Source organism: Ranitomeya imitator, chromosome 2, assembly GCF_032444005.1.
Source record: "Ranitomeya imitator isolate aRanImi1 chromosome 2, aRanImi1.pri, whole genome shotgun sequence".
Taxonomy (NCBI): Eukaryota; Metazoa; Chordata; class Amphibia; order Anura; family Dendrobatidae; genus Ranitomeya; species Ranitomeya imitator.
The window spans coordinates 674853423-674923207 of NC_091283.1; positions in this window are offsets into that span (position 1 = coordinate 674853423).

Below are 69785 nucleotides of genomic sequence, written 5' to 3' on the forward strand. Positions count from 1 at the left end.
GAGTGTAGGGTATAGAGTGTAGGGTATATTGTGTAGGGTGCAGGTATAGAGTGTAGGGTATAGGGTGTAGGTTATAGAGTGTAGGGTATAGAGTGTAGGGTATAGAGTGTAGGGTATAGAGTATAGAGTGCAGGGTATAGAGTGTAGGGTATAGAGTGTAGAGTATACAGTGTAGGGTATAGAGTGTAGGGTGTAGAGTGTAGAGTGTAGGGTATAGAGTGTAGGGTATAGAGTGTAGGGTATAGAGTGTAGAGTGTAGGGTATAGAGTGTAGGGTATAGAGTGTAGAGTGTAGGGTATAGAGTGTAGAGTGTAGGGTATAGAGTGTAGGGTATAGAGTGTAGGGTATAGAGTGTAGAGTGTAGGGTATAGAGTGTAGGGTATAGAGTGTAGGGTATATAGTGTAGGATATAGAGTGTAGGGTATAGAGTGTATGGAATAGAGATTAGAGTGTAGAGTGTAGGGTATAGAGTGTAGGGTATAGAGTGTAGAGTGTAGGGATTAGAGTGTAGGGTATAGAGTGTAGGATATAGATTGTATGGAATAGAGTGTAGGGTATAGAGTGAAGAGTGTAGGGTATAGAGTGTAGGGTATAGAGCGTAGGGTGTAGGGTGTAGAGTGTAGGGTATAGAGTGTATGGTATAGAGTGTAGGGTGTAGAGTGTAGGGTATAGAGTGTAGGTAATAGAGTGTAGAGTGTAGGGCATAGAGTGTATGGTATAGAGTGTAGGGTGTAGAGTGTATAGTATAGAGTGTAGGGTATAGATTGTATGGTATAGAGTTTAGAGTGTAGGGTATAGAGTGTAGAATATAGAGTGTAGAGTGTAGAGTGTAGGGTATAGAGTGTAGGGTATAGAGTGTAGGGTATAGAGTGTACGGTATAGAGCGTATGATATAGAGTGTATGGTATATAGTGTAGGGTATAGAGTGTTTGGTATAGAGTGTAAGGTATAGAGTGTAGAGAGTAGGGTATAGATTTTAGAGTGTAGAGTGTAGGGTATAGAGTGTAGGGTATAGAGTGTATGGAATAGAGTGTATGGTATAGAGTGTAGGGTGTAGAGTGTAGGGTATAGAGTGTAGAGTGTGGGGTATAGAGTGTAGAGTGTAGGGTATAGAGTGTATGATATAGAGTGTAGGGTATAGAGTGTATGGTATAGATTGCAGGGTATAAAGTGTAGGGTATAGAGTGTAGGGTATAGAGTGTAGAGTGTAGGGTATAGAGTGTAGGGTATAGAGTGTATGATATAGAAGGTATGGTATAGATTGTAGGGTATAGAGTTTAGGGTATAGAGTGTAGAGTGTAGGGTATAGAGTGTAGAAAGTAGGGTATAGTGTGTAGGGCATAGAGTGTAGAGTGTAGGGTATAGAGTGTAGGGTATAGAGTGTAGATTGTATGGTATAGAGTGTATAGTGTAGAGTATAGAGTGTAGAGTGTAGGGTATAGAGTGTAGGGTATAGAGTGTTGGGATATAGAGTGTAGGGTATAGAGTGTAGGGTATAGAGTGTAGGGTATAGCGTGTAGGGTATAGAGTGTAGGGTATAGAGTATATAGTGTAGGGTATAGAGTGTAGGGTATAGAGTGTAGAGTGTAGGGTATAGAGTGTAGGGTATAGAGTGTAGGGTATAAAGTGTAGAGTGTAGGGTATAGAGTGTAGGGTATAGAGTGTAGGGTATAGAGTGTAGAGTGTACGGTGTAGAGTGTAGGGTATAGAGTGTAAGGTATAGAGTGTAGGGTATAGAGTGTAGAGTGTAGGGTATAGAGTGTAGGGTATAGAGTGTAGGGTATAGAGTGTAGAGTGTAGGGTATAGAGTGTAGGGTATAGAGTGTAGAGTGTAGGGTATAGAGTGTAGAGTGTAGGGTATAGAGTGTAGGGTATAGAGTGTAGGGTATAGAGTGTAGAGTGTAGGGTATAGAGTGTAGGGTATAGAGTGTAGGGTATATAGTGTAGGATATAGAGTGTAGGGTATAGAGTGTATGGAATAGAGATTAGAGTGTAGAGTGTAGGGTATAGAGTGTAGGGTATAGAGTGTATGATATAGAAGGTATGGTATAGATTGTAGGGTATAGAGTTTAGGGTATAGAGTGTAGAGTGTAGGGTATAGAGTGTAGAAAGTAGGGTATAGTGTGTAGGGCATAGAGTGTAGAGTGTAGGGTATAGAGTGTAGGGTATAGAGTGTAGATTGTATGGTATAGAGTGTATAGTGTAGAGTATAGAGTGTAGAGTGTAGGGTATAGAGTGTAGGGTATAGAGTGTTGGGATATAGAGTGTAGGGTATAGAGTGTAGGGTATAGAGTGTAGGGTATAGCGTGTAGGGTATAGAGTGTAGGGTATAGAGTATATAGTGTAGGGTATAGAGTGTAGGGTATAGAGTGTAGAGTGTAGGGTATAGAGTGTAGGGTATAGAGTGTAGGGTATAAAGTGTAGAGTGTAGGGTATAGAGTGTAGGGTATAGAGTGTAGGGTATAGAGTGTAGAGTGTACGGTGTAGAGTGTAGGGTATAGAGTGTAAGGTATAGAGTGTAGGGTATAGAGTGTAGAGTGTAGGGTATAGAGTGTAGGGTATAGAGTGTAGGGTATAGAGTGTAGAGTGTAGGGTATAGAGTGTAGGGTATAGAGTGTAGAGTGTAGGGTATAGAGTGTAGAGTGTAGGGTATAGAGTGTAGGGTATAGAGTGTAGGGTATAGAGTGTAGAGTGTAGGGTATAGAGTGTAGGGTATAGAGTGTAGGGTATATAGTGTAGGATATAGAGTGTAGGGTATAGAGTGTATGGAATAGAGATTAGAGTGTAGAGTGTAGGGTATAGAGTGTAGGGTATAGAGTGTAGAGTGTAGGGATTAGAGTGTAGGGTATAGAGTGTAGGATATAGATTGTATGGAATAGAGTGTAGGGTATAGAGTGAAGAGTGTAGGGTATAGAGTGTAGGGTATAGAGCGTAGGGTGTAGGGTATAGAGTGTAGGGTATAGAGTGTATGGTATAGAGTGTAGGGTGTAGAGTGTAGGGTATAGAGTGTAGGTAATAGAGTGTAGAGTGTAGGGCATAGAGTCTATGGTATAGAGTGTAGGGTGTAGAGTGTATAGTATAGAGTGTAGGGTATAGATTGTATGGTATAGAGTTTAGAGTGTAGGGTATAGAGTGTAGAATATAGAGTGTAGAGTGTAGAGTGTAGGGTATAGAGTGTAGGGTATAGAGTGTAGGGTATAGAGTGTACGGTATAGAGCGTATGATATAGAGTGTATGGTATATAGTGTAGGGTATAGAGTGTTTGGTATAGAGTGTAAGGTATAGAGTGTAGAGAGTAGGGTATAGATTTTAGAGTGTAGAGTGTAGGGTATAGAGTGTAGGGTATAGAGTGTATGGAATAGAGTGTATGGTATAGAGTGTAGGGTGTAGAGTGTAGGGTATAGAGTGTAGAGTGTGGGGTATAGAGTGTAGAGTGTAGGGTATAGAGTGTATGATATAGAGTGTAGGGTATAGAGTGTATGGTATAGATTGCAGGGTATAAAGTGTAGGGTATAGAGTGTAGGGTATAGAGTGTAGAGTGTAGGGTATAGAGTGTAGGGTATAGAGTGTATGATATAGAAGGTATGGTATAGATTGTAGGGTATAGAGTTTAGGGTATAGAGTGTAGAGTGTAGGGTATAGAGTGTAGAAAGTAGGGTATAGTGTGTAGGGCATAGAGTGTAGAGTGTAGGGTATAGAGTGTAGGGTATAGAGTGTAGATTGTATGGTATAGAGTGTATAGTGTAGAGTATAGAGTGTAGAGTGTAGGGTATAGAGTGTAGGGTATAGAGTGTTGGGTTATAGAGTGTAGGGTATAGAGTGTAGGGTATAGAGTGTAGGGTATAGCGTGTAGGGTATAGAGTGTAGGGTATAGAGTATATAGTGTAGGGTATAGAGTGTAGGGTATAGAGTGTAGAGTGTAGGGTATAGAGTGTAGGGTATAGAGTGTAGGGTATAAAGTGTAGAGTGTAGGGTATAGAGTGTAGGGTATAGAGTGTAGGGTATAGAGTGTAGAGTGTACGGTGTAGAGTGTAGGGTATAGAGTGTAAGGTATAGAGTGTAGGGTATAGAGTGTAGAGTGTAGGGTATAGAGTGTAGGGTATAGAGTGTAGGGTATAGAGTGTAGGGTATAGAGTGTAGGGTGTAAAGTGTAGAGTGTAGGGTATAGAGTGTAGGGTATAGAGTGTAGGGTATAGAGTGTATGGTATAGATTGTAGGGTATAGAGTGTAGAGTGTAGGGTATAGAGTGTAGGGTATAGAGTGTAGGGTATATATTGTAGGGTATAGAGTGTAGAGTGTAGGGTATAGAGTGTAGGGTATAGAGTGTATGGTGTAGAGTGTAGGGTATAGAGTGTATAGTGTAGGGTATAGAGTGTAGGGTATAGAGTGTAGGGTATAGAGTTTATGGTATAGAGTGTACAGTATAGAGTGTATGGTATAGAGTGTAGAGTGTAGGGTATAGAGTGTATGGTATAGAGTGTAGTGTGTAGAGTGTATGGTATAGAGTGTAGGGTACAGAGTGTAGAGTGTAGGGTATAGAGTGTAGGGTATAGAGTGTAGGTTATAGAGTGTAGGGTATAGAATGTACGGTATAGAGTGTATGATATAGAGTGTATGGTATATAGTGTAGGGTATAGAGTGTTTGGTATAGAGTGTAAGGTATAGAGTGTAGAGAGTAGGGTATAGATTTTAGAGTGTAGAGTGTAGGGTATAGAGTGTAGGGTATAGAGTGTATGGAATAGAGTGCATGGTATAGAGTGTAGGGTGTAGAGTGTAGGGTATAGAGTGTAGAGTGTGGGGTATAGAGTGTAGAGTGTAGGGTATAGATTGTATGGTATAGATTGCAGGGTTTAGAGTGTAGGGCATATAGTGTAGGGTATAGAGTATAGAGTGTAGGGTATAGAGTGTAGGGTATAGAGTGTAGAGTGTAGGGTATAGAGTGTAGAGTGTAGGGTATAGAGTGTAGGGTATAGAGTGTATGGTATAGAGTGTGGGGTATAGAGTGTAGGGTATAGAGTGTAGAGTGTAGGGATTAGAGTGTAGGGTATAGAGTGTAGGGTATAGAGTGTAGAGTGTTGGGTATAGAGTGTAGGGTATAGAGTGTAGGGTATACAGTGTAGGGTATAAAGTGTAGAGTGTAGGGTATAGAGTGTAGGGTATAGAGTGTAGGGTATAGAGTGTAGGGTATAGAGTGTAGGGTATAGAGTGTATGGTATAGAGTGTAGGGTATAGAGTGTATGGTATAGAGTGTAGGGTATAGAGTGTAGAGTGTAGGGTATAGAGTGTAGGGTATAGAGTGTAGGGTATAGATTGTAGAGTGTAGGGTATAGAGTTTAGGGTATAGAGCGTAGAGTGTAGGGTATAGAGTGTATAGTGTAGGGTATAGAGTGTAGGGTATAGAGTGTATGGTATAGAGTGTAGGGAATAGAGTGTAGAGTGTAGGGTATAGAGTGTATGATATAGAGTGTAGGGTATAGAGTGTATGGTATAGATTGCAGGGTATAAAGTGTAGGGTATAGAGTGTAGGGTATAGAGTGTAGAGTGTAGGGTATAGAGTGTAGGGTATAGAGTGTATGATATAGAAGGTATGGTATAGATTGTAGGGTATAGAGTTTAGGGTATAGAGTGTAGAGTGTAGGGTATAGAGTGTAGAAAGTAGGGTATAGTGTGTAGGGCATAGAGTGTAGAGTGTAGGGTATAGAGTGTAGGGTATAGAGTGTAGATTGTATGGTATAGAGTGTATAGTGTAGAGTGTAGAGTGTAGAGTGTAGGGTATAGAGTGTAGGGTATAGAGTGTTGGGATATAGAGTGTAGGGTATAGAGTGTAGGGTATAGAGTGTAGGGTATAGCGTGTAGGGTATAGAGTGTAGGGTATAGAGTATATAGTGTAGGGTATAGAGTGTAGGGTATAGAGTGTAGAGTGTAGGGTATAGAGTGTAGGGTATAGAGTGTAGGGTATAGAGTGTAGGGTATAAAGTGTAGAGTGTAGGGTATAGAGTGTAGGGTATAGAGTGTAGGGTATAGAGTGTAGAGTGTACGGTGTAGAGTGTAGGGTATAGAGTGTAAGGTATAGAGTGTAGGGTATAGAGTGTAGAGTGTAGGGTATAGAGTGTAGGGTATAGAGTGTAGGGTATAGAGTGTAGGGTATAGAGTGTAGGGTGTAAAGTGTAGAGTGTAGGGTATAGAGTGTAGGGTATAGAGTGTAGGGTATAGAGTGTATGGTATAGATTGTAGGGTATAGAGTGTAGAGTGTAGGGTATAGAGTGTAGGGTATAGAGTGTAGGGTATATATTGTAGGGTATAGAGTGTAGAGTGTAGGGTATAGAGTGTAGGGTATAGAGTGTATGGTGTAGAGTGTAGGGTATAGAGTGTATAGTGTAGGGTATAGAGTGTAGGGTATAGAGTGTAGGGTATAGAGTTTATGGTATAGAGTGTACAGTATAGAGTGTATGGTATAGAGTGTAGAGTGTAGGGTATAGAGTGTATGGTATAGAGTGTAGTGTGTAGAGTGTATGGTATAGAGTGTAGGGTACAGAGTGTAGAGTGTAGGGTATAGAGTGTAGGTTATAGAGTGTAGGGTATAGAATGTACGGTATAGAGTGTATGATATAGAGTGTATGGTATATAGTGTAGGGTATAGAGTGTTTGGTATAGAGTGTAAGGTATAGAGTGTAGAGAGTAGGGTATAGAGTGTAGAGTGTAGGATATAGAGTGTAGGGTAAAGAGTGTAAGGTATAGAGTGTAGGGTATAGAGTGTAGGGCATAGAGTGTAGGGTATAGAGTGTAGGGTATAGAGTGTAGAGTGTAGGGTATAGAGTGTAGGGTATAGAGTGTAGGGTATAGAGTGTAGAGTGTATGGTATAGAGTGTAGGGTATAGAGTGTAGGGTATAGAGTGTAGGGTATAGAGTGTAGTGTATAGAGTGTAGAGTGTAGGGTATAGAGTGTAGAGTGTAGGGTATAGAGTGTAGGGTATAAGGTGTAGGGTATAGAGTGTAGGGTAGAGAGTGTAGAGTGTAGGGTATAGAGTGTAGGGTATAGAGTGTAGGGTATAGAGTGTAGAGTGTAGGGATTAGAGTGTAGGGTATAGAGTGTAGGGTGTAGATTGTAGGGTATAGAGTGTAGAGTGTAGGGTATAGAGTGTATGGTATAGAGTGTAGGGTATAGAGTGTAGGGTATAGAGTGTATAGTGTAGGGTATAGAGTGTATGGTATAGAGTGCAGGGTATAGAGTGTAGGGTATAGAGTGTAGGGCATAGAGTGTAGGGCAAAGAGTGTAGGGTATAGAGTGTAGGGTATAGAGTGTAGAGTGTAGGGTATAGAGTGTAGGGTATAGAGTGTAGGGTATAGAGTGCAGAGTGTAGGGTATAGAGTGTAGAGTGTAGGGTATAGAGTGTAGGGTATAGAGTGTAGGGTATAGAGTGTAGGGTATAGAGTGTAGGGTATAGAGTGTAGAGTGTAGGGTATAGAGTGTAGAGTGTAGGGTGTAGAGTGTATGGTATAGAGTGTAGGGTATAGAGTGTAGGGTGTAGAATGTAGGGTATAGAGTGTAGGGTATAGAGTGTATGGTATAGAGTGTTGGGTATAGAGTGTAGGGTATAGTGTGTAGGGCAAAGAGTGTAGGGTATAGAAAGTAGGGTATAGAGTGTAGAGTGTAGGGTATAGAGTGTAGGGTATAGAGTGTAGGGTGTAGAGTGTAGGATATAGAGGGTAGGGTATAGAGTGTAGGGTATAGAGTGTAGGGTATAGAGTGTAGAGTGTAGGGTATAGAGTGTAGGGTATAGAGTGTAGGGTATAGAGTGTAGAGTGTAGGGTACAGAGTGTAGGGTATAGAGTGTAGGGTATAGAGTGTAGAGTGTAGGGTATAGAGTGTAGAGTGTAGGGTATAGAGTGTAGGGTATAGAGTGTAGGGTATAGAGTGTAGGGTATAGAGTGTAGGGTATAGAGTGTAGAGTGTAGGGTATAGAGTGTAGAGTGTAAAGTGTAGAGTGTATGGTATAGAGTGTAGGGTATAGAGTGTAGGGTGTAGAGTGTAGGGTATAGAGTGTAGGGTATAGAGTGTATGGTATAGAGTGTTGGGTATAGAGTGTAGGGTATAGTGTGTAGGGCAAAGAGTGTAGGGTATAGAGTGTAGGGTATAGAGTGTAGAGTGTAGGGTATAGAGTGTAGGGTATAGAGTGTAGGGTGTAGAGTGTAGGATATAGAGTGTAGGGTATAGAGTGTAGGGTATAGAGTGTAGGGTATAGAGTGTAGAGTGTAGGGTATAGAGTTTAGAGTGTAGAGTATAGAGTGTAGGGTATAGAGTGTAAGGTATAGAGTGTAGGGTGTAGAGTGTAGGGTATAGAGTGTAGGGTATAGAGTGTAGGGTATAGAGTGTACGGTATAGAGTGTAGGGTATAGAGTGTATGGTATAGAGTGTAGGGTATAGAGTGTAGCGTGTAGGGTATAGAGTGTAGAGTGTAGGATATAGAGTGTAGGGTAAAGAGTGTAAGGTATAGAGTGTAGGGTATAGAGTGTAGGGCATAGAGTGTAGGGTATAGAGTGTAGGGTATAGAGTGTATGGTATAGAGTGTTGGGTATAGAGTGTAGGGTATAGTGTGTAGGGCAAAGAGTGTAGGGTATAGAAAGTAGGGTATAGAGTGTAGAGTGTAGGGTATAGAGTGTAGGGTATAGAGTGTAGGGTGTAGAATGTAGGGTATAGAGTGTAGGGTATAGAGTGTATGGTATAGAGTGTTGGGTATAGAGTGTAGGGTATAGTGTGTAGGGCAAAGAGTGTAGGGTATAGAAAGTAGGGTATAGAGTGTAGAGTGTAGGGTATAGAGTGTAGGGTATAGAGTGTAGGGTGTAGAGTGTAGGATATAGAGGGTAGGGTATAGAGTGTAGGGTATAGAGTGTAGGGTATAGAGTGTAGAGTGTAGGGTATAGAGTGTAGGGTATAGAGTGTAGGGTATAGAGTGTAGAGTGTAGGGTACAGAGTGTAGGGTATAGAGTGTAGGGTATAGAGTGTAGAGTGTAGGGTATAGAGTGTAGAGTGTAGGGTATAGAGTGTAGGGTATAGAGTGTAGGGTATAGAGTGTAGGGTATAGAGTGTAGGGTATAGAGTGTAGAGTGTAGGGTATAGAGTGTAGAGTGTAAAGTGTAGAGTGTATGGTATAGAGTGTAGGGTATAGAGTGTAGGGTGTAGAGTGTAGGGTATAGAGTGTAGGGTATAGAGTGTATGGTATAGAGTGTTGGGTATAGAGTGTAGGGTATAGTGTGTAGGGCAAAGAGTGTAGGGTATAGAGTGTAGGGTATAGAGTGTAGAGTGTAGGGTATAGAGTGTAGGGTATAGAGTGTAGGGTGTAGAGTGTAGGATATAGAGTGTAGGGTATAGAGTGTAGGGTATAGAGTGTAGGGTATAGAGTGTAGAGTGTAGGGTATAGAGTTTAGAGTGTAGAGTATAGAGTGTAGGGTATAGAGTGTAAGGTATAGAGTGTAGGGTGTAGAGTGTAGGGTATAGAGTGTAGGGTATAGAGTGTAGGGTATAGAGTGTACGGTATAGAGTGTAGGGTATAGAGTGTATGGTATAGAGTGTAGGGTATAGAGTGTAGCGTGTAGGGTATAGAGTGTAGAGTGTAGGATATAGAGTGTAGGGTAAAGAGTGTAAGGTATAGAGTGTAGGGTATAGAGTGTAGGGCATAGAGTGTAGGGTATAGAGTGTAGGGTATAGAGTGTAGAGTGTAGGGTATAGAGTGTAGGGTATAGAGTGTAGAGTGTATGGTATAGAGTGTAGGGTATAGAGTGTAGGGTATAGAGTGTAGGGTATAGAGTGTAGTGTATAGAGTGTAGAGTGTAGGGTATAGAGTGTAGAGTGTAGGGTATAGAGTGTAGGGTATAAGGTGTAGGGTATAGAGTGTAGGGTAGAGAGTGTAGAGTGTAGGGTATAGAGTGTAGGGTATAGAGTGTAGGGTATAGAGTGTAGAGTGTAGGGATTAGAGTGTAGGGTATAGAGTGTAGGGTGTAGATTGTAGGGTATAGAGTGTAGAGTGTAGGGTATAGAGTGTATGGTATAGAGTGTAGGGTATAGAGTGTAGGGTATAGAGTGTATAGTGTAGGGTATAGTGTGTATGGTATAGAGTGCAGGGTATAGAGTGTAGGGTATAGAGTGTAGGGCATAGAGTGTAGGGCAAAGAGTGTAGGGTATAGAGTGTAGGGTATAGAGTGTAGAGTGTAGGGTATAGAGTGTAGGGTATAGAGTGTAGGGTATAGAGTGCAGAGTGTAGGGTATAGAGTGTAGAGTGTAGGGTATAGAGTGTAGGGTATAGAGTGTAGGGTATAGAGTGTAGGGTATAGAGTGTAGGGTATAGAGTGTAGAGTGTAGGGTATAGAGTGTAGAGTGTAGGGTGTAGAGTGTATGGTATAGAGTGTAGGGTATAGAGTGTAGGGTGTAGAATGTAGGGTATAGAGTGTAGGGTATAGAGTGTATGGTATAGAGTGTTGGGTATAGAGTGTAGGGTATAGTGTGTAGGGCAAAGAGTGTAGGGTATAGAAAGTAGGGTATAGAGTGTAGAGTGTAGGGTATAGAGTGTAGGGTATAGAGTGTAGGGTGTAGAGTGTAGGATATAGAGGGTAGGGTATAAAGTGTAGGGTATAGAGTGTAGGGTATAGAGTGTAGAGTGTAGGGTATAGAGTGTAGGGTATAGAGTGTAGGGTATAGAGTGTAGAGTGTAGGGTACAGAGTGTAGGGTATAGAGTGTAGGGTATAGAGTGTAGAGTGTAGGGTATAGAGTGTAGAGTGTAGGGTATAGAGTGTAGGGTATAGAGTGTAGGGTATAGAGTGTAGGGTATAGAGTGTAGGGTATAGAGTGTAGAGTGTAGGGTATAGAGTGTAGAGTGTAGGGTGTAGAGTGTATGGTATAGAGTGTAGGGTATAGAGTGTAGGGTGTAGAGTGTAGGGTATAGAGTGTAGGGTATAGAGTGTATGGTATAGAGTGTTGGGTATAGAGTGTAGGGTATAGTGTGTAGGGCAAAGAGTGTAGGGTATAGAGTGTAGGGTATAGAGTGTAGAGTGTAGGGTATAGAGTGTAGGGTATAGAGTGTAGGGTGTAGAGTGTAGGATATAGAGTGTAGGGTATAGAGTGTAGGGTATAGAGTGTAGGGTATAGAGTGTAGAGTGTAGGGTATAGAGTGTAGGGTATAGAGTGTAGGGTATAGAGTGTAGAGTGTAGGGTATAGAGTGTAGGGTATAGAGTGTAGAGTATAGAGTGTAGGGTATAGAGTGTAGAGTGTAGGGTATAGAGTGTAGAGTGTAGGGTATAGAGTGTAGGGTGTAGAGTGTAGGGTATAGAGTGTAGGGTAGAGAGTGTAGAGTGTAGGGTATAGAGTGTAGGGTATAGAGTGTAGGGTATAGAGTGTAGAGTGTAGGGATTAGAGTGTAGGGTATAGAGTGTAGGGTGTAGAGTGTAGGGTATAGAGTGTAGAGTGTAGGGTATAGAGTGTATGGTATAGAGTGTAGGGTATAGAGTGTAGGGTGTAGAGTGTAGGTTATAGAGTATAGGGCATAGAGTGTAGGGTATAAGAGTGTAGGGTATAGAGTGTAGGGTATAGAGTGTAGGGCAAAGAGTGTAGGGTATAGAGTGTAGGGTATAGAGTGTAGAGTGTAGGGTATAGAGTGTATGGTATAGAGTGTAGGGTATAGAGTGTAGAGCGTAGGGTATAGAGAGTAGGGTATAGAGTGTAGGGTATAGAGTGTACGGTATAGAGTGTAGGGTATAGAGTGTATGGTATAGAGTGTAGGGTATAGAGTGTAGAGTGTAGGATATAGAGTGTAGGGTATAGAGTGTAGGGCATAGAGTGTAGGGTATAGAGTGTAGGGTATAGAGTGTAGAGTGTAGGGTATAGAGTGTAGGGTATAGAGTGTAGGGTATAGAGTGTAGAGTGTAGGGTATAGAGTGTAGGGTATAGAGTGTAGGGTATAGAGTGTAGGGTATAGAGTGTAGAGTGTAGGGTATAGAGTGTAGGGTATAAGGTGTAGGGTATAGAGTGTAGGGTAGAGAGTGTAGAGTGTAGGGTATAGAGTGTAGGGTATAGAGTGTAGAGTGTAGGGATTAGAGTGTAGGGTATAGAGTGTAGGGTGTAGAGTGTAGGGTATAGAGTGTAGAGTGTAGGGTATAGAGTGTATGGTATAGAGTGTAGGGTATAGAGTGTAGGGTATAGAGTGTAGAGTGTAGGGTATAGAGTGTATGGTATAGAGTGCAGGGTATAGAGTGTAGGGTATAGAGTGTAGGGTATAGAGTGTAGGGCAAAGAGTGTAGGGTATAGAGTGTAGGGTATAGAGTGTAGAATGTAGGGTATAGAGTGTAGGGTGTAGAGTGTAGGGTATAGAGTGTAGAGTGTAGGGTATAGAGTGTATGGTATAGAGTGTAGGGTATAGAGTGTAGGGTGTAGAGTGTAGGATATAGAGTGTAGGGTATAGAGTGTAGGGTATAGAGTGTAGGGTATAGAGTGTAGGGAATAGAGTGTAGAGTGTAGGCTATAGAGTGTAGGGTATAGAGTGTAGAGTGTAGGGTATAGAGTGTAAGGTATAGAGTGTAGGGTATAGAGTGTAGGGTATAGAGTGTAGGGTATAGAGTGTAGAGTGTAGGGTATAGAGTGTAGAGTGTAGGGTATAGAGTGTAGGGTATAGAGTGTAGGGAATAGAGTGTAGCGTATAGAGTGTAGAGTGTAGGGTATAGAGTGTAGCGTGTAGGGTGTAGAGTGTATGGTATAGAGTGTAGGGTATAGAGTGTAGTGTGTAGAGTGTAGGGTATAGAGTGTAGGGTATAGAGTGTAGGGTATAGAGTGTAGGGTATAGAGTGTAGGGCAAAGAGTGTAAGGTATAGAGTGTAGGTTATAGAGTGTAGAGTGTATGGTATAGAGTGTAGGGTATAGGGTGTAGGGTATAGAGTGTAGAGTGTAGGGTATAGAGTGTAGGGTATAGAGTGTAGAGTGTAGGGTATAGAGTGTAGAGTATAGAGTGTAGGGTATAGAGTGTAGGGTATAGAGTGTAAAGTGTAGAGTGTAGAGTATAGAGTGTAGAGTGTAAGGTATAGAGTGTAGGGAATAGAACGTAGGGTGTAGGGTATAGAGTGTAGGGTATAGAGTGTAGAGTGTAGAGTATAGAGTGTATGTTATAGAGTGTAGGGTGTAGGGTATAGAGTGTAGAGTGTAGGGTATAGAGTGTAGGGTATATAGTGTATGGTATACAGTGTAGAGTGTAGAGTGTAGGGTATAGAGTGTATAGTGTAGGGTATAGAGTGTAGGGTATAGAGTGTATGTTATAGAGTGTAGGGTATAGAGTGTAGAGTGTAGGGTATAGAGTGTAGGGTATATTGTGTAGGGTGCAGGTATAGAGTGTAGGGTATAGGGTGTAGGTTATAGAGTGTAGGGTATAGAGTGTAGGGTATAGAGTGTAGGGTATAGAGTATAGAGTGCAGGGTATAGAGTGTAGGGTATAGAGTGTAGAGTATACAGTGTAGGGTATAGAGTGTAGGGTGTAGAGTGTAGAGTGTAGGGTATAGAGTGTAGGGTATAGAGTGTAGGGTATAGAGTGTAGAGTGTAGGGTATAGAGTGTAGGGTATAGAGTGTAGAGTGTAGGGTATAGAGTGTAGAGTGTAGGGTATAGAGTGTAGGGTATAGAGTGTAGGGTATAGAGTGTAGAGTGTAGGGTATAGAGTGTAGGGTATAGAGTGTAGGGTATATAGTGTAGGATATAGAGTGTAGGGTATAGAGTGTATGGAATAGAGATTAGAGTGTAGAGTGTAGGGTATAGAGTGTAGGGTATAGAGTGTAGAGTGTAGGGATTAGAGTGTAGGGTATAGAGTGTAGGATATAGATTGTATGGAATAGAGTGTAGGGTATAGAGTGAAGAGTGTAGGGTATAGAGTGTAGGGTATAGAGCGTAGGGTGTAGGGTGTAGAGTGTAGGGTATAGAGTGTATGGTATAGAGTGTAGGGTGTAGAGTGTAGGGTATAGAGTGTAGGTAATAGAGTGTAGAGTGTAGGGCATAGAGTGTATGGTATAGAGTGTAGGGTGTAGAGTGTATAGTATAGAGTGTAGGGTATAGATTGTATGGTATAGAGTTTAGAGTGTAGGGTATAGAGTGTAGAATATAGAGTGTAGAGTGTAGAGTGTAGGATATAGAGTGTAGGGTATAGAGTGTAGGGTATAGAGTGTACGGTATAGAGCGTATGATATAGAGTGTATGGTATATAGTGTAGGGTATAGAGTGTTTGGTATAGAGTGTAAGGTATAGAGTGTAGAGAGTAGGGTATAGATTTTAGAGTGTAGAGTGTAGGGTATAGAGTGTAGGGTATAGAGTGTATGGAATAGAGTGTATGGTATAGAGTGTAGGGTGTAGAGTGTGGGGTATAGAGTGTAGAGTGTGGGGTATAGAGTGTAGAGTGTAGGGTATAGAGTGTATGATATAGAGTGTAGGGTATAGAGTGTATGGTATAGATTGCAGGGTATAAAGTGTAGGGTATAGAGTGTAGGGTATAGAGTGTAGAGTGTAGGGTATAGAGTGTAGGGTATAGAGTGTATGATATAGAAGGTATGGTATAGATTGTAGGGTATAGAGTTTAGGGTATAGAGTGTAGAGTGTAGGGTATAGAGTGTAGAAAGTAGGGTATAGTGTGTAGGGCATAGAGTGTAGAGTGTAGGGTATAGAGTGTAGGGTATAGAGTGTAGATTGTATGGTATAGAGTGTATAGTGTAGAGTATAGAGTGTAGAGTGTAGGGTATAGAGTGTAGGGTATAGAGTGTTGGGATATAGAGTGTAGGGTATAGAGTGTAGGGTATAGAGTGTAGGGTATAGCGTGTAGGGTATAGAGTGTAGGGTATAGAGTATATAGTGTAGGGTATAGAGTGTAGGGTATAGAGTGTAGAGTGTAGGGTATAGAGTGTAGGGTATAGAGTGTAGGGTATAAAGTGTAGAGTGTAGGGTATAGAGTGTAGGGTATAGAGTGTAGGGTATAGAGTGTAGAGTGTACGGTGTAGAGTGTAGGGTATAGAGTGTAAGGTATAGAGTGTAGGGTATAGAGTGTAGAGTGTAGGGTATAGAGTGTAGGGTATAGAGTGTAGGGTATAGAGTGTAGAGTGTAGGGTATAGAGTGTAGGGTATAGAGTGTAGAGTGTAGGGTATAGAGTGTAGAGTGTAGGGTATAGAGTGTAGGGTATAGAGTGTAGGGTATAGAGTGTAGAGTGTAGGGTATAGAGTGTAGGGTATAGAGTGTAGGGTATATAGTGTAGGATATAGAGTGTAGGGTATAGAGTGTATGGAATAGAGATTAGAGTGTAGAGTGTAGGGTATAGAGTGTAGGGTATAGAGTGTAGAGTGTAGGGATTAGAGTGTAGGGTATAGAGTGTAGGATATAGATTGTATGGAATAGAGTGTAGGGTATAGAGTGAAGAGTGTAGGGTATAGAGTGTAGGGTATAGAGCGTAGGGTGTAGGGTATAGAGTGTAGGGTATAGAGTGTATGGTATAGAGTGTAGGGTGTAGAGTGTAGGGTATAGAGTGTAGGTAATAGAGTGTAGAGTGTGGGGCATAGAGTCTATGGTATAGAGTGTAGGGTGTAGAGTGTATAGTATAGAGTGTAGGGTATAGATTGTATGGTATAGAGTTTAGAGTGTAGGGTATAGAGTGTAGAATATAGAGTGTAGAGTGTAGAGTGTGGGGTATAGAGTGTAGGGTATAGAGTGTAGGGTATAGAGTGTACGGTATAGAGCGTATGATATAGAGTGTATGGTATATAGTGTAGGGTATAGAGTGTTTGGTATAGAGTGTAAGGTATAGAGTGTAGAGAGTAGGGTATAGATTTTAGAGTGTAGAGTGTAGGGTATAGAGTGTAGGGTATAGAGTGTATGGAATAGAGTGTATGGTATAGAGTGTAGGGTGTAGAGTGTAGGGTATAGAGTGTAGAGTGTGGGGTATAGAGTGTAGAGTGTAGGGTATAGAGTGTATGATATAGAGTGTAGGGTATAGAGTGTATGGTATAGATTGCAGGGTATAAAGTGTAGGGTATAGAGTGTAGGGTATAGAGTGTAGAGTGTAGGGTATAGAGTGTAGGGTATAGAGTGTATGATATAGAAGGTATGGTATAGATTGTAGGGTATAGAGTTTAGGGTATAGAGTGTAGAGTGTAGGGTATAGAGTGTAGAAAGTAGGGTATAGTGTGTAGGGCATAGAGTGTAGAGTGTAGGGTATAGAGTGTAGGGTATAGAGTGTAGATTGTATGGTATAGAGTGTATAGTGTAGAGTATAGAGTGTAGAGTGTAGGGTATAGAGTGTAGGGTATAGAGTGTTGGGATATAGAGTGTAGGGTATAGAGTGTAGGGTATAGAGTGTAGGGTATAGCGTGTAGGGTATAGAGTGTAGGGTATAGAGTATATAGTGTAGGGTATAGAGTGTAGGGTATAGAGTGTAGAGTGTAGGGTATAGAGTGTAGGGTATAGAGTGTAGGGTATAAAGTGTAGAGTGTAGGGTATAGAGTGTAGGGTATAGAGTGTAGGGTATAGAGTGTAGAGTGTACGGTGTAGAGTGTAGGGTATAGAGTGTAAGGTATAGAGTGTAGGGTATAGAGTGTAGAGTGTAGGGTATAGAGTGTAGGGTATAGAGTGTAGGGTATAGAGTGTAGGGTATAGAGTGTAGGGTGTAAAGTGTAGAGTGTAGGGTATAGAGTGTAGGGTATAGAGTGTAGGGTATAGAGTGTATGGTATAGATTGTAGGGTATAGAGTGTAGAGTGTAGGGTATAGAGTGTAGGGTATAGAGTGTAGGGTATATATTGTAGGGTATAGAGTGTAGAGTGTAGGGTATAGAGTGTAGGGTATAGAGTGTATGGTGTAGAGTGTATGGTGTAGAGTGTAGGGTATATAGTGTAGGGTATAGAGTGTAGGGTATAGAGTGTAGGGTATAGAGTTTATGGTATAGAGTGTACAGTATAGAGTGTATGGTATAGAGTGTAGAGTGTAGGGTATAGAGTGTATGGTATAGAGTGTAGTGTGTAGAGTGTATGGTATAGAGTGTAGGGTACAGAGTGTAGAGTGTAGGGTATAGAGTGTAGGGTATAGAGTGTAGGTTATAGAGTGTAGGGTATAGAATGTACGGTATAGAGTGTATGATATAGAGTGTATGGTATATAGTGTAGGGTATAGAGTGTTTGGTATAGAGTGTAAGGTATAGAGTGTAGAGAGTAGGGTATAGATTTTAGAGTGTAGAGTGTAGGGTATAGAGTGTAGGGTATAGAGTGTATGGAATAGAGTGCATGGTATAGAGTGTAGGGTGTAGAGTGTAGGGTATAGAGTGTAGAGTGTGGGGTATAGAGTGTAGAGTGTAGGGTATAGATTGTATGGTATAGATTGCAGGGTTTAGAGTGTAGGGCATATAGTGTAGGGTATAGAGTATAGAGTGTAGGGTATAGAGTGTAGGGTATAGAGTGTAGAGTGTAGGGTATAGAGTGTAGAGTGTAGGGTATAGAGTGTAGGGTATAGAGTGTATGGTATAGAGTGTGGGGTATAGAGTGTAGGGTATAGAGTGTAGAGTGTAGGGATTAGAGTGTAGGGTATAGAGTGTAGGGTATAGAGTGTAGAGTGTTGGGTATAGAGTGTAGGGTATAGAGTGTAGGGTATACAGTGTAGGGTATAAAGTGTAGAGTGTAGGGTATAGAGTGTAGGGTATAGAGTGTAGGGTATAGAGTGTAGGGTATAGAGTGTAGGGTATAGAGTGTATGGTATAGAGTGTAGGGTATAGAGTGTATGGTATAGAGTGTAGGGTATAGAGTGTAGAGTGTAGGGTATAGAGTGTAGGGTATAGAGTGTAGGGTATAGATTGTAGAGTGTAGGGTATAGAGTTTAGGGTATAGAGCGTAGAGTGTAGGGTATAGAGTGTATAGTGTAGGGTATAGAGTGTAGGGTATAGAGTGTATGGTATAGAGTGTAGGGAATAGAGTGTAGAGTGTAGGGTATAGAGTGTATGATATAGAGTGTAGGGTATAGAGTGTATGGTATAGATTGCAGGGTATAAAGTGTAGGGTATAGAGTGTAGGGTATAGAGTGTAGAGTGTAGGGTATAGAGTGTAGGGTATAGAGTGTATGATATAGAAGGTATGGTATAGATTGTAGGGTATAGAGTTTAGGGTATAGAGTGTAGAGTGTAGGGTATAGAGTGTAGAAAGTAGGGTATAGTGTGTAGGGCATAGAGTGTAGAGTGTAGGGTATAGAGTGTAGGGTATAGAGTGTAGATTGTATGGTATAGAGTGTATAGTGTAGAGTGTAGAGTGTAGAGTGTAGGGTATAGAGTGTAGGGTATAGAGTGTTGGGATATAGAGTGTAGGGTATAGAGTGTAGGGTATAGAGTGTAGGGTATAGCGTGTAGGGTATAGAGTGTAGGGTATAGAGTATATAGTGTAGGGTATAGAGTGTAGGGTATAGAGTGTAGAGTGTAGGGTATAGAGTGTAGGGTATAGAGTGTAGGGTATAGAGTGTAGGGTATAAAGTGTAGAGTGTAGGGTATAGAGTGTAGGGTATAGAGTGTAGGGTATAGAGTGTAGAGTGTACGGTGTAGAGTGTAGGGTATAGAGTGTAAGGTATAGAGTGTAGGGTATAGAGTGTAGAGTGTAGGGTATAGAGTGTAGGGTATAGAGTGTAGGGTATAGAGTGTAGGGTATAGAGTGTAGGGTGTAAAGTGTAGAGTGTAGGGTATAGAGTGTAGGGTATAGAGTGTAGGGTATAGAGTGTATGGTATAGATTGTAGGGTATAGAGTGTAGAGTGTAGGGTATAGAGTGTAGGGTATAGAGTGTAGGGTATATATTGTAGGGTATAGAGTGTAGAGTGTAGGGTATAGAGTGTAGGGTATAGAGTGTATGGTGTAGAGTGTAGGGTATAGAGTGTATAGTGTAGGGTATAGAGTGTAGGGTATAGAGTGTAGGGTATAGAGTTTATGGTATAGAGTGTACAGTATAGAGTGTATGGTATAGAGTGTAGAGTGTAGGGTATAGAGTGTATGGTATAGAGTGTAGTGTGTAGAGTGTATGGTATAGAGTGTAGGGTACAGAGTGTAGAGTGTAGGGTATAGAGTGTAGGTTATAGAGTGTAGGGTATAGAATGTACGGTATAGAGTGTATGATATAGAGTGTATGGTATATAGTGTAGGGTATAGAGTGTTTGGTATAGAGTGTAAGGTATAGAGTGTAGAGAGTAGGGTATAGATTTTAGAGTGTAGAGTGTAGGGTATAGAGTGTAGGGTATAGAGTGTATGGAATAGAGTGCAGGGGGCATTCTTTGCGTCTGGAGGAGAGAAGGTTTTTCCACCAACATAGAAGAGGATTCTTTACTGTTAGGGCAGTGAGAATCTGGAATTGCTTGCCTGAGGAGGTGGTGATGGGGAACTCAGTCGAGGGGTTCAAGAGAGGCCTGGATGTCTTCCTGGAGCAGAACAATATTGTATCATACAATTATTAGGTTCTGTAGAAGGACGTAGATCTGGGTATTTATTATGATGGAATATAGGCTGAACTGGATGGACAAATGTCTTTTTTCGGCCTTACTAACTATGTTACTATGTTACTATGTATAGAGTGTAGGGTGTAGAGTGTAGGGTATAGAGTGTAGAGTGTGGGGTATAGAGTGTAGAGTGTAGGGTATAGATTGTATGGTATAGATTGCAGGGTTTAGAGTGTAGGGCATATAGTGTAGGGTATAGAGTATAGAGTGTAGGGTATAGAGTGTAGGGTATAGAGTGTAGAGTGTAGGGTATAGAGTGTAGAGTGTAGGGTATAGAGTGTAGGGTATAGAGTGTATGGTATAGAGTGTGGGGTATAGAGTGTAGGGTATAGAGTGTAGAGTGTAGGGATTAGAGTGTAGGGTATAGAGTGTAGGGTATAGAGTGTAGAGTGTTGGGTATAGAGTGTAGGGTATAGAGTGTAGGGTATACAGTGTAGGGTATAAAGTGTAGAGTGTAGGGTATAGAGTGTAGGGTATAGAGTGTAGGGTATAGAGTGTAGGGTATAGAGTGTAGGGTATAGAGTGTATGGTATAGAGTGTAGGGTATAGAGTGTATGGTATAGAGTGTAGGGTATAGAGTGTAGAGTGTAGGGTATAGAGTGTAGGGTATAGAGTGTAGGGTATAGATTGTAGAGTGTAGGGTATAGAGTTTAGTGTATAGAGCGTAGAGTGTAGGGTATAGAGTGTATAGTGTAGGGTATAGAGTGTAGGGTATAGAGTGTAGGGTATAGAGTGTATGGTATAGAGTGTAGGGAATAGAGTGTAGAGTGTAGGGTATAGAGTGTATGGTATAGAGTGTAGGGTATAGAGTGTATGGTATAGAGTGTAGGGTATAGATTGTAGAGTGTAGGGTATAGAGTTTAGGGTATAGAGTGTATGGTATAGAGTGTAGAGTGTAGGGTATAGAGTGTATAGTGTAGGGTATAGAGTGTAGGGTATAGAGTGTAGGGTATAGAGTGTATGGTATAGAGTGTAGGGAATAGAGTGTAGAGTGTAGGGTATAGAGTGTATGGTATAGAGTGTAGGGTATAGAGTGTAGGGTATAGCGTGTAGGGTATAGAGTGTAGGGTATAGAGTATATAGTGTAGGGTATAGAGTGTAGGGTATAGAGTGTAGAGTGTAGGGTATAGAGTGTAGGGTATAGAGTGTAGGGTATAGAGTGTAGGGTATAAAGTGTAGAGTGTAGGGTATAGAGTGTAGGGTATAGAGTGTAGAGTGTACGGTGTAGAGTGTAGGGTATAGAGTGTAAGGTATAGAGTGTAGGGTATAGAGTGTAGAGTGTAGGGTATAGAGTGTAGGGTATAGAGTGTAGGGTATAGAGTGTAGGGTATAGAGTGTAGGGTGTAAAGTGTAGAGTGTAGGGTATAGAGTGTAGGGTATAGAGTGTAGGGTATAGAGTGTATGGTATAGATTGTAGGGTATAGAGTGTAGAGTGTAGGGTATAGAGTGTAGGGTATAGAGTGTAGGGTATATATTGTAGGGTATAGAGTGTAGAGTGTAGGGTATAGAGTGTAGGGTATAGAGTGTATGGTGTAGAGTGTAGGGTATAGAGTGTATAGTGTAGGGTATAGAGTGTAGGGTATAGAGTGTAGGATATAGAGTTTATGGTATAGAGTGTACAGTATAGAGTGTATGGTATAGAGTGTAGAGTGTAGGGTATAGAGTGTATGGTATAGAGTGTAGGGTACAGAGTGTAGAGTGTAGGGTATAGAGTGTAGGGTATAGAGTGTAGGTTATAGAGTGTAGGGTATAGAATGTACGGTATAGAGTGTATGATATAGAGTGTATGGTATATAGTGTAGGGTATAGAGTGTTTGGTATAGAGTGTAAGGTATAGAGTGTAGAGAGTAGGGTATAGATTTTAGAGTGTAGAGTGTAGGGTATAGAGTGTAGGGTATAGAGTGTATGGAATAGAGTGCATGGTATAGAGTGTAGGGTGTAGAGTGTAGGGTATAGAGTGTAGAGTGTGGGGTATAGAGTGTAGAGTGTAGGGTATAGATTGTATGGTATAGATTGCAGGGTTTAGAGTGTAGGGCATATAGTGTAGGGTATAGAGTATAGAGTGTAGGGTATAGAGTGTAGGGTATAGAGTGTAGAGTGTAGGGTATAGAGTGTAGAGTGTAGGGTATAGAGTGTAGGGTATAGAGTGTATGGTATAGAGTGTAGGGTATAGAGTTTAGGGTATAGAGTGTAGAGTGTAGGGATTAGAGTGTAGGGTATAGAGTGTAGGGTATAGAGTGTAGAGTGTTGGGTATAGAGTGTAGGGTATAGAGTGTAGGGTATACAGTGTAGGGTATAAAGTGTAGAGTGTAGGGTATAGAGTGTAGGGTATAGAGTGTATGGTATAGAGTGTAGGGTATAGAGTGTATGGTACAGAGTGTAGGGTATAGAGTGTAGAGTGTAGGGTATAGAGTGTAGGGTATAGAGTGTAGGGTATAGATTGTAGAGTGTAGGGTATAGAGTTTAGGGTATAGAGTCTATGGTATAGAGTGTAGAGTGTAGGGTATAGAGTGTATAGTGTAGGGTATAGAGTGTAGGGTATAGAGTGTAGGGTATAGAGTGTATGGTATAGAGTGTAGGGAATAGAGTGTAGAGTGTAGGGTATAGAGTGTATGGTATAGAGTGTAGGGTATAGAGTGTATGGTATAGAGTGTAGGGTATAGAGTGTAGAGTGTAGGGTATAGAGTGTAGGGTATAGAGTGTAGGGTATAGATTGTAGAGTGTAGGGTATAGAGTTTAGGGTATAGAGTGTATGGTATAGAGTGTAGAGTGTATTGTATAGAGTGTATAGTGTAGGGTATAGAGTGTAGGGTATAGAGTGTATGGTATAGAGTGTAGGGAATAGAGTGTAGAGTGTAGGGTATAGAGTGTAGGGTATATTGTGTAGGGTGCAGGTATAGAGTGTAGGGTATAGGGTGTAGGTTATAGAGTGTAGGGTATAGAGTGTAGGGTATAGAGTGTAGGGTATAGAGTATAGAGTGCAGGGTATAGAGTGTAGGGTATAGAGTGTAGAGTATAGAGTGTAGGGTATAGAGTGTAGGGTGTAGAGTGTAGAGTGTAGGGTATAGAGTGTAGGGTATAGAGTGTAGGGTATAGAGTGTAGAGTGTAGGGTATAGAGTGTAGGGTATAGAGTGTAGAGTGTAGGGTATAGAGTGTAGAGTGTAGGGTATAGAGTGTAGGGTATAGAGTGTAGGGTATAGAGTGTAGAGTGTAGGGTATAGAGTGTAGGGTATAGAGTGTAGGGTATATAGTGTAGGATATCGAGTGTAGGGTATAGAGTGTATGGAATAGAGTTTAGAGTGTAGAGTGTAGGGTATAGAGTGTAGGGTATAGAGTGTAGAGTGTAGGGATTAGAGTGTAGGGTAAAGAGTGTAGGATATAGATTGTATGGAATAGAGTGTAGGGTATAGAGTGAAGAGTGTAGGGTATAGAGTTTAGGGTATAGAGCGTAGGGTGTAAGGTATAGAGTGTAGGGTATAGAGTGTATGGTATAGAGTGTAGGGTGTAGAGTGTAGGGTATAGAGTGTAGGTAATAGAGTGTAGAGTGTAGGGCATAGAGTGTATGGTATAGAGTGTAGGGTGTAGAGTGTATAGTATAGAGTGTAGGGTATAGATTGTATGGTATAGAGTTTAGAGTGTAGGGTATAGAGTGTAGAATATAGAGTGTAGAGTGTAGAGTGTAGGGTATAGAGTGTAGGGTATAGAGTGTAGGGTATAGAGTGTAGGGTATAGAGTGTACGGTATAGAGCGTATGATATAGAGTGTATGGTATATAGTGTAGGGTATAGAGTGTTTGGTATAGAGTGTAAGGTATAGAGTGTAGAGAGTAGGGTATAGATTTTAGAGTGTAGAGTGTAGGGTATAGAGTGTAGGGTATAGAGTGTATGGAATAGAGTGTATGGTATAGAGTGTAGGGTGTAGATTGTAGGGTATAGAGTGTAGAGTGTGGGGTATAGAGTGTAGAGTGTAGGGTATAGAGTGTATGATATAGAGTGTAGGGTATAGAGTGTATGGTATAGATTGCAGGGTATAAAGTGTAGGGTATAGAGTGTAGGGTATAGAGTGTAGAGTGTAGGGTATAGAGTGTAGGGTATAGAGTGTATGATATAGAGTGTATGGTATAGATTGTAGGGTATAGAGTTTAGGGTATAGAGTGTAGAGTGTAGGGTATAGAGTGTAGAAAGTAGGGTATAGTGTGTAGGGCATAGAGTGTAGAGTGTAGGGTATAGAGTGTAGGGTATAGAGTGTAGATTGTATGGTATAGAGTGTATAGTGTAGAGTATAGAGTGTAGAGTGTAGGGTATAGAGTGTAGGGTATAGAGTGTAGAGTGTAGGGTATAGAGTGTAGGTTATAGAGTGTAGGGTATAGAGTGTAGGGTATAGAGTGTAGGGTATAGAGTGTAGAGTGTAGGGTATAGAGTGTAGGGTATAGAGTGTAGGGTATAGAGTGTAGGGTATAGAGTGTAGAGTGTATGCTATAGAGTGTATAGTGTAGAGTGTATGGTATAGAGTGTAGGGTATAGAGTGTAGAGTGTATGGTATAGAGTGTAGGGTATAGAGTGTAGGGTATAGAGTGTATGTTATAGAGTGTAGGGTATAGAGTGCAGAGTGTAGGGTATAGAGTGTAGGGCATAGAGTGTAGGGTATAGAGTGTAGTGTATAGAGTGTAGAGCGTAGGGTATAGAGTGTAGGATATAGAGTGTAGGGTATAGAGTGTAGAGTGTAGGGTATATAGTGTAGGGTATAGAGTGCAGGGTGTAGAGTGTAGGGTATAGAGTGTAAGGTATAGAGTGTATGGTATAGAGTGTAGGGTATAGAGTGTAGAGTGTAGGATATAGAGTGTAGGGTATAGAGTGTAGAGTGTAGGGTATAGAGTGTAGGGTATAGAGTGTAGGGTATAGAGTGTAGAGTGTAGGGTACAGAGTGTAGGGTATAGAGTGTAGAGTGTAGGGTATAGAGTGTAGGGTATAGAGTGTAGGGTATAGAGTGTAGAGTGTAGGGTATAGAGTGAAGGGTATAGAGTGTAGGGTATAGAGTGTAGGGTATAGAGTGTAGGGTATAGAGTGTAGGGTATAGATTGTAGAGTGTAGGGTATAGAGTGTAGGGTATAGAGTGTAGGGTATAGAGTGTAGAGTGTAGGGTATAGAGTGTAGGGTATAGAGTGTAGGGTATAGAGTGTAGGGCATAGAGTGTAGGGTATAGAGTGTAGGGTATAGAGTGTAGAGTGTAGGGTATAGAGTGTAGAGTGTAGGGTATAGAGTGTAGAGTGTAGGGTATAGAGTGTAGGGTATAGAGTGTAGGGTATAGAGTGTAGGGTATAGAGTGTAGGGTATAGAGTGTAGAGTGTAGGGTATAGAGTGTAGGGTATAGAGTGTAGGGTATAGAGTGTAGGGTAGAGAGTGCAGAGTGTAGGGTATAGAGTAAAGGGTATAGAGTGTAGAATGTAGGGATTAGAGTGTAGGGTATAGAGTGTAGGGTGTAGAGTGTAGGGTATAGAGTGTAGGGTATAAAGTGTAGAGTGTAATGTATAGAGTGTAGAGTGTAGGGTATAGAGTGTAGGGTATAGAGTGTAGGGCATAGAGTGTAGGGTATAGAGTGTAGGGTATAGAGTGTAGGGTATAGAGTGTAGGGTATAGAGTGTAGGGTATAGAGTGTAGGGTAGAGAGTGTAGAGTGTAGGGTATAGAGTAAAGGGTATAGAGTGTAGAATGTAGGGATTAAAGTGTAGGGTATAGAGTGTAGGGTGTAGAGTGTAGGGTATAGAGTGTAGGGTATAGAGTGTAGGGTATAGAGTGTAGGGAATAGAGTGTAGAGTGTAAGGTATAGAGTGTAGAGTGTAGGGTATAGAGTGTAGGGTATAGAGTGTAGATTGTAGGGATTAGAGTGTAGGGTATAGAGTGTAGGGTGTGGAGTGTAGGGTATAGAGTGTAGAGTGTAGGGTATAGAGTGTATGGTATAGAGTGTAGGGTATAGAGTGTAGGGTGTAGAGTGTAGGGTATAGAGTGTAGGGTATAGAGTGTATGGTATAGAGTGTAGGGTATAGAGTGTAGGGAATAGAGTGTAGAGTGTAAGATATAGAGTGTAGAGTGTAGGGTATAGAGTGTAGGGTATAGACTGTAGGGTATAGAGTGTAGGGTACAGATTGTAGAGTGTAGGCTATAGAGTGTAGGGTATAGAGTGTAGAGTGTAGGGTAGAGAGTGTAGGGTATAGAGTGTAGGGTATAGAGTGTAGAGTGTAGGGTATAGTGTGTAGGGTATAGAGTGCAGGGTGTAGAGTGTAGGTATAGAGTGTAGGGTATAGAATGTAGGGTATAAAGTGAAAACGTGTAGAGTATAGAGTGTTTAGTGTAGGGTATAGAGTGTAGGGTATAGAGTGTAGGGTATAGAGTGTAGGGTATAGAGTGTAGAGTGTAGGGTATAGAGTGTATGCTATAGAGTGTATGGTGTAGAGTGTATGGTATAGAGTGTAGGGTATAGAGTGTAGAGTGTATGGTATAGAGTGTAGGGTATAGAGTGTAGGGTATAGAGTGTATGTTATAGAGTGTAGGGTATAGAGTGTAGAGTGTAGGGTATACAGTTTAGATTGTAGGGTATAGAGTGTAGGGTATAGAGTGTAGGGTGTAGAGTGTAGGCTATAGAGTGTAGGGTATAGAGTGTAGGGTATAGAGTGTAGGGTATAGAGTGTAGGGTATAGAGTGTAGGGAATAGAGTGTAGAGTGTAAGGTATAGAGTGTAGAGTGTAGGGTATAGAGTGTATGGTATAGAGTGTAGGGTATAGAGTGTAGGGATTAGAGTGTAGGGTATAGAGTGTAGGGTGTAGAGTGTAGGGTACAGAGTGTAGGGTATAGAGTGTAGAGTGTAGGGTATAGAGTGTAGGGTATAGAGTGTAGGGTATAGAGTGTAGAGTGTAGGGTATAGAGTGAAGGGTATAGAGTGTAGGGTATAGAGTGTAGGGTATAGAGTGTAGGGTATAGAGTGTAGGGTATAGATTGTAGAGTGTAGGGTATAGAGTGTAGGGTATAGAGTGTAGGGTATAGAGTGTAGAGTGTAGGGTATAGAGTGTAGGGTATAGAGTGTAGGGTATAGAGTGTAGGGCATAGAGTGTAGGGTATAGAGTGTAGGGTATAGAGTGTAGAGTGTAGGGTATAGATTGTAGGGTATAGAGTGTAGAGTGTAGGGTATAGAGTGTAGGGTATAGAGTGTAGGGTATAGAGTGTAGGGTATAGAGTGTAGGGTATAGAGTGTAGAGTGTAGGGTATAGAGTGTAGGGTATAGAGTGTAGGGTATAGAGTGTAGGGTAGAGAGTGTAGAGTGTAGGGTATAGAGTAAAGGGTATAGAGTGTAGAATGTAGGGATTAGAGTGTAGGGTATAGAGTGTAGGGTGTAGAGTGTAGGGTATAGAGTGTAGGGTATAAAGTGTAGAGTGTAGGGTATAGAGTGTAGGGTATAGAGTGTAGGGTATATATTGTAGGGTATAGAGTGTAGAGTGTAGGGTATAGAGTGTAGGGTATAGAGTGTATGGTGTAGAGTGTAGGGTATAGAGTGTATAGTGTAGGGTATAGAGTGTAGGGTATAGAGTGTAGGGTATAGAGTTTATGGTATAGAGTGTACAGTATAGAGTGTATGGTATAGAGTGTAGAGTGTAGGGTATAGAGTGTATGGTATAGAGTGTAGTGTGTAGAGTGTATGGTATAGAGTGTAGGGTACAGAGTGTAGAGTGTAGGGTATAGAGTGTAGGTTATAGAGTGTAGGGTATAGAATGTACGGTATAGAGTGTATGATATAGAGTGTATGGTATATAGTGTAGGGTATAGAGTGTTTGGTATAGAGTGTAAGGTATAGAGTGTAGAGAGTAGGGTATAGATTTTAGAGTGTAGAGTGTAGGGTATAGAGTGTAGGGTATAGAGTGTATGGAATAGAGTGCAGGGGGCATTCTTTGCGTCTGGAGGAGAGAAGGTTTTTCCACCAACATAGAAGAGGATTCTTTACTGTTAGGGCAGTGAGAATCTGGAATTGCTTGCCTGAGGAGGTGGTGATGGGGAACTCAGTCGAGGGGTTCAAGAGAGGCCTGGATGTCTTCCTGGAGCAGAACAATATTGTATCATACAATTATTAGGTTCTGTAGAAGGACGTAGATCTGGGTATTTATTATGATGGAATATAGGCTGAACTGGATGGACAAATGTCTTTTTTCGGCCTTACTAACTATGTTACTATGTTACTATGTATAGAGTGTAGGGTGTAGAGTGTAGGGTATAGAGTGTAGAGTGTGGGGTATAGAGTGTAGAGTGTAGGGTATAGATTGTATGGTATAGATTGCAGGGTTTAGAGTGTAGGGCATATAGTGTAGGGTATAGAGTATAGAGTGTAGGGTATAGAGTGTAGGGTATAGAGTGTAGAGTGTAGGGTATAGAGTGTAGAGTGTAGGGTATAGAGTGTAGGGTATAGAGTGTATGGTATAGAGTGTGGGGTATAGAGTGTAGGGTATAGAGTGTAGAGTGTAGGGATTAGAGTGTAGGGTATAGAGTGTAGGGTATAGAGTGTAGAGTGTTGGGTATAGAGTGTAGGGTATAGAGTGTAGGGTATACAGTGTAGGGTATAAAGTGTAGAGTGTAGGGTATAGAGTGTAGGGTATAGAGTGTAGGGTATAGAGTGTAGGGTATAGAGTGTAGGGTATAGAGTGTATGGTATAGAGTGTAGGGTATAGAGTGTATGGTATAGAGTGTAGGGTATAGAGTGTAGAGTGTAGGGTATAGAGTGTAGGGTATAGAGTGTAGGGTATAGATTGTAGAGTGTAGGGTATAGAGTTTAGGGTATAGAGCGTAGAGTGTAGGGTATAGAGTGTATAGTGTAGGGTATAGAGTGTAGGGTATAGAGTGTAGGGTATAGAGTGTATGGTATAGAGTGTAGGGAATAGAGTGTAGAGTGTAGGGTATAGAGTGTATGGTATAGAGTGTAGGGTATAGAGTGTATGGTATAGAGTGTAGGGTATAGATTGTAGAGTGTAGGGTATAGAGTTTAGGGTATAGAGTGTATGGTATAGAGTGTAGAGTGTAGGGTATAGAGTGTATAGTGTAGGGTATAGAGTGTAGGGTATAGAGTGTAGGGTATAGAGTGTATGGTATAGAGTGTAGGGAATAGAGTGTAGAGTGTAGGGTATAGAGTGTATGGTATAGAGTGTAGGGTATAGAGTGTAGGGTATAGCGTGTAGGGTATAGAGTGTAGGGTATAGAGTATATAGTGTAGGGTATAGAGTGTAGGGTATAGAGTGTAGAGTGTAGGGTATAGAGTGTAGGGTATAGAGTGTAGGGTATAGAGTGTAGGGTATAAAGTGTAGAGTGTAGGGTATAGAGTGTAGGGTATAGAGTGTAGAGTGTACGGTGTAGAGTGTAGGGTATAGAGTGTAAGGTATAGAGTGTAGGGTATAGAGTGTAGAGTGTAGGGTATAGAGTGTAGGGTATAGAGTGTAGGGTATAGAGTGTAGGGTATAGAGTGTAGGGTGTAAAGTGTAGAGTGTAGGGTATAGAGTGTAGGGTATAGAGTGTAGGGTATAGAGTGTATGGTATAGATTGTAGGGTATAGAGTGTAGAGTGTAGGGTATAGAGTGTAGGGTATAGAGTGTAGGGTATATATTGTAGGGTATAGAGTGTAGAGTGTAGGGTATAGAGTGTAGGGTATAGAGTGTATGGTGTAGAGTGTAGGGTATAGAGTGTATAGTGTAGGGTATAGAGTGTAGGGTATAGAGTGTAGGATATAGAGTTTATGGTATAGAGTGTACAGTATAGAGTGTATGGTATAGAGTGTAGAGTGTAGGGTATAGAGTGTATGGTATAGAGTGTAGGGTACAGAGTGTAGAGTGTAGGGTATAGAGTGTAGGGTATAGAGTGTAGGTTATAGAGTGTAGGGTATAGAATGTACGGTATAGAGTGTATGATATAGAGTGTATGGTATATAGTGTAGGGTATAGAGTGTTTGGTATAGAGTGTAAGGTATAGAGTGTAGAGAGTAGGGTATAGATTTTAGAGTGTAGAGTGTAGGGTATAGAGTGTAGGGTATAGAGTGTATGGAATAGAGTGCATGGTATAGAGTGTAGGGTGTAGAGTGTAGGGTATAGAGTGTAGAGTGTGGGGTATAGAGTGTAGAGTGTAGGGTATAGATTGTATGGTATAGATTGCAGGGTTTAGAGTGTAGGGCATATAGTGTAGGGTATAGAGTATAGAGTGTAGGGTATAGAGTGTAGGGTATAGAGTGTAGAGTGTAGGGTATAGAGTGTAGAGTGTAGGGTATAGAGTGTAGGGTATAGAGTGTATGGTATAGAGTGTAGGGTATAGAGTTTAGGGTATAGAGTGTAGAGTGTAGGGATTAGAGTGTAGGGTATAGAGTGTAGGGTATAGAGTGTAGAGTGTTGGGTATAGAGTGTAGGGTATAGAGTGTAGGGTATACAGTGTAGGGTATAAAGTGTAGAGTGTAGGGTATAGAGTGTAGGGTATAGAGTGTATGGTATAGAGTGTAGGGTATAGAGTGTATGGTACAGAGTGTAGGGTATAGAGTGTAGAGTGTAGGGTATAGAGTGTAGGGTATAGAGTGTAGGGTATAGATTGTAGAGTGTAGGGTATAGAGTTTAGGGTATAGAGTCTATGGTATAGAGTGTAGAGTGTAGGGTATAGAGTGTATAGTGTAGGGTATAGAGTGTAGGGTATAGAGTGTAGGGTATAGAGTGTATGGTATAGAGTGTAGGGAATAGAGTGTAGAGTGTAGGGTATAGAGTGTATGGTATAGAGTGTAGGGTATAGAGTGTATGGTATAGAGTGTAGGGTATAGAGTGTAGAGTGTAGGGTATAGAGTGTAGGGTATAGAGTGTAGGGTATAGATTGTAGAGTGTAGGGTATAGAGTTTAGGGTATAGAGTGTATGGTATAGAGTGTAGAGTGTATTGTATAGAGTGTATAGTGTAGGGTATAGAGTGTAGGGTATAGAGTGTATGGTATAGAGTGTAGGGAATAGAGTGTAGAGTGTAGGGTATAGAGTGTAGGGTATATTGTGTAGGGTGCAGGTATAGAGTGTAGGGTATAGGGTGTAGGTTATAGAGTGTAGGGTATAGAGTGTAGGGTATAGAGTGTAGGGTATAGAGTATAGAGTGCAGGGTATAGAGTGTAGGGTATAGAGTGTAGAGTATAGAGTGTAGGGTATAGAGTGTAGGGTGTAGAGTGTAGAGTGTAGGGTATAGAGTGTAGGGTATAGAGTGTAGGGTATAGAGTGTAGAGTGTAGGGTATAGAGTGTAGGGTATAGAGTGTAGAGTGTAGGGTATAGAGTGTAGAGTGTAGGGTATAGAGTGTAGGGTATAGAGTGTAGGGTATAGAGTGTAGAGTGTAGGGTATAGAGTGTAGGGTATAGAGTGTAGGGTATATAGTGTAGGATATCGAGTGTAGGGTATAGAGTGTATGGAATAGAGTTTAGAGTGTAGAGTGTAGGGTATAGAGTGTAGGGTATAGAGTGTAGAGTGTAGGGATTAGAGTGTAGGGTAAAGAGTGTAGGATATAGATTGTATGGAATAGAGTGTAGGGTATAGAGTGAAGAGTGTAGGGTATAGAGTTTAGGGTATAGAGCGTAGGGTGTAAGGTATAGAGTGTAGGGTATAGAGTGTATGGTATAGAGTGTAGGGTGTAGAGTGTAGGGTATAGAGTGTAGGTAATAGAGTGTAGAGTGTAGGGCATAGAGTGTATGGTATAGAGTGTAGGGTGTAGAGTGTATAGTATAGAGTGTAGGGTATAGATTGTATGGTATAGAGTTTAGAGTGTAGGGTATAGAGTGTAGAATATAGAGTGTAGAGTGTAGAGTGTAGGGTATAGAGTGTAGGGTATAGAGTGTAGGGTATAGAGTGTAGGGTATAGAGTGTACGGTATAGAGCGTATGATATAGAGTGTATGGTATATAGTGTAGGGTATAGAGTGTTTGGTATAGAGTGTAAGGTATAGAGTGTAGAGAGTAGGGTATAGATTTTAGAGTGTAGAGTGTAGGGTATAGAGTGTAGGGTATAGAGTGTATGGAATAGAGTGTATGGTATAGAGTGTAGGGTGTAGATTGTAGGGTATAGAGTGTAGAGTGTGGGGTATAGAGTGTAGAGTGTAGGGTATAGAGTGTATGATATAGAGTGTAGGGTATAGAGTGTATGGTATAGATTGCAGGGTATAAAGTGTAGGGTATAGAGTGTAGGGTATAGAGTGTAGAGTGTAGGGTATAGAGTGTAGGGTATAGAGTGTATGATATAGAGTGTATGGTATAGATTGTAGGGTATAGAGTTTAGGGTATAGAGTGTAGAGTGTAGGGTATAGAGTGTAGAAAGTAGGGTATAGTGTGTAGGGCATAGAGTGTAGAGTGTAGGGTATAGAGTGTAGGGTATAGAGTGTAGATTGTATGGTATAGAGTGTATAGTGTAGAGTATAGAGTGTAGAGTGTAGGGTATAGAGTGTAGGGTATAGAGTGTAGAGTGTAGGGTATAGAGTGTAGGTTATAGAGTGTAGGGTATAGAGTGTAGGGTATAGAGTGTAGGGTATAGAGTGTAGAGTGTAGGGTATAGAGTGTAGGGTATAGAGTGTAGGGTATAGAGTGTAGGGTATAGAGTGTAGAGTGTATGCTATAGAGTGTATAGTGTAGAGTGTATGGTATAGAGTGTAGGGTATAGAGTGTAGAGTGTATGGTATAGAGTGTAGGGTATAGAGTGTAGGGTATAGAGTGTATGTTATAGAGTGTAGGGTATAGAGTGCAGAGTGTAGGGTATAGAGTGTAGGGCATAGAGTGTAGGGTATAGAGTGTAGTGTATAGAGTGTAGAGCGTAGGGTATAGAGTGTAGGATATAGAGTGTAGGGTATAGAGTGTAGAGTGTAGGGTATATAGTGTAGGGTATAGAGTGCAGGGTGTAGAGTGTAGGGTATAGAGTGTAAGGTATAGAGTGTATGGTATAGAGTGTAGGGTATAGAGTGTAGAGTGTAGGATATAGAGTGTAGGGTATAGAGTGTAGAGTGTAGGGTATAGAGTGTAGGGTATAGAGTGTAGGGTATAGAGTGTAGAGTGTAGGGTACAGAGTGTAGGGTATAGAGTGTAGAGTGTAGGGTATAGAGTGTAGGGTATAGAGTGTAGGGTATAGAGTGTAGAGTGTAGGGTATAGAGTGAAGGGTATAGAGTGTAGGGTATAGAGTGTAGGGTATAGAGTGTAGGGTATAGAGTGTAGGGTATAGATTGTAGAGTGTAGGGTATAGAGTGTAGGGTATAGAGTGTAGGGTATAGAGTGTAGAGTGTAGGGTATAGAGTGTAGGGTATAGAGTGTAGGGTATAGAGTGTAGGGCATAGAGTGTAGGGTATAGAGTGTAGGGTATAGAGTGTAGAGTGTAGGGTATAGAGTGTAGAGTGTAGGGTATAGAGTGTAGAGTGTAGGGTATAGAGTGTAGGGTATAGAGTGTAGGGTATAGAGTGTAGGGTATAGAGTGTAGGGTATAGAGTGTAGAGTGTAGGGTATAGAGTGTAGGGTATAGAGTGTAGGGTATAGAGTGTAGGGTAGAGAGTGCAGAGTGTAGGGTATAGAGTAAAGGGTATAGAGTGTAGAATGTAGGGATTAGAGTGTAGGGTATAGAGTGTAGGGTGTAGAGTGTAGGGTATAGAGTGTAGGGTATAAAGTGTAGAGTGTAATGTATAGAGTGTAGAGTGTAGGGTATAGAGTGTAGGGTATAGAGTGTAGGGCATAGAGTGTAGGGTATAGAGTGTAGGGTATAGAGTGTAGGGTATAGAGTGTAGGGTATAGAGTGTAGGGTATAGAGTGTAGGGTAGAGAGTGTAGAGTGTAGGGTATAGAGTAAAGGGTATAGAGTGTAGAATGTAGGGATTAAAGTGTAGGGTATAGAGTGTAGGGTGTAGAGTGTAGGGTATAGAGTGTAGGGTATAGAGTGTAGGGTATAGAGTGTAGGGAATAGAGTGTAGAGTGTAAGGTATAGAGTGTAGAGTGTAGGGTATAGAGTGTAGGGTATAGAGTGTAGATTGTAGGGATTAGAGTGTAGGGTATAGAGTGTAGGGTGTGGAGTGTAGGGTATAGAGTGTAGAGTGTAGGGTATAGAGTGTATGGTATAGAGTGTAGGGTATAGAGTGTAGGGTGTAGAGTGTAGGGTATAGAGTGTAGGGTATAGAGTGTATGGTATAGAGTGTAGGGTATAGAGTGTAGGGAATAGAGTGTAGAGTGTAAGATATAGAGTGTAGAGTGTAGGGTATAGAGTGTAGGGTATAGACTGTAGGGTATAGAGTGTAGGGTACAGATTGTAGAGTGTAGGCTATAGAGTGTAGGGTATAGAGTGTAGAGTGTAGGGTAGAGAGTGTAGGGTATAGAGTGTAGGGTATAGAGTGTAGAGTGTAGGGTATAGTGTGTAGGGTATAGAGTGCAGGGTGTAGAGTGTAGGTATAGAGTGTAGGGTATAGAATGTAGGGTATAAAGTGAAAACGTGTAGAGTATAGAGTGTTTAGTGTAGGGTATAGAGTGTAGGGTATAGAGTGTAGGGTATAGAGTGTAGGGTATAGAGTGTAGAGTGTAGGGTATAGAGTGTATGCTATAGAGTGTATGGTGTAGAGTGTATGGTATAGAGTGTAGGGTATAGAGTGTAGAGTGTATGGTATAGAGTGTAGGGTATAGAGTGTAGGGTATAGAGTGTATGTTATAGAGTGTAGGGTATAGAGTGTAGAGTGTAGGGTATACAGTTTAGATTGTAGGGTATAGAGTGTAGGGTATAGAGTGTAGGGTGTAGAGTGTAGGCTATAGAGTGTAGGGTATAGAGTGTAGGGTATAGAGTGTAGGGTATAGAGTGTAGGGTATAGAGTGTAGGGAATAGAGTGTAGAGTGTAAGGTATAGAGTGTAGAGTGTAGGGTATAGAGTGTATGGTATAGAGTGTAGGGTATAGAGTGTAGGGATTAGAGTGTAGGGTATAGAGTGTAGGGTGTAGAGTGTAGGGTACAGAGTGTAGGGTATAGAGTGTAGAGTGTAGGGTATAGAGTGTAGGGTATAGAGTGTAGGGTATAGAGTGTAGAGTGTAGGGTATAGAGTGAAGGGTATAGAGTGTAGGGTATAGAGTGTAGGGTATAGAGTGTAGGGTATAGAGTGTAGGGTATAGATTGTAGAGTGTAGGGTATAGAGTGTAGGGTATAGAGTGTAGGGTATAGAGTGTAGAGTGTAGGGTATAGAGTGTAGGGTATAGAGTGTAGGGTATAGAGTGTAGGGCATAGAGTGTAGGGTATAGAGTGTAGGGTATAGAGTGTAGAGTGTAGGGTATAGATTGTAGGGTATAGAGTGTAGAGTGTAGGGTATAGAGTGTAGGGTATAGAGTGTAGGGTATAGAGTGTAGGGTATAGAGTGTAGGGTATAGAGTGTAGAGTGTAGGGTATAGAGTGTAGGGTATAGAGTGTAGGGTATAGAGTGTAGGGTAGAGAGTGTAGAGTGTAGGGTATAGAGTAAAGGGTATAGAGTGTAGAATGTAGGGATTAGAGTGTAGGGTATAGAGTGTAGGGTGTAGAGTGTAGGGTATAGAGTGTAGGGTATAAAGTGTAGAGTGTAGGGTATAGAGTGTAGAGTGTAGGGTATAGAGTGTAGGGTGTAGAGTGTAGGGCATAGAGTGTAGGGTATAGAGTGTAGGTTATAGAGTGTAGGGTATAGAGTGTAGGGTATAGAGTTTAGGGTATAGAGTGTAGGGTATAGAGTGTAGGGTATAGAGTGTAGAGTGTATGCTATAGAGTGTATAGTGTAGAGTGTATGGTATAGAGTGTAGGGTATAGAGTGTAGAGTGTATGGTATAGAGTGTAGGGTATAGAGTGTATGTTATAGAGTGTAGGGTATAGAGTGCAGAGTGTAGGGTATAGAGTGTAGGGCATAGAGTGTAGGGTATAGAGTGTAGTGTATAGAGTGTAGAGCGTAGGGTATAGAGTGTAGAGTATAGAGTGTAGGGTATAGAGTGTAGAGTGTAGGGTATATAGTGTAGGGTATAGAGTGCAGGGTGTAGAGTGTAGGGTATAGAGTGTAAGGTATAGAGTGTATGGTATAGAGTGTAGGGTATAGAGTGTAGAGTGTAGGATATAGAGTGTAGGGTATAGAGTGTAGAGTGTAGGGTATAGAGTGTAGGGTATAGAGTGTAGGGTATAGAGTGCAGAGTGTAGGGTACAGAGTGTAGGGTATAGAGTGTAGAGTGTAGGGTATAGAGTGAAGGGTATAGAGTGTAGGGTATAGAGTGTAGAGTGTAGGGTATAGAGTGAAGGGTATAGAGTGTAGGGTATAGAGTGTAGGGTATAGAGTGTAGGGTATAGATTGTAGAGTGTAGGGTATAGAGTGTAGGGTATAGAGTGTAGGGTATAGAGTGTAGAGTGTAGGGTATAGAGTGTAGGGTATAGAGTGTAGGGTATAGAGTGTAGGGCATAGAGTGTAGGGTATAGAGTGTAGGGTATAGAGTGTAGAGTGTAGGGTATAGAGTGTAGGGTATAGAGTGTAGAGTGTAGGGTATAGAGTGTAGGGTATAGAGTGTAGGGTATAGAGTGTAGGGTATAGAGTGTAGAGTGTAGGGTATAGAGTGTAGGGTATAGAGTGTAGGGTATAGAGTGTAGGGTAGAGAGTGTAGAGTGTAGGGTATAGAGTAAAGGGTATAGAGTGTAGAATGTAGGGATTAGAGTGTAGGGTATAGAGTGTAGGGTGTAGAGTGTAGGGTATAGAGTGTAGGGTATAGAGTGTAGGGTATAGAGTGTAGGGTAGAGAGTGTAGAGTGTAGGGTATAGAGTAAAGGGTATAGAGTGTAGAATGTAGGGATTAGAGTGTAGGGTATAGAGTGTAGGGTGTAGAGTGTAGGGTATAGAGTGTAGGGTATAAAGTGTAGAGTGTAGGGTATAGAGTGTAGAGTGTAGGGTATAGATTGTAGGGTATAGAGTGTAGGGCATAGAGTGTAGGGTATAGAGTGTAGGGTATAGAGTGTAGAGTGTAGGGTATAGAGTGTAGGGTATAGAGTGTAGGGTATAGAGTGTAGGGTAGAGAGTGTAGAGTGTAGGGTATAGAGTAAAGGGTATAGAGTGTAGAATGTAGGGATTAAAGTGTAGGGTATAAAGTGTAGGGTGTAGAGTGTAGGGTATAGAGTGTAGGGTATAGAGTGTAGGGTATAGAGTGTAGGGTGTAGAGTGTAGGGAATAGAGTGTAGAGTGTAAGGTATAGAGTGTAGAGTGTAGGGTATAGAGTGTAGGGTATAGAGTGTAGATTGTAGGGATTAGAGTGTAGGGTATAGAGTGTAGGGTGTAGAGTGTAGGGTATAGAGTGTAGAGTGTAGGGTATAGAGTATATGGTATAGAGTGTAGGGTATAGAGAGTAGGGTGTAGAGTGTAGGGTATAGAGTGTAGGGTATAGAGTGTATGGTATAGAGTGTAGGGTATAGAGTGTAGGGAATAGAGTGTAGAGTGTAAGATATAGAGTGTAGAGTGTAGGGTATAGAGTGTAGGGTATAGACTGTAGGGTATAGAGTGTAGGGTATAGAGTGTAGGGTATAAATTGTAGAGTGTAGGCTATAGAGTGTAGGGTATAGAGTGTAGAGTGTAGGGTAGAGAGTGTAGGGTATAGAGTGTAGGGTATAGAGTGTAGAGTGTAGGTTATAGTGTGTAGGGTATAGAGTGCAGGGTGTAGAGTGTAGGTATAGAGTGTAGGGTATAGAATGTAGGGTATAAAGTGAAAGAGTGTAGGGTATAGAGTGTATAGTGTAGGGTATAGAGTGTAGGGTATAGAGTGTAGGGTATAGAGTGTAGGGTATAGAGTGTAGAGTGTAGGGTATAGAGTGTATGCTATAGAGTGTATGGTGTAGAGTGTATGGTATAGAGTGTAGGGTATAGAGTGTAGAGTGTATGGTATAGAGTGTAGGGTATAGAGTGTAGGGTATAGAGTGTATGTTATAGAGTGTAGGGTATAGAGTGTAGAGTGTAGGGTATACAGTTTAGATTGTAGGGTATAGAGTGTAGGGTATAGAGTGTAATGTATAGAGTGTATGGTATAGAGTGTAGGGTATAGAGTGTAGGGTGTAGAGTGTAGGCTATAGAGTGTAGGGTATAGAGTGTAGGGTATAGAGTGTAGGGTATAGAGTGTAGGGTATAGAGTGTAGGGAATAGAGTGTAGAGTGTAAGGTATAGAGTGTAGAGTGTAGGGTATAGAGTGTATGGTATAGAGTGTAGGGTATAGAGTGTAGGGATTAGAGTGTAGGGTATAGAGTGTAGGGTATAGAGTGTAGAGTGTAGGGTACAGAGTGTAGGGTATAGAGTGTAGAGTGTAGGGTATAGAGTGTAGGGTATAGAGTGTAGGGTATAGAGTGTAGAGTGTAGGGTATAGAGTGAATTGTATAGAGTGTAGGGTATAGAGTGTAGGGTATAGAGTGTAGGGTATAGAGTGTAGGGTATAGATTGTAGAGTGTAGGGTATAGAGTGTAGGGTATAGAGTGTAGGGTATAGAGTGTAGAGTGTAGGGTATAGAGTGTAGGGTATAGAGTGTAGGGTATAGAGTGTAGGGCATAGAGTGTAGGGTATAGAGTGTAGGGTGTAGAGTGTAGAGTGTAGGGTATAGATTGTAGGGTATAGAGTGTAGAGTGTAGGGTATAGAGTGTAGGGTATAGAGTGTAGGGTATAGAGTGTAGGGTATAGAGTGTAGGGTATAGAGTGTAGAGTGTAGGGTATAGAGTGTAGGGTATAGAGTGTAGGGTATAGAGTGTAGGGTAGAGAGTGTAGAGTGTAGGGTATAGAGTAAAGGGTATAGAGTGTAGAATGTAGGGATTAGAGTGTAGGGTATAGAGTGTAGGGTGTAGAGTGTAGGGTATAGAGTGTAGGGTATAAAGTGTAGAGTGTAGGGTATAGAGTGTAGAGTGTAGGGTATAGATTGTAGGGTATAGAGTGTAGGGCATAGAGTGTAGGGTATAGAGTGTAGGGTATAGAGTGTAGAGTGTAGGGTATAGAGTGTAGGGTATAGAGTGTAGGGTATAGAGTGTAGGGTAGAGAGTGTAGAGTGTAGGGTATAGAGTAAAGGGTATAGAGTGTAGAATGTAGGGATTAAAGTGTAGGGTATAAAGTGTAGGGTGTAGAGTGTAGGGTATAGAGTGTAGGGTATAGAGTGTAGGGTATAGAGTGTAGGGTAGAGAGTGCAGAGTGTAGGGTATAGAGTAAAGGGTATAGAGTGTAGAATGTAGGGATTAGAGTGTAGGGTATAGAGTGTAGGGTGTAGAGTGTAGGGTATAGAGTGTAGGGTATAAAGTGTAGAGTGTAATGTATAGAGTGTAGAGTGTAGGGTATAGAGTGTAGGGTATAGAGTGTAGGGCATAGAGTGTAGGGTATAGAGTGTAGGGTATAGAGTGTAGGGTATAGAGTGTAGGGTATAGAGTGTAGGGTATAGAGTGTAGGGTAGAGAGTGTAGAGTGTAGGGTATAGAGTAAAGGGTATAGAGTGTAGAATGTAGGGATTAAAGTGTAGGGTATAGAGTGTAGGGTGTAGAGTGTAGGGTATAGAGTGTAGGGTATAGAGTGTAGGGTATAGAGTGTAGGGTATAGAGTGTAGGGAATAGAGTGTAGAGTGTAAGGTATAGAGTGTAGAGTGTAGGGTATAGAGTGTAGGGTATAGAGTGTAGATTGTAGGGATTAGAGTGTAGGGTATAGAGTGTAGGGTGTGGAGTGTAGGGTATAGAGTGTAGAGTGTAGGGTATAGAGTGTATGGTATAGAGTGTAGGGTATAGAGTGTAGGGTGTAGAGTGTAGGGTATAGAGTGTAGGGTATAGAGTGTATGGTATAGAGTGTAGGGTATAGAGTGTAGGGAATAGAGTGTAGAGTGTAAGATATAGAGTGTAGAGTGTAGGGTATAGAGTGTAGGGTATAGACTGTAGGGTATAGAGTGTAGGGTACAGATTGTAGAGTGTAGGCTATAGAGTGTAGGGTATAGAGTGTAGAGTGTAGGGTAGAGAGTGTAGGGTATAGAGTGTAGGGTATAGAGTGTAGAGTGTAGGGTATAGTGTGTAGGGTATAGAGTGCAGGGTGTAGAGTGTAGGTATAGAGTGTAGGGTATAGAATGTAGGGTATAAAGTGAAAACGTGTAGAGTACAGAGTGTATAGTGTAGGGTATAGAGTGTAGGGTATAGAGTGTAGGGTATAGAGTGTAGGGTATAGAGTGTAGAGTGTAGGGTATAGAGTGTATGCTATAGAGTGTATGGTGTAGAGTGTATGGTATAGAGTGTAGGGTATAGAGTGTAGAGTGTATGGTATAGAGTGTAGGGTATAGAGTGTAGGGTATAGAGTGTATGTTATAGAGTGTAGGGTATAGAGTGTAGAGTGTAGGGTATACAGTTTAGATTGTAGGGTATAGAGTGTAGGGTATAGAGTGTAGGGTGTAGAGTGTAGGCTATAGAGTGTAGGGTATAGAGTGTAGGGTATAGAGTGTAGGGTATAGAGTGTAGGGTATAGAGTGTAGGGAATAGAGTGTAGAGTGTAAGGTATAGAGTGTAGAGTGTAGGGTATAGAGTGTATGGTATAGAGTGTAGGGTATAGAGTGTAGGGATTAGAGTGTAGGGTATAGAGTGTAGGGTGTAGAGTGTAGGGTACAGAGTGTAGGGTATAGAGTGTAGAGTGTAGGGTATAGAGTGTAGGGTATAGAGTGTAGGGTATAGAGTGTAGAGTGTAGGGTATAGAGTGAAGGGTATAGAGTGTAGGGTATAGAGTGTAGGGTATAGAGTGTAGGGTATAGAGTGTAGGGTATAGATTGTAGAGTGTAGGGTATAGAGTGTAGGGTATAGAGTGTAGGGTATAGAGTGTAGAGTGTAGGGTATAGAGTGTAGGGTATAGAGTGTAGGGTATAGAGTGTAGGGCATAGAGTGTAGGGTATAGAGTGTAGGGTATAGAGTGTAGAGTGTAGGGTATAGATTGTAGGGTATAGAGTGTAGAGTGTAGGGTATAGAGTGTAGGGTATAGAGTGTAGGGTATAGAGTGTAGGGTATAGAGTGTAGGGTATAGAGTGTAGAGTGTAGGGTATAGAGTGTAGGGTATAGAGTGTAGGGTATAGAGTGTAGAGTAGAGAGTGTAGAGTGTAGGGTATAGAGTAAAGGGTATAGAGTGTAGAATGTAGGGATTAGAGTGTAGGGTATAGAGTGTAGGGTGTAGAGTGTAGGGTATAGAGTGTAGGGTATAAAGTGTAGAGTGTAGGGTATAGAGTGTAGAGTGTAGGGTATAGAGTGTAGGGTATAGAGTGTAGGGCATAGAGTGTAGGGTATAGAGTGTAGGTTATAGAGTGTAGGGTATAGAGTGTAGGGTATAGAGTTTAGGGTATAGAGTGTAGGGTATAGAGTGTAGGGTATAGAGTGTAGGGTATAGAGTGTAGAGTGTATGCTATAGAGTGTATAGTGTAGAGTGTATGGTATAGAGTGTAGGGTATAGAGTGTAGAGTGTATGGTATAGAGTGTAGGGTATAGAGTGTATGTTATAGAGTGTAGGGTATAGAGTGCAGAGTGTAGGGTATAGAGTGTAGGGCATAGAGTGTAGGGTATAGAGTGTAGTGTATAGAGTGTAGAGCGTAGGGTATAGAGTGTAGAGTATAGAGTGTAGGGTATAGAGTGTAGAGTGTAGGGTATATAGTGTAGGGTATAGAGTGCAGGGTGTAGAGTGTAGGGTATAGAGTGTAAGGTATAGAGTGTATGGTATAGAGTGTAGGGTATAGAGTGTAGAGTGTAGGATATAGAGTGTAGGGTATAGAGTGTAGAGTGTAGGGTATAGAGTGTAGGGTATAGAGTGTAGGGTATAGAGTGCAGAGTGTAGGGTACAGAGTGTAGGGTATAGAGTGTAGAGTGTAGGGTATAGAGTGAAGGGTATAGAGTGTAGGGTATAGAGTGTAGAGTGTAGGGTATAGAGTGAAGGGTATAGAGTGTAGGGTATAGAGTGTAGGGTATAGAGTGTAGGGTATAGAGTGTAGGGTATAGATTGTAGAGTGTAGGGTATAGAGTGTAGGGTATAGAGTGTAGGGTATAGAGTGTAGAGTGTAGGGTATAGAGTGTAGGGTATAGAGTGTAGGGTATAGAGTGTAGGGCATAGAGTGTAGGGTATAGAGTGTAGGGTATAGAGTGTAGAGTGTAGGGTATAGATTGTAGGGTATAGAGTGTAGAGTGTAGGGTATAGAGTGTAGGGTATAGAGTGTAGGGTATAGAGTGTAGGGTATAGAGTGTAGGGTATAGAGTGTAGAGTGTAGGGTATAGAGTGTAGGGTATAGAGTGTAGGGTATAGAGTGTAGAGTAGAGAGTGTAGAGTGTAGGGTATAGAGTAAAGGGTATAGAGTGTAGAATGTAGGGATTAGAGTGTAGGGTATAGAGTGTAGGGTGTAGAGTGTAGGGTATAGAGTGTAGGGTATAAAGTGTAGAGTGTAGGGTATAGAGTGTAGAGTGTAGGGTATAGAGTGTAGGGTATAGAGTGTAGGGCATAGAGTGTAGGGTATAGAGTGTAGGTTATAGAGTGTAGGGTATAGAGTGTAGGGTATAGAGTTTAGGGTATAGAGTGTAGGGTATAGAGTGTAGGGTATAGAGTGTAGGGTATAGAGTGTAGAGTGTATGCTATAGAGTGTATAGTGTAGAGTGTATGGTATAGAGTGTAGGGTATAGAGTGTAGAGTGTATGGTATAGAGTGTAGGGTATAGAGTGTATGTTATAGAGTGTAGGGTATAGAGTGCAGAGTGTAGGGTATAGAGTGTAGGGCATAGAGTGTAGGGTATAGAGTGTAGTGTATAGAGTGTAGAGCGTAGGGTATAGAGTGTAGAGTATAGAGTGTAGGGTATAGAGTGTAGAGTGTAGGGTATATAGTGTAGGGTATAGAGTGCAGGGTGTAGAGTGTAGGGTATAGAGTGTAAGGTATAGAGTGTATGGTATAGAGTGTAGGGTATAGAGTGTAGAGTGTAGGATATAGAGTGTAGGGTATAGAGTGTAGAGTGTAGGGTATAGAGTGTAGGGTATAGAGTGTAGGGTATAGAGTGCAGAGTGTAGGGTACAGAGTGTAGGGTATAGAGTGTAGAGTGTAGGGTATAGAGTGAAGGGTATAGAGTGTAGGGTATAGAGTGTAGAGTGTAGGGTATAGAGTGAAGGGTATAGAGTGTAGGGTATAGAGTGTAGGGTATAGAGTGTAGGGTATAGATTGTAGAGTGTAGGGTATAGAGTGTAGGGTATAGAGTGTAGGGTATAGAGTGTAGAGTGTAGGGTATAGAGTGTAGGGTATAGAGTGTAGGGTATAGAGTGTAGGGCATAGAGTGTAGGGTATAGAGTGTAGGGTATAGAGTGTAGAGTGTAGGGTATAGAGTGTAGGGTATAGAGTGTAGAGTGTAGGGTATAGAGTGTAGGGTATAGAGTGTAGGGTATAGAGTGTAGGGTATAGAGTGTAGAGTGTAGGGTATAGAGTGTAGGGTATAGAGTGTAGGGTATAGAGTGTAGGGTAGAGAGTGTAGAGTGTAGGGTATAGAGTAAAGGGTATAGAGTGTAGAATGTAGGGATTAGAGTGTAGGGTATAGAGTGTAGGGTGTAGAGTGTAGGGTATAGAGTGTAGGGTATAGAGTGTAGGGTATAGAGTGTAGGGTAGAGAGTGTAGAGTGTAGGGTATAGAGTAAAGGGTATAGAGTGTAGAATGTAGGGATTAGAGTGTAGGGTATAGAGTGTAGGGTGTAGAGTGTAGGGTATAGAGTGTAGGGTATAAAGTGTAGAGTGTAGGGTATAGAGTGTAGAGTGTAGGGTATAGATTGTAGGGTATAGAGTGTAGGGCATAGAGTGTAGGGTATAGAGTGTAGGGTATAGAGTGTAGAGTGTAGGGTATAGAGTGTAGGGTATAGAGTGTAGGGTATAGAGTGTAGGGTAGAGAGTGTAGAGTGTAGGGTAAAGAGTAAAGGGTATAGAGTGTAGAATGTAGGGATTAAAGTGTAGGGTATAAAGTGTAGGGTGTAGAGTGTAGGGTATAGAGTGTAGGGTATAGAGTGTAGGGTATAGAGTGTAGGGTGTAGAGTGTAGGGAATAGAGTGTAGAGTGTAAGGTATAGAGTGTAGAGTGTAGGGTATAGAGTGTAGGGTATAGAGTGTAGATTGTAGGGATTAGAGTGTAGGGTATAGAGTGTAGGGTGTAGAGTGTAGGGTATAGAGTGTAGAGTGTAGGGTATAGAGTATATGGTATAGAGTGTAGGGTATAGAGAGTAGGGTGTAGAGTGTAGGGTATAGAGTGTAGGGTATAGAGTGTATGGTATAGAGTGTAGGGTATAGAGTGTAGGGAATAGAGTGTAGAGTGTAAGATATAGAGTGTAGAGTGTAGGGTATAGAGTGTAGGGTATAGACTGTAGGGTATAGAGTGTAGGGTATAGAGTGTAGGGTATAAATTGTAGAGTGTAGGCTATAGAGTGTAGGGTATAGAGTGTAGAGTGTAGGGTAGAGAGTGTAGGGTATAGAGTGTAGGGTATAGAGTGTAGAGTGTAGGTTATAGTGTGTAGGGTATAGAGTGCAGGGTGTAGAGTGTAGGTATAGAGTGTAGGGTATAGAATGTAGGGTATAAAGTGAAAGAGTGTAGGGTATAGAGTGTATAGTGTAGGGTATAGAGTGTAGGGTATAGAGTGTAGGGTATAGAGTGTAGGGTATAGAGTGTAGAGTGTAGGGTATAGAGTGTATGCTATAGAGTGTATGGTGTAGAGTGTATGGTATAGAGTGTAGGGTATAGAGTGTAGAGTGTATGGTATAGAGTGTAGGGTATAGAGTGTAGGGTATAGAGTGTATGTTATAGAGTGTAGGGTATAGAGTGTAGAGTGTAGGGTATACAGTTTAGATTGTAGGGTATAGAGTGTAGGGTATAGAGTGTAATGTATAGAGTGTATGGTATAGAGTGTAGGGTATAGAGTGTAGGGTGTAGAGTGTAGGCTATAGAGTGTAGGGTATAGAGTGTAGGGTATAGAGTGTAGGGTATAGAGTGTAGGGTATAGAGTGTAGGGAATAGAGTGTAGAGTGTAAGGTATAGAGTGTAGAGTGTAGGGTATAGAGTGTATGGTATAGAGTGTAGGGTATAGAGTGTAGGGATTAGAGTGTAGGGTATAGAGTGTAGGGTATAGAGTGTAGAGTGTAGGGTACAGAGTGTAGGGTATAGAGTGTAGAGTGTAGGGTATAGAGTGTAGGGTATAGAGTGTAGGGTATAGAGTGTAGAGTGTAGGGTATAGAGTGAATTGTATAGAGTGTAGGGTATAGAGTGTAGGGTATAGAGTGTAGGGTATAGAGTGTAGGGTATAGATTGTAGAGTGTAGGGTATAGAGTGTAGGGTATAGAGTGTAGGGTATAGAGTGTAGAGTGTAGGGTATAGAGTGTAGGGTATAGAGTGTAGGGTATAGAGTGTAGGGCATAGAGTGTAGGGTATAGAGTGTAGGGTGTAGAGTGTAGAGTGTAGGGTATAGATTGTAGGGTATAGAGTGTAGAGTGTAGGGTATAGAGTGTAGGGTATAGAGTGTAGGGTATAGAGTGTAGGGTATAGAGTGTAGGGTATAGAGTGTAGAGTGTAGGGTATAGAGTGTAGGGTATAGAGTGTAGGGTATAGAGTGTAGGGTAGAGAGTGTAGAGTGTAGGGTAGAGTAAAGGGTATAGAGTGTAGAATGTAGGGATTAGAGTGTAGGGTATAGAGTGTAGGGTGTAGAGTGTAGGGTATAGAGTGTAGGGTATAAAGTGTAGAGTGTAGGGTATAGAGTGTAGAGTGTAGGGTATAGATTGTAGGGTATAGAGTGTAGGGCATAGAGTGTAGGGTATAGAGTGTAGGGTATAGAGTGTAGAGTGTAGGGTATAGAGTGTAGGGTATAGAGTGTAGGGTATAGAGTGTAGGGTAGAGAGTGTAGAGTGTAGGGTATAGAGTAAAGGGTATAGAGTGTAGAATGTAGGGATTAAAGTGTAGGGTATAGAGTGTAGGGTGTAGAGTGTAGGGTATAGAGTGTAGGGTATAGAGTGTAGGGTATAGAGTGTAGGGTGTAGAGTGTAGGGAATAGAGTGTAGAGTGTAAGGTATAGAGTGTAGAGTGTAGGGTATAGAGTGTAGGGTATAGAGTGTAGATTGTAGGGATTAGAGTGTAGGGTATAGAGTGTAGGGTGTAGAGTGTAGGGTATAGAGTGTAGAGTGTAGGGTATAGAGTATATGGTATAGAGTGTAGGATATAAAGAGTAGGGTGTAGAGTGTAGGGTATAGAGTGTATGGTATAGAGTGTAGGATATAGAGTGTAGGGAATAGAGTGTAGAGTGTAAGATATAGAGTGTAGAGTGTAGGGTATAGAGTGTAGGGTATAGACTGTAGGGTATAGAGTGTAGGGTATAGAGTGTAGGGTATAAATTGTAGAGTGTAGGCTATAGAGTGTAGGGTATAGAATGTAGAGTGTAGGGTAGAGAGTGTAGGGTATAGAGTGTAGGGTATAGAGTGTAGAGTGTAGGTTATAGCGTGTAGGGTATAGAGTGCAGGGTGTAGAGTGTAGGTATAGAGTGTAGGGTATAGAATGTAGGGTATAAAGTGAAAGAGTGTAGGGTATAGAGTGTATAGTGTAGGGTATAGAGTGTAGGGTATAGAGTGTAGGGTATAGAGTGTAGGGTATAGAGTGTAGAGTGTAGGGTATAGAGTGTATGCTATAGAGTGTATGGTGTAGAGTGTATGGTATAGAGTGTAGGGTATAGAGTGTAGAGTGTATGGTATAGAGTGTAGGGTATAGAGTGTAGGGTATAGAGTGTATGTTATAGAGTGTAGGGTATAGAGTGTAGAGTGTAGGGTATACAGTTTAGATTGTAGGGTATAGAGTGTAGAATATAGAGTGTAATGTATAGAGTGTATGGTATAGAGTGTAGGGTATAGAGTGTAGGGTGTAGAGTGTAGGCTATAGAGTGTAGGGTATAGAGTGTAGGGTATAGAGTGTAGGGTATAGAGTGTAGGGTATAGAGTGTAGGGAATAGAGTGTAGAGTGTAAGGTATAGAGTGTAGAGTGTAGGGTATAGAGTGTATGGTATAGAGTGTAGGGTATAGAGTGTAGGGATTAGAGTGTAGGGTATAGAGTGTAGGGTATAGAGTGTAGAGTGTAGGGTACAGAGTGTAGGGTATAGAGTGTAGGGTATAGAGTGTAGGGTATAGAGTGTAGGGTATAGAGTGTAGAGTGTAGGGTATAGAGTGAATTGTATAGAGTGTAGGGTATAGAGTGTAGGGTATAGAGTGTAGGGTATAGATTGTAGAGTGTAGGGTATAGAGTGTAGGGTATAGAGTGTAGGGTATAGAGTGTAGAGTGTAGGGTATAGAGTGTAGGGTATAGAGTGTAGGGTATAGAGTGTAGGGCATAGAGTGTAGGGTATAGAGTGTAGGGTGTAGAGTGTAGAGTGTAGGGTATAGATTGTAGGGTATAGAGTGTAGAGTGTAGGGTATAGAGTGTAGGGTATAGAGTGTAGGGTATAGAGTGTAGGGTATAGAGTGTAGGGTATAGAGTGTAGAGTGTAGGGTATAGAGTGTAGGGTATAGAGTGTAGGGTAGAGAGTGTAGAGTGTAGGTATAGAGTAAAGGGTATAGAGTGTAGAATGTAGGGATTAGAGTGTAGGGTATAGAGTGTAGGGTGTAGAGTGTAGGGTATAGAGTGTAGGGTATAAAGTGTAGAGTGTAGGGTATAGAGTGTAGAGTGTAGGGTATAGAGTGTAGGGCATAGAGTGTAGGGTATAGAGTGTAGGGTATAGAGTGTAGAGTGTAGGGTATAGAGTGTAGGGTATAGAGTGTAGGGTAGAGAGTGTAGGGTAGAGAGTGTAGAGTGTAGGGTATAGAGTAAAGGGTATAGAGTGTAGAATGTAGGGATTAAAGTGTACGGTATAGAGTGTAGGGTGTAGAGTGTAGGGTATAGAGTGTAGGGTATAGAGTGTAGGGTATAGAGTGTAGGGTATAGAGTGTAGGGAATAGAGTGTAGAGTGTAAGGTATAGAGTGTAGAGTGTAGGGTATAGAGTGTAGGGTATAGAGTGTAGATTGTAGGGATTAGAGTGTAGGGTATAGAGTGTAGGGTGTAGAGTGTAGGGTATAGAGTGTAGAGTGTAGGGTATAGAGTGTATGCTATAGAGTGTATGGTGTAGAGTGTATGGTATAGAGTGTAGGGTATAGAGTGTAGAGTGTATGGTATAGAGTGTAGGGTATAGAGTGTAGGGTATAGAGTGTATGTTATAGAGTGTAGGGTATAGAGTGTAGAGTGTAGGGTATACAGTTTAGATTGTAGGGTATAGAGTGTAGGGTATAGAGTGTAATGTATAGAGTGTATGGTATAGAGTGTAGGGTATAGAGTGTAGGGTGTAGAGTGTAGGCTATAGAGTGTAGGGTATAGAGTGTAGGGTATAGAGTGTAGGGTATAGAGTGTAGGGTATAGAGTGTAGGGAATAGAGTGTAGAGTGTAAGGTATAGAGTGTAGAGTGTAGGGTATAGAGTGTATGGTATAGAGTGTAGGGTATAGAGTGTAGGGATTAGAGTGTAGGGTATAGAGTGTAGGGTATAGAGTGTAGAGTGTAGGGTACAGAGTGTAGGGTATAGAGTGTAGAGTGTAGGGTATAGAGTGTAGGGTATAGAGTGTAGGGTATAGAGTGTAGAGTGTAGGGTATAGAGTGAAGGGTATAGAGTGTAGGGTATAGAGTGTAGGGTATAGAGTGTAGGGTATAGAGTGTAGGGTATAGATTGTAGAGTGTAGGGTATAGAGTGTAGGGTATAGAGTGTAGGGTATAGAGTGTAGAGTGTAGGGTATAGAGTGTAGGGTATAGAGTGTAGGGTATAGAGTGTAGGGCATAGAGTGTAGGGTATAGAGTGTAGGGTGTAGAGTGTAGAGTGTAGGGTATAGATTGTAGGGTATAGAGTGTAGAGTGTAGGGTATAGAGTGTAGGGTATAGAGTGTAGGGTATAGAGTGTAGGGTATAGAGTGTAGGGTATAGAGTGTAGAGTGTAGGGTATAGAGTGTAGGGTATAGAGTGTAGGGTATAGAGTGTAGGGTATAGAGTGTAGGGTAGAGAGTGTAGGGTAGAGAGTGTAGAGTGTAGGTATAGAGTAAAGGGTATAGAGTGTAGAATGTAGGGATTAGAGTGTAGGGCATAGAGTGTAGGGTGTAGAGTGTAGGGTATAGAGTGTAGGGTATAAAGTGTAGAGTGTAGGGTATAGAGTGTAGAGTGTAGGGTATAGAGTGTAGGGTATAGAGTGTAGGGCATAGAGTGTAGGGTATAGAGTGTAGGGTATAGAGTGTAGAGAGTAGGGTATAGAGTGTAGGGTATAGAGTGTAGGGTAGAGAGTGTAGGGTAGAGAGTGTAGAGTGTAGGGTATAGAGTAAAGGGTATAGAGTGTAGAATGTAGGGATTAAAGTGTATGGTATAGAGTGTAGGGTGTAGAGTGTAGGGTATAGAGTGTAGGGTATAGAGTGTAGGGTATAGAGTGTAGGGTATAGAGTGTAGGGAATAGAGTGTAGAGTGTAAGGTATAGAGTGTAGAGTGTAGGGTATAGAGTGTAGGGTATAGAGTGTAGATTGTAAGGATTAGAGTGTAGGGTATAGAGTGTAGGGTGTAGAGTGTAGGGTATAGAGTGTAGAGTGTAGGGTATAGAGTGTATGGTATAGAGTGTAGGGTATAGAGTGTAGGGTATAAAGTGTAGAGTGTAGGGTATAGAGTGTATAGTGTAGGGTATAGAGTGTAGGGTATAAAGTGTAGGGTATAGAGTGTAGGGTATAGAGTGTAGAGTGTAGGGTATAGAGTGTATGCTATAGAGTGTATAGTGTAGAGTGTATGGTATAGAGTGTAGGGTATAGAGTGTAGAGTGTATGGTATAGAGTGTAGGGTATAGAGTGTAGGGAATAGAGTGTATGTTATAGAGTGTAGGGTATAGAGTGTAGAGTGTAGGGTATACAGTTTAGATTGTAGGGTATAGAGTGTAGGGTATAGAGTGTAGAGTGTAGGGTGTAGAGTGTAGGGTATAGAGTGTAGGGTATAGAGTGTATGTTATAGAGTGTAGTGTATAGAGTGTAGAGTGTAGGGTATACAGTTTAGATTGTAGGGTATAGAGTGTAGGGTATAGAGTGTAGAGTGTAAGGTATAGAGTGTAGGTTATAGAGTGTAGGGTATAGAGTGTAGGGTATAGAGTGTAGGGTATAGAGTGTAGAGTGTAGGGTATAGAGTGTAGGGTATAGAGTGTAGGGTATAGAGTGTAGGGTATAGAGTGTAGAGTGTATGGTATAGAGTGTAGGGTATAGAGTGTAGGGTATAGAGTGTAGGGTATAGAGTGTAGGGAATAGAGTGTAGAGTGTAAGGTATAGAGTGTAGAGTGTAGGGTATAGAGTGTAGGGTATAGAGTGTAGATTGTAGGGATTAGAGTGTAGGGTATAGAGTGTAGGGTGTGGAGTGTAGGGTATAGAGTGTAGAGTGTAGGGTATAGAGTGTATGGTATAGAGTGTAGGGTATAGAGTGTAGGGTGTAGAGTGTAGGGTATAGAGTGTAGGGTATAGAGTGTATGGTATAGAGTGTAGGGTATAGAGTGTAGGGAATAGAGTGTAGAGTGTAAGATATAGAGTTTAGAGTGTAGGGTATAGAGTGTAGGGTATAGACTGTATGGTATAGAGTGTAGGGTATAGAGTGTAGGGTATAGATTGTAGAGTGTAGGCTATAGAGTGTAGGGTATAGAGTGTAGAGTGTAGGGTAGAGAGTGTAGGGTATAGAGTGTAGGGTATAGAGTGTAGAGTGTAGGGTATAGTGTGTAGGGTATAGAGTGCAGGGTGTAGAGTGTAGGTATAGAGTGTAGGGTATAGAATGTAGGGTATAAAGTGAAAGAGTGTAGAGTATAGAGTGTATAGTGTAGGGTATAGAGTGTAGGGTATAGAGTGTAGGGTATAGAGTGTAGGGTATAGAGTGTAGAGTGTAGGGTATAGAGTGTATGCTATAGAGTGTATGGTGTAGAGTGTATGGTATAGAGTGTAGGGTATAGAGTGTAGAGTGTATGGTATAGAGTGTAGGGTATAGAGTGTAGGGTATAGAGTGTATGTTATAGAGTGTAGGGTATAGAGTGTAGAGTGTAGGGTATACAGTTTAGATTGTAGGGTATAGAGTGTAGGGTATAGAGTGTAGGGTGTAGAGTGTAGGCTATAGAGTGTAGGGTATAGAGTGTAGGGTATAGAGTGTAGGGTATAGAGTGTAGGGAATAGAGTGTAGAGTGTAAGGTATAGAGTGTAGAGTGTAGGGTATAGAGTGTATGGTATAGAGTGTAGGGAATAGAGTGTAGAGTGTAAGATATAGAGTGTAGAGTGTAGGGTATAGAGTGTAGGGTATAGACTGTAGGGTATAGAGTGTAGGGTATAGAGTGTAGGGTATAGATTGTAGAGTGTAGGCTATAGAGTGTAGGGTATAGAGTGTAGAGTGTAGGGTAGAGAGTGTAGGGTATAGAGTGTAGAGTATAGAGTGTAGAGTGTAGGGTATAGTGTGTAGGGTATAGAGTGCAGGGTGTAGAGTGTAGGTATAGAGTGTAGGGTATAGAATGTAGGGTATAAAGTGAAAGAGTGTAGAGTATAGAGTGTATAGTGTAGGGTATAGAGTGTAGGGTATAGAGTGTAGGGTATAGAGTGTAGAGTGTAGGGTATAGAGTGTATGCTATAGAGTGTATGGTGTAGAGTGTATGGTATAGAGTGTAGGGTATAGAGTGTAGAGTGTATGGTATAGAGTGTAGGGTATAGAGTGTAGGGTATAGAGTGTAGGGTATAGAGTGTAGGGTATAGAGTGTAGGGTATAGATTGTAGAGTGTAGGGTATAGAGTGTAGGGTATAGAGTGTAGGGTATAGAGTGTAGAGTGTAGGGTATAGAGTGTAGGGTATAGAGTGTAGGGTATAGAGTGTAGGGCATAGAGTGTAGGGTATAGAGTGTAGGGTATAGAGTGTAGAGTGTAGGGTATAGATTGTAGGGTATAGAGTGTAGAGTGTAGGGTATAGAGTGTAGGGTATAGAGTGTAGGGTATAGAGTGTAGGGTATAGAGTGTAGGGTATAGAGTGTAGAGTGTAGGGTATAGAGTGTAGGGTATAGAGTGTAGGGTATAGAGTGTAGGGTAGAGAGTGTAGAGTGTAGGGTATAGAGTAAAGGGTATAGAGTGTAGAATGTAGGGATTAGAGTGTAGGGTATAGAGTGTAGGGTGTAGAGTGTAGGGTATAGAGTGTAGGGTATAAAGTGTAGAGTGTAGGGTATAGAGTGTAGAGTGTAGGGTATAGAGTGTAGGGTATAGAGTGTAGGGCATAGAGTGTAGGGTATAGAGTGTAGGTTATAGAGTGTAGGGTATAGAGTGTAGGGTATAGAGTGTAGGGTATAGAGTGTAGAGTGTAGGGTATAGAGTGTAGGGTATAGAGTGTAGGGTATAGAGTGTAGGGTATAGAGTGTAGAGTGTATGCTATAGAGTGTATAGTGTAGAGTGTATGGTATAGAGTGTAGGGTATAGAGTGTAGAGTGTATGGTATAGAGTGTAGGGTATAGAGTGTAGGGTATAGAGTGTATGTTATAGAGTGTAGGGTATAGAGTGCAGAGTGTAGGGTATAGAGTGTAGGGCATAGAGTGTAGGGTATAGAGTGTAGTGTATAGAGTGTAGAGCGTAGGGTATAGAGTGTAGGGTATAGAGTGTAGGGTATAGAGTGTAGAGTGTAGGGTATATAGTGTAGGGTATAGAGTGCAGGGTGTAGAGTGTAGGGTATAGAGTGTAAGGTATAGAGTGTATGGTATAGAGTGTAGGGTATAGAGTGTAGAGTGTAGGATATAGAGTGTAGGGTATAGAGTGTAGAGTGTAGGGTATAGAGTGTAGGGTATAGAGTGTAGGGTATAGAGTGCAGAGTGTAGGGTACAGAGTGTAGGGTATAGAGTGTAGAGTGTAGGGTATAGAGTGAAGGGTATAGAGTGTAGGGTATAGAGTGTAGAGTGTAGGGTATAGAGTGAAGGGTATAGAGTGTAGGGTATAGAGTGTAGGGTATAGAGTGTAGGGTATAGAGTGTAGGGTATAGATTGTAGAGTGTAGGGTATAGAGTGTAGGGTATAGAGTGTAGGGTATAGAGTGTAGAGTGTAGGGTATAGAGTGTAGGGTATAGAGTGTAGGGTATAGAGTGTAGGGCATAGAGTGTAGGGTATAGAGTGTAGGGTATAGAGTGTAGAGTGTACGGTATAGAGTGTAGGGTATATAGTGTAGAGTGTAGGGTATAGAGTGTAGGGTATAGAGTGTAGGGTATAGAGTGTAGGGTATAGAGTGTAGGGTATAGAGTGTAGAGTGTAGGGTATAGAGTGTAGGGTATAGAGTGTAGGGTATAGAGTGTAGGGTAGAGAGTGTAGAGTGTAGGGTATAGAGTAAAGGGTATAGAGTGTAGAATGTAGGGATTAGAGTGTAGGGTATAGAGTGTAGGGTGTAGAGTGTAGGGTATAGAGTGTAGGGTATAAAGTGTAGAGTGTAGGGTATAGAGTGTAGAGTGTAGGGTATAGATTGTAGGGTATAGAGTGTAGGGCATAGAGTGTAGGGTATAGAGTGTAGGGTATAGAGTGTAGAGTGTAGGGTATAGAGTGTAGGGTATAGAGTGTAGGGTATAGAGTGTAGGGTAGAGAGTGTAGAGTGTAGGGTATAGAGTAAAGGGTATAGAGTGTAGAATGTAGGGATGAAAGTGTAGGGTATAGAGTGTAGGGTGTAGAGTGTAGGGTATAGAGTGTAGGGTATAGAGTGTAGGGTGTAGAGTGTAGGGAATAGAGTGTAGAGTGTAAGGTATAGAGTGTAGAGTGTAGGGTATAGAGTGTAGGGTATAGAGTGTAGATTGTAGGGATTAGAGTGTAGGGTATAGAGTGTAGGGTGTAGAGTGTAGGGTATAGAGTGTAGAGTGTAGGGTATAGAGTGTATGGTATAGAGTGTAGGGTATAGAGAGTAGGGTGTAGAGTGTAGGGTATAGAGTGTAGGGTATAGAGTGTATGGTATAGAGTGTAGGGTATAGAGTGTAGGGAATAGAGTGTAGAGTGTAAGATATAGAGTGTAGAGTGTAGGGTATAGAGTGTAGGGTATAGACTGTAGGGTATAGAGTGTAGGGTATAGAGTGTAGGGTATAAATTGTAGAGTGTAGGCTATAGAGTGTAGGGTATAGAGTGTAGAGTGTAGGGTAGAGAGTGTAGGGTATAGAGTGTAGGGTATAGAGTGTAGAGTGTAGGGTATAGTGTGTAGGGTATAGAGTGCAGGGTGTAGAGTGTAGGTATAGAGTGTAGGGTATAGAATGTGGGGTATAAAGTGAAAGAGTGTAGGGTATAGAGTGTATAGTGTAGGGTATAGAGTGTAGGGTATAGAGTGTAGGGTATAGAGTGTAGAGTGTAGGGTATAGAGTGTATGCTATAGAGTGTATGGTGTAGAGTGTATGGTATAGAGTGTAGGGTATAGAGTGTAGAGTGTATGGTATAGAGTGTAGGGTATAGAGTGTAGGGTATAGAGTGTATGTTATAGAGTGTAGGGTATAGAGTGTAGAGTGTAGGGTATACAGTTTAGATTGTAGGGTATAGAGTGTAGGGTATAGAGTGTAATGTATAGAGTGTATGGTATAGAGTGTAGGGTATAGAGTGTAGGGTGTAGAGTGTAGGCTATAGAGTGTAGGGTATAGAGTGTAGGGTATAGAGTGTAGGGTATAGAGTGTAGGGTATAGAGGGTAGGGAATAGAGTGTAGAGTGTAAGGTATAGAGTGTAGAGTGTAGGGTATAGAGTGTATGGTATAGAGTGTAGGGTATAGAGTGTAGGGATTAGAGTGTAGGGTATAGAGTGTAGGGTATAGAGTGTAGAGTGTAGGGTACAGAGTGTAGGGTATAGAGTGTAGAGTGTAGGGTATAGAGTGTAGGGTATAGAGTGTAGGGTATAGAGTGTAGAGTGTAGGGTATAGAGTGAAGGGTATAGAGTGTAGGGTATAGAGTGTAGGGTATAGAGTGTAGGGTATAGAGTGTAGGGTATAGATTGTAGAGTGTAGGGTATAGAGTGTAGGGTATAGAGTGTAGGGTATAGAGTGTAGAGTGTAGGGTATAGAGTGTAGGGTATAGAGTGTAGGGTATAGAGTGTAGGGCATAGAGTGTAGGGTATAGAGTGTAGGGTGTAGAGTGTAGAGTGTAGGGTATAGATTGTAGGGTATAGAGTGTAGAGTGTAGGGTATAGAGTGTAGGGTATAGAGTGTAGGGTATAGAGTGTAGGGTATAGAGTGTAGAGTGTAGGGTATAGAGTGTGGGGTATAGAGTGTAGGGTATAGAGTGTAGGGTAGAGAGTGTAGAGTGTAGATATAGAGTAAATGGTATAGAGTGTAGAATGTAGGGATTAGAGTGTAGGGTATAGAGTGTAGGGTGTAGAGTGTAGGGTATAGAGTGTAGGGTATAAAGTGTATAGTGTAGGGTATAGAGTGTAGAGTGTAGGGTATAGAGTGTAGGGTATAGAGTGTAGGGCATAGAGTGTAGGGTATAGAGTGTAGGGTATAGAGTGTAGAGTGTAGGGTATAGAGTGTAGGGTATAGAGTGTAGGGTAGAGAGTGTAGGGTAGAGAGTGTAGAGTGTAGGGTATAGAGTAAAGGGTATAGAGTGTAGAATGTAGGGATTAAAGTGTACGGTATAGAGTGTAGGGTGTAGAGTGTAGGGTATAGAGTGTAGGGTATAGAGTGTAGGGTATAGAGTGTAGGGTATAGAATGTAGGGAATAGAGTGTAGAGTGTAAGGTATAGAGTGTAGAGTGTAGGGTATAGAGTGTAGGGTATAGAGTGTAGATTGTAGGGATTAGAGTGTAGGGTATAGAGTGTAGGGTGTAGAGTGTAGGGTATAGAGTGTAGAGTGTAGGGTATAGAGTGTATGCTATAGAGTGTATGGTGTAGAGTGTATGGTATAGAGTGTAGGGTATAGAGTGTAGAGTGTATGGTATAGAGTGTAGGGTATAGAGTGTAGGGTATAGAGTGTATGTTATAGAGTGTAGGGTATATAGTGTAGAGTGTAGGGTATACAGTTTAGATTGTAGGCTATAGAGTGTAGGGTATAGAGAGTAATGTATAGAGTGTATGGTATAGAGTGTAGGGTATAGAGTGTAGGGTGTAGAGTGTAGGCTATAGAGTGTAGGGTATAGATTGTAGGGTATAGAGTGTAGGGTATAGAGTGTAGGGTATAGAGTGTAGGGAATAGAGTGTAGAGTGTAAGGTATAGAGTGTAGAGTGTAGGGTATAGAGTGTATGGTATAGAGTGTAGGGTATAGAGTGTAGGGATTAGAGTGTAGGGTATAGAGTGTAGGGTATAGAGTGTAGAGTGTAGGGTACAGAGTGTAGGGTATAGAGTGTAGAGTGTAGGGTATAGAGTGTAGGGTATAGAGTGTAGGGTATAGAGTGTAGAGTGTAGGGTATAGAGTGAAGGGTATAAAGTGTAGGGTATAGAGTGTAGGGTATAGAGTGTAGGGTATAGAGTGTAGGGTATAGATTGTAGAGTGTAGGGTATAGAGTGTAGGGTATAGAGTGTAGGGTATAGAGTGTAGAGTGTAGGGTATAGAGTGTAGGGTATAGAGTGTAGGGTATAGAGTGTAGGGCATAGAGTGTAGGGTATAGAGTGTAGGGTGTAGAGTGTAGAGTGTAGGGTATAGATTGTAGGGTATAGAGTGTAGAGTGTAGGGTATAGAGTGTAGAGTGTAGGGTATAGAGTGTAGGGTATAGAGTGTAGGGCATAGAGTGTAGGGTATAGAGTGTAGGGTATAGAGTGTAGAGTGTAGGGTATAGAGTGTAGGGTATAGAGTGTAGGGTAGAGAGTGTAGGGTAGAGAGTGTAGAGTGTAGGTATAGAGTAAAGGGTATAGAGTGTAGAATGTAGGGATTAGAGTGTAGGGTATAGAGTGTAGGGTGTAGAGTGTAGGGTATAGAGTGTAGGGTATAAAGTGTAGAGTGTAGGGTATAGAGTGTAGAGTGTAGGGTATAGAGTGTAGGGTATAGAGTGTAGGGCATAGAGTGTAGGGTATAGAGTGTAGGGTATAGAGTGTAGAGTGTAGGGTATAGAGTGTAGGGTATAGAGTGTAGGGTAGAGAGTGTAGGGTAGAGAGTGTAGAGTGTAGGGTATAGAGTAAAGGGTATAGAGTGTAGAATGTAGGGATTAAAGTGTACGGTATAGAGTGTAGGGTGTAGAGTGTAGGGTATAGAGTGTAGGGTATAGAGTGTAGGGTATAGAGTGTAGGGAATAGAGTGTAGAGTGTAAGGTATAGAGTGTAGAGTGTAGGGTATAGAGTGTAGGGTATAGAGTGTAGATTGTAGGGACTAGAGTGTAGGGTATAGAGTGTAGGGTGTAGAGTGTAGGGTATAGAGTGTAGAGTGTAGGGTATAGAGTGTATGGTATAGAGTGTAGGGTATAGAGTGTAGGGTATAAAGTGTAGAGTGTAGGGTATAGAGTGTATAGTGTAGGGTATAGAGTGTAGGGTATAAAGTGTAGGGTATAGAGTGTAGGGTATAGAGTGTAGAGTGTAGGGTATAGAGTGTATGCTATAGAGTGTATAGTGTAGAGTGTATGGTATAGAGTGTAGGGTATAGAGTGTAGAGTGTATGGTATAGAGTGTAGGGTATAGAGTGTAGGGTATAGAGTGTATGTTATAGAGTGTAGGGTATATAGTGTAGAGTGTAGGGTATACAGTTTAGATTGTAGGCTATAGAGTGTAGGGTATAGAGAGTAATGTATAGAGTGTATGGTATAGAGTGTAGGGTATAGAGTGTAGGGTGTAGAGTGTAGGCTATAGAGTGTAGGGTATAGATTGTAGGGTATAGAGTGTAGGGTATAGAGTGTAGGGTATAGAGTGTAGGGAATAGAGTGTAGAGTGTAAGGTATAGAGTGTAGAGTGTAGGGTATAGAGTGTATGGTATAGAGTGTAGGGTATAGAGTGTAGGGATTAGACTGTAGGGTATAGAGTGTAGGGTATAGAGTGTAGAGTGTAGGGTACAGAGTGTAGGGTATAGAGTGTAGAGTGTAGGGTATAGAGTGTAGGGTATAGAGTGTAGGGTATAGAGTGTAGAGTGTAGGGTATAGAGTGAAGGGTATAAAGTGTAGGGTATAGAGTGTAGGGTATAGAGTGTAGGGTATAGAGTGTAGGGTATAGATTGTAGAGTGTAGGGTATAGAGTGTAGGGTATAGAGTGTAGGGTATAGAGTGTAGAGTGTAGGGTATAGAGTGTAGGGTATAGAGTGTAGGGTATAGAGTGTAGGGCATAGAGTGTAGGGTATAGAGTGTAGGGTGTAGAGTGTAGAGTGTAGGGTATAGATTGTAGGGTATAGAGTGTAGAGTGTAGGGTATAGAGTGTAGGGTATAGAGTGTAGGGTATAGAGTGTAGGGTATAGAGTGTAGAGTATAGAGTGTAGGGTATAGAGTGTAGGGTATAGAGTGTAGGGTAGAGAGTGTAGAGTGTAGGTATAGAGTAAAGGGTATAGAGTGTAGAATGTAGGGATTAGAGTGTAGGGTATAGAGTGTAGGGTGTAGAGTGTAGGGTATAGAGTGTAGGGTATAAAGTGTAGAGTGTAGGGTATAGAGTGTAGAGTGTAGGGTATAGAGTGTAGGGTATAGAGTGTAGGGCATAGAGTGTAGGGTATAGAGTGTAGGGTATAGAGTGTAGAGTGTAGGGTATAGAGTGTAGGGTATAGAGTGTAGGGTAGAGAGTGTAGGGTAGAGAGTGTAGAGTGTAGGGTATAGAGTAAAGGGTATAGAGTGTAGAATGTAGGGATTAAAGTGTACGGTATAGAGTGTAGGGTGTAGAGTGTAGGGTATAGAGTGTAGGGTATAGAGTGTAGGGTATAGAGTGTAGGGAATAGAGTGTAGAGTGTAAGGTATAGAGTGTAGAGTGTAGGGTATAGAGTGTAGGGTATAGAGTGTAGATTGTAGGGACTAGAGTGTAGGGTATAGAGTGTAGGGTGTAGAGTGTAGGGTATAGAGTGTAGAGTGTAGGGTATAGAGTGTATGGTATAGAGTGTAGGGTATAGAGTGTAGGGTATAAAGTGTAGAGTGTAGGGTATAGAGTGTATAGTGTAGGGTATAGAGTGTAGGGTATAAAGTGTAGGGTATAGAGTGTAGGGTATAGAGTGTAGAGTGTAGGGTATAGAGTGTATGCTATAGAGTGTATAGTGTAGAGTGTATGGTATAGAGTGTAGGGTATAGAGTATAGAGTGTATGGTATAGAGTGTAGGGTATAGAGTGTAGGGTATAGAGTGTATGTTATAGAGTGTAGGGTATAGAGTGTAGAGTGTAGGGTATACAGTTTAGATTGTAGGGTATAGAGTGTAGGGTATAGAGTGTAGAGTGTAGGGTGTAGAGTGTAGGGTATAGAGTGTAGGGTATAGAGTGTATGTTATAGAGTGTAGTGTATAGAGTGTAGAGTGTAGGGTATACAGTTTAGATTGTAGGGTATAGAGTGTAGGGTATAGAGTGTAGAGCGTAGGGTATATAGTGTAGGTTATAGAGTGTAGGGTATAGAGTGTAGGGTATAGAGTGTAGGGTATAGAGTGTAGAGTGTAGGGTAAAGAGTGTAGGGTATAGAGTGTAGGGTATAGAGTGTAGGGTATAGAGTGTAGAGTGTATGCTATAGAGTGTATAGTGTAGAGTGTATGGTATAGAGTGTAGGGTATAGAGTGTAGAGTGTATGGTATAGAGTGTAGGGTATAGAGTGTAGGGTATAGAGTGTATGTTATAGAGTGTAGGGTATAGAGTGCAGAGTGTAGGGTATAGAGTGTAGGGCATAGAGTGTAGTGTATAGAGTGTAGTGTATAGAGTGTAGAGCGTAGGGTATAGAGTGTAGGGTATAGAGTGTAGGGTATAGAGTGTAGAGTGTAGGGTATATAGTGTAGGGTATAGAGTGCAGGGTGTAGAGTGTAGGGTATAGAGTGTAAGGTATAGAGTGTATGGTATAGAGCGTAGGGTATAGAGTGTAGAGTGTAGGATATAGAGTGTAGGGTATAGAGTGTAGAGTGTAGGGTATAGAGTGTAGGGTATAGAGTGTAGGGTGTAGAGTGTAGAGTATAGGGTACAGAGTGTAGGGTATAGAGTGTAGGGTATAGAGTGTAGGGTATAGAGTGTAGGGTATAGAGTGTAGAGTGTAGGGTATAGAGTGAAGGGTATAGAGTGTAGGGTATAGAGTGTAGGGTATAGAGTGTAGGGTATAGATTGTAGAGTGTAGGGTATAGAGTGTAGGGTATAGAGTGTAGGGTATAGAGTGTAGAGTGTAGGGTATAGAGTGTAGGGTATAGAGTGTAGGGTATAGAGTGTAGGGCATAGAGTGTAGGGTATAGAGTGTAGGGTATAGAGTGTAGAGTGTAGGGTATAGAGTGTAGGGTATAGAGTGTAGAGTGTAGGGTATAGAGTGTAGGGTATAGAGTGTAGGGTATAGAGTGTAGGGTATAGAGTGTAGAGTGTAGGGTATAGAGTGTAGGATATATAGTGTAGGGTATAGAGTGTAGGGTAGAGAGTGTAGAGTGTAGGGTATAGAGTAAAGGGTATAGAGTGTAGAATGTAGGGATTAGAGTGTAGGGTATAGAGTGTAGGGTGTAGAGTGTAGGGTATAGAGTGTAGGGTATAAAGTGTAGAGTGTAGGGTATAGAGTGTAGAGTGTAGGGTATAGAGTGTAGGGTATAGAGTGTAGGGCATAGAGTGTAGGGTATAGAGTGTAGGGTATAGAGTGTAGAGTATAGGGTATAGAGTGTAGGGTATAGAGTGTAGGGTATAGAGTGTAGGGTAGAGAGTGTAGAGTGTAGGGTATAGAGTAAAGGGTATAGAGTGTAGAATGTAGGGATTAAAGTGTAGGGTATAGAGTGTAGGGTGTAGAGTGTAGGGTATAGAGTGTAGGGTATAGAGTGTAGGGTATAGAGTGTAGGGAATAGAGTGTAGAGTGTAAGGTATAGAGTGTAGAGTGTAGGGTATAGAGTGTAGGGTATAGAGTGTAGATTGTAGGGATTAGAGTGTAGGGTATAGAGTGTAGGGTGTAGAGTGTAGGGTATAGAGTGTAGAGTGTAGGGTATAGAGTGTATGGTATAGAGTGTAGGGTATAGAGTGTAGGGTGTAGAGTGTAGGGTATAGAGTGTAGGGTATAGAGTGTATGGTATAAAGTGTAGGGTATAGAGTGTAGGGAATAGAGTGTAGAGTGTAAGATATAGAGTGTAGAGTGTAGGGTATAGAGTGTAGGGTATAGACTGTAGGGTATAGAGTGTAGGGTATAGAGTGTAGGATATAGATTGTAGAGTGTAGGCTATAGAGTGTAGGGTATAGAGTGTAGGGTAGAGAGTGTAGGGTATAGAGTGTAGGGTATAGAGTGTAGAGTGTAGGGTATAGTGTGTAGGGTATAGAGTGCAGGGTGTAGAGTGTAGGTATAGAGTGTAGGGTATAGAATGTAGGGTATAAAGTGAAAGAGTGTAGGGTATAGAGTGTATAGTGTAGGGTATAGAGTGTAGGGTATAGAGTGTAGGGTATAGAGTGTAGGGTATAGAGTGTAGAGTGTAGGGTATAGAGTGTATGCTATAGAGTGTATGGTGTAGAGTGTATGGTATAGAGTGTAGGGTATAGAGTGTAGAGTTTATGGTATAGAGTGTAGGGTATAGAGTGTAGGGTATAGAGTGTATGTTATAGAGTGTAGGGTATAGAGTGTAGAGTGTAGGGTATACAGTTTAGATTGTAGGGTATAGAGTGTAGGGTGTAGAGTGTAATGTATAGAGTGTATGGTATAGAGTGTAGGGTATAGAATGTAGGGTGTAGAGTGTAGGCTATAGAGTGTAGGGTATAGAGTGTAGGGTATAGAGTGTAGGGTATAGAGTGTAGGGTATAGAGTGTAGGGAATAGAGTGTAGAGTGTAAGGTATAGAGTGTAGAGTGTAGGGTATAGAGTATATGGTATAGAGTGTAGGGTATAGAGTGTAGGGATTAGAGTGTAGGGTATAGAGTGTAGGGTATAGAGTGTAGAGTGTAGGGTACAGAGTGTAGGGTATAGAGTGTAGAGTGTAGGGTATAGAGTGTAGGGTATAGAGTGTAGGGTATAGAGTGTAGAGTGTAGGGTATAGAGTGAAGGGTATAGAGTGTAGGGTATAGAGTGTAGGGTATAGAGTGTAGGGTATAGAGTGTAGGGTATAGATTGTAGAGTGTAGGGTATAGAGTGTAGGGTATAGAGTGTAGGGTATAGAGTGTAGAGTGTAGGGTATAGAGTGTAGGGTATAGAGTGTAGGGTATAGAGTGTAGGGCATAGAGTGTAGGGTATAGAGTGTAGGGTATAGAGTGTAGAGTGTAGGGTATAGATTGTAGGGTATAGAGTGTAGAGTGTAGGGTATAGAGTGTAGGGTATAGAGTGTAGGGTATAGAGTGTAGGGTATAGAGTGTAGAGTGTAGGGTATAGAGTGTAGGGTATAGAGTGTAGGGTATAGAGTGTAGGGTAGAGAGTGTAGAGTGTAGGGTATAGAGTAAAGGGTATAGAGTGTAGAATGTAGGGATTAGAGTGTAGGGTATAGAGTGTAGGGTGTAGAGTGTAGGGTATAGAGTGTAGGGTATAAAGTGTAGAGTGTAGGGTATAGAGTGTAGAGTGTAGGGTATAGAGTGTAGGGTATAGAGTGTAGGGCATAGAGTGTAGGGTATAGAGTGTAGGGTATAGAGTGTAGAGTGTAGGGTATAGAGTGTAGGGTATAGAGTGTAGGGTAGAGAGTGTAGGGTAGAGAGTGTAGAGTGTAGGGTATAGAGTAAAGTGTATAGAGTGTAGAATGTAGGGATTAAAGTGTACGGTATAGAGTGTAGGGTGTAGAGTGTAGGGTATAGAGTGTAGGGTATAGAGTGTAGGGTATAGAGTGTAGGGTATAGAGCGTAGGGAATAGAGTGTAGAGTGTAAGGTATAGAGTGTAGAGTGTAGGGTATAGAGTGTAGGGTATAGAGTGTAGATTGTAGGGATTAGAGTGTAGGGTATAGAGTGTAGGGTGTAGAGTGTAGGGTATAGAGTGTAGAGTGTAGGGTATAGAGTGTATGGTATAGAGTGTAGGGTATAGAGTGTATGGTGTAGAGTGTAGGGTATAGAGTGTAGGGTATAGACTGTAGGGTATAGAGTGTAGGGTATAGAGTGTAGGGTATAGATTGTAGAGTGTAGGCTATAGAGTGTAGGGTATAGAGTGTAGAGTGTAGGGTAGAGAGTGTAGGGTATAGAGTGTAGGGTATAGAGTGTAGAGTGTAGGGTATAGTGTGTAGGGTATAGAGTGCAGGGTGTAGAGTGTAGGTATAGAGTGTAGGGTATAGAATGTAGGATATAAAGTGAAAGAGTGTAGGGTATAGAGTGTATAGTGTAGGGTATAGAGTGTAGGGTATAGAGTGTAGGGTATAGAGTGTAGGGTATAGAGTGTAGAGTGTAGGGTATAGAGTGTATGCTATAGAGTGTATGGTGTAGAGTGTATGGTATAGAGTGTAGGGTATAGAGTGTAGAGTGCATGGTATAGAGTGTAGGGTATAGAGTGTAGGGTATAGAGTGTATGTTATAGAGTGTAGGGTATAGAGTGTAGAGTGTAGGGTATACAGTTTAGATTGTTGTGTATAGAGTGTAGGGTATAGAGTGTAATGTATAGAGTGTATAGTATAGAGTGTAGGGTATAGAGTGTAGGGTGTAGAGTGTAGGCTATAGAGTGTAGGGTATAGAGTGTAGGGTATAGAGTGTAGGGTATAGAGTGTAGGGAATAGAGTGTAGAGTGTAAGGTATAGAGTGTAGAGTGTAGGGTATAGAGTGTATGGTATAGAGTGTAGGGTATAGAGTGTAGGGATTAGAGTGTAGGGTATAGAGTGTAGGGTATAGAGTGTAGGGTATAGAGTGTAGGGTATAGAGTGTAGAGTGTAGGGCATAGAGTGTAGGGTATAGAGTGTAAGGTATAGAGTGTAGGGCATAAAGTGTAGGGTATAGAGTGTAGGGTATAGAGTGTAGAGTGTATGGCATAGAGTGTAGGGTATAGAGTGTAGGGTATAGAGTGTAGAGTGTAGGGTATAGAGTGTAGGGTATAGAGTGTAGGGTATAGAGTGTAGGGCATAGAGTGTAGGGTATAGAGTGTAGTGTATAGAGTGTAGAGTGTAGGGTATAGAGTGTAGGGTATAGAGTGTAGGGTATAGAGTGTAGAGTGTAGGGTATATAGTGTAGGGTATAGAGTGTAGGGCATAGAGTGTAGGGTATAGAGTGTAGTGTATAGAGTGTAGAGTGTAGGGTATAGAGTGTAGGGTATAGAGTGTAGGGTATAGAGTGTAGAGCGTAGGGTATAGAGTGTAGGGTATAGAGTGTAGGGTATAGAGTGTAGGGTATAGAGTGCAGAGTGTAGGGCATAGAGTGTAGGGTATAGAGTGTAGGGTATAGAGTGTAGAGTGTAGGGTATAGAATGTATGGTATAGAGTGTAGGGTATAGAGTGTAGGGTATAGAGTGTAGGGCAAAGAGTGTAGGGTATAGAGTGTAGGGTATAGAGTGTATGGTATAGAGTGTAGGGTATAGATTGTAGGGAATAGAGTGTAGAGTGTAAGGTATAGAGTGTAGAGTGTAGGGTATAGAGTGTAGGGTATAGAGTGTAGGGTATAGATTGTAGAGTGTAGGCTATAGAGTGTAGGGTATAGAGTGTAGAGTGTAGGGTATAGAGTGTAGGGTATAGAGTGTAGGGTATAGAGTGTAGAGTGCAGGGTATAGTGTGTAGGGTATAGAGTGCAGGGTGTAGAGTGTAGGGTATAGAGTGTAGGGTATAGAGTGTAGGGTATAAAGTGTAGAGTGCAGCGTATAGAGTGTATAGTGTAGGGTATAGAGTGTAGGGTATAGAGTGTAGGGCATAGAGTGTAGGGTATAGAGTGTAGGGTATAGAGTGTAGAGTGTAGGGTATAGAGTGTAGGGTATAGAGTGTAGGGTAGAGAGTGTAGGGTAGAGAGTGTAACATAGTAACATAGTAACATAGTTAGTAAGGCCGAAAAAAGACATTTGTCCATCCAGTTCAGCCTATATTCCATCATAATAAATACCCAGATCTACGTCCTTCTACAGAACCTAATAATTGTATGATACAATATTGTTCTGCTCCAGGAAGACATCCAGGCCTCTCTTGAACCCCTCGACTGAGTTCGCCATCACCACCTCCTCAGGCAAGCAATTCCAGATTCTCACTGCCCTAACAGTAAAGAATCCTCTTCTATGTTGGTGGAAAAACCTTCTCTCCTCCAGACGCAAAGAATGCCCCCTTGTGCCCGTCACCTTCCTTGGTATAAACAGATCCTCAGCGAGATATTTGTATTGTCCCCTTATATACTTATACATGGTTATTAGATCGCCCCTCGGTCGTCTTTTTTCTAGACTAAATAATCCTAATTTCGCTAATCTATCTGGGTATTGTAATTCTCCCATCCCCTTTATTAATTTTGTTGCCCTCCTTTGTACTCTCTCTAGTTCCATTATATCCTTCCTGAGCACCGGTGCCCAAAACTGGACACAGTACTCCATGTGCGGTCTAACTAGGGATTTGTACAGAGGCAGTATAATGCTCTCATCATGTGTATCCAGACCTCTTTTAATGCACCCCATGATCCTGTTTGCCTTGGCAGCTGCTGCCTGGCACTGGCTGCTCCAGGTAAGTTTATCATTAACTAGGATCCCCAAGTCCTTCTCCCTGTCAGATTTACCCAGTGGTTTCCCGTTCAGTGTGTAATGGTGATATTGATTCCCTCTTCCCATGTGTATAACCTTACATTTATCATTGTTAAACCTCATCTGCCACCTTTCAGCCCAAGTTTCCAACTTATCCAGATCCATCTGTAGCAGAATACTATCTTCTCTTGTATTAACTGCTTTACATAGTTTTGTATCATCTGCAAATATCGATATTTTACTGTGTAAACCTTCTACCAGATCATTAATGAATATGTTGAAGAGAACAGGTCCCAATACTGACCCCTGCGGTACCCCACTGGTCACAGCGACCCAGTTAGAGACTATACCATTTATAACCACCCTCTGCTTTCTATCACTAAGCCAGTTACTAACCCATTTACACACATTTTCCCCCAGACCAAGCATTCTTATTTTGTGTACCAACCTCTTGTGCGGCACGGTATCAAACGCTTTGGAAAAATCGAGATATACCACGTCCAATGACTCACCGTGGTCCAGTCTATAGCTTACCTCTTCATAAAAACTGATTAGATTGGTTTGACAGGAGCGATTTCTCATAAACCCATGCTGATATGGAGTTAAACAGTTATTCTCATTGAGATAATCCAGAATAACATCCCTCAGAAACCCTTCAAATATTTTACCAACAATAGAGGTTAGACTTACTGGCCTATAATTTCCAGGTTCACTTTTAGAGCCCTTTTTGAATATTGGCACCACATTTGCTATGCGCCAATCCTGCGGAACACACCCTGTCTCTATAGAGTCCCTAAAAATAAGAAATAATGGTTTATCTATTGCATTACTTAGTTCTCTTAGTACTCGTGGGTGTATGCCATCCGGACCCGGAGATTTATCTATTTTAATCTTATTTAGCCGGTTTCGCACCTCTTCTTGGGTTAGATTGGTGACCCTTAATATAGGGTTTTCATTGTTTCTTGGGATTTCACCTAGCATTTCATTTTCCACCGTGAATACCGTGGAGAAGAAGGTGTTTAATATGTTAGCTTTTTCCTTGTCATCTACAACCATTCTTTCCTCACTATTTTTTAAGGGGCCTACATTTTCAGTTTTTATTCTTTTACTATTGATATAGTTGAAGAACAGTTTGGGATTAGTTTTACTCTCCTTAGCAATGTGCTTCTCTGTTTCCTTTTTGGCAGCTTTAATTAGTTTTTTAGATAAAGTATTTTTCTCCCTATAGTTTTTTAGAGCTTCAATGGTGCCATCCTGCTTTAATAGTGCAAATGCTTTCTTTTTACTGTTAATTGCCTGTCTTACTTCTTTGTTTAGCCACATTGGGTTTTTCCTATTTCTAGTCCTTTTATTCCCACAAGGTATAAACCGCTTACACTGCCTATTTAGGATGTTCTTAAACATTTCCCATTTATTATCTGTATTCTCATTTCTGAGGATATTGTCCCAGTCTACCAGATTAAGGGCATCTCTAAGCTGTTCAAACTTTGCCTTCCTAAAGTTCAATGTTTTTGTGACTCCCTGACAAGTCCCCCTAGTGAAAGACAGGCGAAACTGCACAATATTGTGGTCGCTATTTCCTAAATGCCCAACCACCTGCAGATTTGTTATTCTGTCAGGTCTATTAGATAGTATTAGGTCTAAAAGTGCTGCTCCTCTGGTTGGATTCTGCACCAATTGTGAAAGATAATTTTTCTTGGTTATTAGCAGAAACCTGTTGCCTTTATGGGTTTCACAGGTTTCTGTTTCCCAGTTAATATCCGGGTAGTTAAAGTCCCCCATAACCAGGACCTCATTATGGGTTGCAGCTTCATCTATCTGCTTTAGAAGTAGACTTTCCATGCTTTCTGTTATATTTGGGGGTTTGTAACAGACCCCAATGAGAATTTTGTTACCATTTTTCCCTCCATGAATTTCAACCCATATGGACTCGACATCCTCATTCCCTTCGCTAATATCCTCCCTTAAAGTGGACTTTAGACAAGACTTTACATAGAGACAAACCCCTCCTCCTCTCCGATTTTTACGATCCTTTCTAAACAGACTGTAACCCTGTAAGTTAACTGCCCAGTCATAGCTTTCATCTAACCATGTCTCGGTTATTCCCACTATGTCAAAGTTACCTGTAGATATTTCTGCTTCTAGTTCTTCCATCTTGTTTGTCAGGCTTCTGGCGTTTGCGAGCATGCAGTTTAGAGGATTTTGTTTTGTTCCAATCTCCTCACTGTGGATTGTTTTAGAAATGTTCTTACCTCCCTTCTGAGTATGTTTTCCTGGGTCGTCTTTGTTCGAGTCTAATGTTTTTCTTCCCGTCCCCTCTTCTTCTAGTTTAACGCCCTCCTGATGAGTGTAGCGAGTCTTCTGGCGAATGTGTGTTTCCCAGGTTTGTTGAGGTGTAGTCCGTCTCTGGCGAGGAGTCCATCATACCAGTAATTCACACCGTGGTCCAGGAATCCAAATCCTTGTTGTCTGTACCATCGTCTTAGCCAGTTGTTTGCATCAAGGATCCTGTTCCATCTCCTGGTGCCATGCCCGTCTACTGGAAGGATAGAAGAAAAAACTACCTGTGCATCCAGTTCCTTTACTTTCTTCCCCAACTCTTCAAAGTCCTTGCAGATTGTCGGTAGGTCCTTCCTTGCCGTGTCATTGGTGCCAACATGTATCAGAAGAAATGGGTGGACGTCCTTGGAGCTGAAGAGCTTTGGTATCCTATCGGTCACATCCTTGATCATCGCACCTGGAAGGCAGCATACTTCTCTTGCAGTTATGTCCGGTCTGCAGATGGCTGCTTCGGTGCCTCTCAGTAGAGTGTAGAGTGTAGGGTATAGAGTAAAGGGTATAGAGTGTAGAATGTAGGGATTAGAGTGTAGGGTATAGAGTGTAGGGTGTAGAGTGTAGGGTATAGAGTGTAGGGTATAAAGTGTAGAGTGTAGGGTATAGAGTGTAGAGTGTAGGGTATAGAGTGTAGGGTATAGAGTGTAGGGCATAGAGTGTAGGGTATAGAGTGTAGAGTGTAGGGTATAGAGTGTAGGGTATAGAGTGTAGGGTATAGAGTGTAGGGTAGAGAGTGTAGAGTGTAGGGTATAGAGTAAAGGGTATAGAGTGTAGAATGTAGGGATTAGAGTGTAGGGTATAGAGTGTAGGGTGTAGAGTGTAGGGTATAGAGTGTAGGGTATAGAGTGTAGGGTATAGAGTGTAGGGAATAGAGTGTAGAGTGTAAGGTATAGAGTGTAGAGTGTAGGGTATAGAGTGTAGGGTATAGAGTATAGATTGTAGGGATTAGAGTGTAGTGTATAGAGTGTAGGGTGTAGAGTGTAGGGTATAGAGTGTAGAGTGTAGGGTATAGAGTGTATGGTATAGAGTGTAGGGTATAGAGTGTAGGGTGTAGAGTGTAGGGTATAGAGTGTAGGGTATAGAGTGTATGGTATAGAGTGTAGGGTATAAAGTGTAGAGTGCAGCGTATAGAGTGTATAGTGTAGGGTATAGAGTGTAGGGTATAGAGTGTAGGGTATAGAGTGTAGGGTATAGAGTGTAGGGTATAGAGTGTAGGGTAGAGAGTGTAGAGTGTAGGGTATAGAGTAAAGGGTATAGAGTGTAGAATGTAGGGATTAGAGTGTAGGGTATAGAGTGTAGGGTGTAGAGTGTAGGGTATAGAGTGTAGGGTATAAAGTGTAGAGTGTAGGGTATAGAATGTAGAGTGTAGGGTATAGAGTGTAGGGTATAGAGTGTAGGGCATAGAGTGTAGGGTATAGATTGTAGGGTATAGAGTGTAGAGTGTAGGGTATAGAGTGTAGGGTATAGAGTGTAGGGTATAGAGTGTAGGGTAGAGAGTGTAGAGTGTAGGGTATAGAGTAAAGGGTATAGAGTGTAGAATGTAGGGATTAGAGTGTAGGGTATAGAGTGTAGGGTGTAGAGTGTAGGGTATAGAGTGTAGGGTATAGAGTGTAGGGTATAGAGTGTAGGGAATAGAGTGTAGAGTGTAAGGTATAGAGTGTAGAGTGTAGGGTATAGAGTGTAGGGTATAGAGTATAGATTGTAGGGATTAGAGTGTAGTGTATAGAGTGTAGGGTGTAGAGTGTAGGGTATAGAGTGTAGAGTGTAGGGTATAGAGTGTAGGGTATAGACTGTAGGGTATAGAGTGTAGGGTATAGAGTGTAGGGTATAGATTGTAGAGTGTAGGCTATAGAGTGTAGGGTATAGAGTGTAGAGTGTAGGGTATGGAGTGTAGGGTATAGAGTGTAGGGTATAGAGTGTAGAGTGTAGGGTATAGTGTGTAGGGTATAGAGTGCAGGGTGTAGAGTGTAGGTATAGAGTGTAGGGTATAGAATGTAGGGTATAAAGTGTAGAGTGTAGGGTATAGAGTGTATAGTGTAGGGTATAGAGTGTAGGGTATAGAGTGTAGGGTATAGAGTGTAGGGTATAGAGTGTAAAGTGTAGGGTATAGAGTGTATGCTATAGAGTGTATGGTGTAGAGTGTATGGTATAGAGTGTAGGGTATAGAGTGTAGAGTGTGTTTTATAGAGTGTAGGGTATAGAGTGTAGGGTATAGAGTGTATGTTATAGAGTGTAGGGTATAGAGTGTAGAGTGTATGGTATAGAGTGTAGGGTATAGAGTGTAGGGTATAGAGTGTAC